At 36.1% G+C, this 72,089-nt stretch overlaps 1 protein-coding gene across 1 annotated transcript; it reads left to right on the top strand.

Moving 5' to 3' along the window:
• Window positions 1-53,024: 53,024 nt before the first annotated feature.
• LOC141391788 (uncharacterized) lies at window positions 53,025-58,442 on the top strand. Its single transcript, XM_073964482.1, has 3 exons — window positions 53,025-54,727; window positions 54,787-54,998; window positions 58,327-58,442. The coding sequence occupies exon 1, from the start codon at window positions 53,025-53,027 to the stop codon at window positions 54,525-54,527; it is 1,503 nt and encodes a 500-aa protein (XP_073820583.1). The 3' UTR covers window positions 54,528-54,727; window positions 54,787-54,998; window positions 58,327-58,442.
• Window positions 58,443-72,089: the final 13,647 nt, after the last annotated feature.

The following is a 72,089-nucleotide window of genomic DNA, read 5'->3' as shown; positions in this document are numbered from 1 at the left end:
TGCTCATTCCGACCCCTAAATATTATCCGAACATCACCAAAATCAATAAGCTTCTTCCACTGTGAGACCCTCATTAATCCTCGAAATTTCGTGACGATCCAATCAAAATTGGGACCTGTAGCGTGATTTCCAAAAAAATTGAAAAATGGGATGAATTATCGACTATTGCGATATCTCCGTTTTTTGGTCACTGACGACGACCTAGTTTGCATCATTGTAAAGATGGGATCTTCTACTTTCATAGTCAGGCTTTGGTTTTAGAAGGTCCCCAATCAAAGGTGTGATATCCGTCATTAATATTAAAATCGCAAAAATGAGAAGTTGGGCTTTATTAGCGACTATTGCGATATCTTCGTTGTTAGACCACCTACGACAACCTACGTTACATTGTTGTAAAGGTGATATTTTATATATATTGACTTTTTCTCCAAATAAAGTTTTTTCCCATTCTGACCCCTAAATATTATCCGACCATCACCAAAATCAATAGGCTTCTTCCTCTTTGAGATCCCCATTAACTCTCAAAATTTCGTGATGATACGATCAAAATTGCGGCTTGTAGCGTGATTTCCAAAAAATGGAAAAATTGGATGAATTACCGACTATTGTGATATCTCCGCTATTTGGTCACCTACGCCGACCTAGTTTGCATCATTGTAAAGGTGGAATCTTCTACTTTTTTAGCCAGGCTTTGCTTTTGGAAAGTCCCCAGCCAAAGCTGTGATAGTCGTCATTATAACTAAAATCGCAAACATGAAAATTTGGGGTTTATTTGCGACTATTGTGATATCTTCGTTGTTTGATCACCTACAAGAACCTACTTTACATCATTAGAAAGGCGATATTTTCTACTTTCATTGTCAGGTTTTGCTTTGGTAGACTCCATATAGAAGCTGAGATACTCGCTTTGGAAAAAAAAACGTTGTCTTTTATCCACATAAGTTTTTTGCCCATTCCGACCCCTAAATATTATCCGACCATCACCAAAATCAATAGGCTTCTTCCCCTCTGGGACCCCCATCAACACCCAAAATTTCGTGACGATCTGATCAAAATTGCGACCTGTAAGGTGATTACAAGGTTTATATGGACAGACGGACAGACGGACGGACGGACGGACTGACGGACGGACACACATAGCCAGATCGACTCAGTTCGTCGAGACATTCATTATACCCTACACCACTATGTGGAAAGGGTATTATAAGTTTGTTTTGGGAAAAATTCATGTAACACCGCGAAATATTCGTCGGAGACCCCCAATGTGGTATACCAATCTTCATATCTCGGCGAGATAAAGCGATTTTGAGATGTGTGTCCGTCCGTCCGTCCGTCCGTCCGTCCGTCCGTCTGTCCATTATAAATTGTAATCAAACTCCAGGCCGCAATTATGGACCGATCGTCACGAAATTTGGTATGGAGGTCGGTTTCACATCAGAATAGATCGCTATTTTGATTGGTGATGATCGTGAAATATTTAGCGGGTAAAATGGACCAAAAACATAATTTTTATCAGATTTTGTAGCTGCTCTGTAGGTCGCAATAATAGTCCGATCGCTTAGAAATTTTAAATAAGGTAAGAGTATATGACAAAGAAGAAGCTTGCAATTTGAGATGGCGATCAGATAATATTTAGAGGGTTAAATGGACCACAACTTTTGTGTGAAAATTGTGAAAATGTTTAATAAACAGCTTATATCTTTGTTCCTGAAAGACACATTCCCCACTCGTGAGTTATATTTTGAAGACGATCCCTTGACCTTTCCATTGATGTCAATTATGTTGATGTACATGATCAGATACCAAAGTTACAGCCTAATATATCCAGTTTTTTGTTTGTAGTGTAATGATAAACCGGCTAGAGGTCGCAATTATACCTCAATAGTCACGAAATTTTGCACGAGGTAAGAGTTTAGGTTGAAGAAAATGCCTATAATTTTGCATAATGATCTGATATTATTTAGCGGTTGACATACATCATTACTTTTGTATGAAAAATATACAAATTGTATTTCTGGTTCATATTTTGATTCCTAGAGGGCATATACCGGCAAAGTAGCCTACATATGGAGTAATAACTACTGACCTTTCCCCTGATGCTAGATAACGCACCTACTGCCTGATATATAATGTGTTTTGTGCAGAGAACCACAATTTCCTCCCATGCTACAAATTGTCTCTTTCATGACAGAGAAATTTTCAGTTCAGTTGTCAAATTGGATTTTTATACAAATATTGCAACATGGGGTCGCCTCGCCACCTATTTTATACCTCAGGATTTAGGGTAAAGGGGATACAAACAAAATACGACCAAATATGTGTCATCGAAATATTGGTTTTAGACCCAAGTATATTTGGGCGAAATTCGTTTCAGACAATTTGGAGTCTATTTAGCACTGTCCGTTCATCTGTCTCTCTTAATGTCTAACTGGCTGGTGCGCACGATAACTCTCGAACATATCTACCGATTAGAACCAAATTTTATACAACGTAATATTTTGCCCAAACTTTGTTTAAGTTCGAATGCAGGCTATGTCGGTCCACACCTCCCCCAAATAAGTTCAAAATTGTTTTCGAAAAATTGTGTGAACGATAACTGGCGAACTGAGTAATCGATTTGCTCCAAACTTTCCATATATTATTATTCCTTCCAGATATAGATCTGATAAGACTATATCGGTTCTTAGGGTACCTCCCACCCAAAATTCGGAAAAGGGAAATTTAAGAGTCCTCTCGAATCGTTTTGTATTTTTTCAGCAGATTGTACTTGCGCCGCAAATCCGCAAGTTAACTCTCATGGGGATTTTCTGATTGGTCGAAACTTTGCACATCGTATTATTCCATCCAGTCACGTGTCAGGTCAGAATATGGAATATATCGGTCCGTCCTTCGAGGATCTCCCACACAAAATTTGGGAAAAGTGCAGTTTGAGGACACGTATCGGATCAATTTGATCATAGTAAAAAGAAGAAGAATGTTCTTTTTACTATCCCTATTCTCGTCCCTTTCCCGGGGTAAGTCATACTTCCTGAGATTATAGTCCAGAAGTTCCAAAATCCCCTGCCGGCTCCAAGTAAAATTACAAATCTGGAGGGTATAAAATTATAAACTTAGCTTACTAAAATTGATTTGGTATAGCCCCATATTACGATACCTACAGATTCCACGTATTTTGAAGCAAACTATGTTACATCTTCTATCTTCTTTACTGTATAATTGAACATGAATAATTTTGGAATTTATAAATTTGTTTGCATGCATGTTTTTGTTATTTATTTCTACCGGTATAAAATATTTTTTTGATATCACAATATATTATTTTCGAATATTTTTTTAGAAATGTAAAATTTATATATTTTTCCACAAACATCCCAGTAAAGACAAGGGAGGCTTCTCTTATATCAATGGATTCATATTAAGTTATTGATATGTGACCTATTTTTTATCGCCGAGTCCGATCGGCGTGTCCTAAGTTGCCACTTGTAGAGACGTTTTTCATGGCTGAAATACTCAGGAAATATCGCCAACATTACTAAGGGGTATTTTGCAACCGTAGACAATTTGATGGGAATCGAACACGGACATCCAGCGTGCAAGGCGGTTGCACATAGCTAATTCCTACAGGTTGTGGTGTAGGGTATCACATGGTCGGCCCCGTCCGACTATAGCCTTTGCTTACTTGTTTTGATATATATATAAGTATGGGTCTACGACCATTATTTCGATGCGTTACAAACTTTTTGGCCAAAACCAACTTATAATACCCTCCCCACATAGTGGTGTAGGGTATAAAAATGTGTATTTTTCCATACCATTTCCCATATAAATTACAGAATTTTTACAAAATTAAAATTTTTTGGAGTATATGAGTATTTATGTGAGTTTTATAGTACGTTTATATATAACCGGATTTAACAAACCCACTGAGTTTCAAATGTCAATTCCTTTGTGTATACGTCAAATAAATCTTCATTAAGAAGTTTAACCCTGCAAAAACCTATAATATAAACATGGTCTAATGAGTATATTCTTAAATTTTTGAAAAAACATAATTTTTTGTAAAATTTTTGTTAAAAACTTTTTGAAAATTTTTATACCCTCCACCATAGGATGGGGGTATATTAAGTTTGTCACTACGTTTGTAACTACTCGAAATAATCATTGTAGACCCCACAAAGTATATATATTCTTGATCAGCGTGCAATTCTACATCGATATAGCCATGTCCGTCCGTCTGTCCGTCTGTCTGTCTGTCCGTCTGTCCGTCTGTGGAAATCACTCTAGCGTCCGAACGGATTGACGTAGGTTGATGAAATTTTGGGAAAATATGTTATATTTACGTAGGACTTTTGGTATTGAAAGCGGGCAATGTAGGTCCACGCTTTCGTATAGCCCCCCATACAAAATGACTCGTGACGCGTCGTCGTTTTAAGGAATTTTTAAGATATTTGGCCCATTTTACCACCGAATTGGTTGTAATTTGGTACTTTGTGTCCCCAGAGGCCAAAAAATATTCCTACCAAAGTTGGGTTATATAGGTCCACGTTTTGGTATAGCCCCCATATAAGGCCCATATAAAGTACGCGTCTTTTTAATATATTTTGAATGTATTAGACCCATTTGACCACAGAATTGGATGTAATTTGGTATTTTGTGTCTTCAGAGGCCAGAAAACATTGCTACCAAGTTGGGTTATATAGGTCCACGTTTTGGTATAGTCCCCACATAAGACCCCTTATAAAGTACGCGTCATTTTAATATATTTTGAATGTATTAGACCCATTTGACCAAAGAATCGGTTGTAACTTTGTATTTGTGTTTCCAGAGGCTAAGAAACATTTCTACCATAAAATGTTTATATAGGTCCACGTGTTGATATAGCCCCCATAATACAATATCTCCCGATTTTCGATATTTTGAACGTTTTAGCCTCATTATCACACCGATATGGCTGAAATTTGGTATTTAGTCTTCTTTAGGCGTATAAAACTTTCCCCCAGAAATTTGTAGGTATAGGTCCACGCCATCATATAGCCCCCATAGAACGGTACCTTCCGAATTTCGGTATTTTGAAGGTTGTGGCCACATTAATCCACCGAAATGGCTGAAATTTGTGGTGGAGGGTATAAAAAGTTCGGCCCGACCGAACTTAACGCTTTTCTTACTTGTTTTGAAAAAAATTGTACTGTGTTTTTTGAATTTTTTTTTTGTTTGGTTTTTTCGTATTTTAAAGTTTATTTATTGGTGTTTGACCATCTTTAATATATGGGAAGATATAAAAAAACATAAAACACTCATATTTTGATGAAAAATAGTAGAAACAAGTAAGAAAAGCGTTAAGTTCGGTCGGGCCGAACTTTTTATACCCTCCACCACACATTTCAGCCATTTCGGTGGATTAATGTGGCCACAACCTTCAAAATACCGAAGTTCGGAAGGTACCGTTCTATGGGAGCCATATGATGGCGTGGACCTATACCTACAAATTTCTGGGGGAAAGTTTTATACGTCTAAAGAAGACTAAATACCAAATTTCAGCCATCTCGGTGTGATAATGAGGCTAAAACGTTCAAAATATCGAAAATCGGGAGATATTGCATTATGGGGGCTATATCAACACGTGGACCTATATAAACATTTTATGGTAGAAATGTTTCTTAGCCTCTGGAAACATATTTTCCCAAAATTTCATCAACCTACGTCAATCCGTTCGGACGCTAGAGTGATTTCCACAGACGGACAGACGGACGGACGGACGGATCGATGTAGAATTGCACGCTGATCAAGAATATATATACTTTGTGGGGTCTACAATGATTATTTCGAGTAGTTACAAACGTAGTGACAAACTTAATATACCCCCATCCTATGGTGGAGGGTATAAAAATCAAAGGTTTAACTTCGACTTTGAATTCCTCTGCAACTACCAGACCGAAATTGGCCGCTTATAATTCAGTCTATAGCTGTTATCAGTCTATCAAAAACAAGAATTATGAAAATATCTCTATCCGTTCAAAAGTTACAGCATTTTGACCAGGAAAAAACGATTCTGAACCACTGTGCTCCGGCTAGTTTAAAACCCACAGCAAAACCTATGTTACGAGGGATACAGTACAGTGTCTCGCTTTTAGCTTTCCCCGCTCAATCGCACTTCTCTTGAGCAAACTGACTCTCTATACAAACATATTCGCCAGATAATACTCCCGAACATATTGCAAAGGTAGTTAACATTATGGGACCTCATTGTTTTTATCAGAGGGGAGGGTAGTGCGAGTTGGTTGGATGAAAATCCACTTGAGCAACTTTATATATACCAACATGGATTTCCAGAGTAACTGAGTCCGCCTGTCCACCTAATCACACAAGAGGGTTCATTTTTATTTAGATCGCAACGAAATTGCGGAGATTTTGGTCCACGTAGGAAGAAGGGGATTTTTCTCATTCCAGTCTTGCTGGTCTGGGAATCGATCCCAGGCATTTGCTATGAATGGCGGGTATGCTTATCATTTATGATGTAGTGAAGCTTAGAGTCTTGAAGTTCTTGTACTACTTTTTGCCATTATTCAAAAGTAATATAATGCCTTGAAATACTGATTATTTTAGTTATACCAATCTTATAGCTCGGGAAGACGAAATAATATAGCTTTTTTACATCCATCGGTCGGTCTGTTGATCGTATGTTGTAGTACAACTTTCGGCTGCAATTATGGGCCAATCGTCAAATTCCGCATATATGTATTATAATATCTCTGGTATTGTATCTTGCACATCAACATATGTATGTATCACTGTGCAACATTTTTAAGCCAATCGCGTGCAAACAACTTCTGTCCAGAATTTTATGAAAGTAGAGGACCAATAGGCAAAAACCATATTAGGGTTTTGTTTTCTTAGATCGGGTTCGGTTTTTATGGCCTCATCTAAACATGGTTAAAGATCGAATTTTTAAAACAAATAGGGCTGTATCTCTGAAACCAATACGAACCTTGTTTTGACATCTGCAACAAACTTCTAGATAAGAGCAAGTAGAAAATATTTAGAGGAATAGTTAACTCGAAAAACTGCTTTCATTGCCTCAAATTATACAATATATATAAAAATTATATAATTTGTGTATATTTCGCAGCGTATCTCCCAAAATTTTAAATTCTTCTTAATGTTACCTTTTGGAAAAATATTCTCTGGAATGTAATACACAACTCTTCAGAACATTATATTGTTGTAAAATGCCTCTATCTCCTTGTTTGTAGAACATTTTTCAACAACAATTTGGTAAATATTTCAATAATTCATTGAAATCCCCAACATGGGAATAAACAGTCTGTGTGAACATTGTTTGAAATAAGTTTTGTAAAAGGTATGTTATGAAATACCCCTTAAACAACGTGAAATAACAATTTTAGAGTTTCAGAATGTTCTGAAGAATTGATGGTTACATTATTTGGAAAATTTTTAGAATGGTTACTTGTTTCAACTTCCAACAGTTTATTTGTTACTGGCCAGAATTTCAGAAATTATGTAAACTTTTCTATATTTAACGAGTTTGATGCTCTAGATGGAGCTTTTCCTAGTTCATCTGTTTGGCACATAACTTCTACTACTTTAGGGCTACAATATTGCTGAAGACTGCAAAGCAAAATTCTTATTAGTTTCGGAGATAAAGGTCCGATCACTGGAAAAAAGGCTCATTTTAGGTCGGTTTAGATGAGGCCATAAAATCTAAACCCGATCTAAGAACACAAAACCCAATTAAGGTTTTTGTAGTCTCTATATGTACTTTCAGAAAATGTCCATTAGAAGTTGTTTGCATTTCCAGTGTTGCACAGTGTATATAGCCATACTACAAAATGTTGCCAACTTGAAAAAGAAATTCTTCGGGAAGCTAGTGTCCGGGAAAAGTGGCGTATCCGTCCGACTACAGCCATTTCTTGCTTGTTACTATTCAGCCTTGTAATAATACAAAAGTTCTTATTAGAATATTGTACGATAAATTTCCATTGTAAAATATATATCACTGAATATTTCTTTTGCTCTGCCAATTGTCATATCGAAAAGATGTTTCATAGAAATAAAGAAAAAAAGATCCACAAGTTCCCACACAAAGGCCACAACTATCTTAACATTGCCGTGTAGCCTGTATATTTTTATTGATGATTTAAGCACAAATTTGGCAACAATTCTTAGCAGACAAATAACAAAATCGCCCTTGTGTGTGTGGTGGATTGAAGAGGACATCTTTCGTACACCATTCGAAGATGATAAACAAGAAATTGTGTGGCAAACAAAAAATGCCAATAAAAATAAAACGGTAATATTTATTTTGGAAAATTTGCAAATGGAGCATTTCAGTGGAAAATAAACACATTTTCATATTGAAAATCCAAAAAATTGATATTTTATTGCACTTAGAAACCAATTCCAATTTCAATTCCATTTACATATGTATGTACATTTGTATTAGAAAAGTACGGCAACAACATTCATCCAAACGACATGTGGGAACTCAGTACATCTTCCGTTATATTTCAACGGGAAGAACACACTCACATACACTCAGAATTTTGGCCACCAAACACATGTGGGATATGCTGCTTTTCGTTATGTTGTTAGCGTTTGAGATGGCAGGCAGGCTGTAGCCAAAAATATCCAATCAGTTGAGCAGTGGTGGTCCAAGAGAAATATTATGATTGTTATTATTTTATTATTATTCTTGGAATATTCAACAGCAAACTGGGGCCATATATTTTGGAGTGAAAAATTTTACCAACAATTGACAATTTTTGGTGGAGAACTTTTGTGAACACTGGGAACCTCAAATGCTAAAATACATATGGTTCGGGAATTTATTTTCCCGCCAAAACTACTTTTAATCGGGATGTGCCGTTGTATGGGGGCTATCCCAAAACATGGACCTTACTTACTTACTTAGTTGGCCCATTACAGAACATTTGTTCCATAGACCGAACTAAGAAAAGATCTCCATTCCTCTCTGTTTTTCGTTTGACTTTTTGGAATACCGCGCCTTTTCATTTCTTCATCCACTTGTATGCTCCATCGAAGCTTCGGCCTGCCGATTCTGCGTACACCGCCATGTGGACCTATGTTGATAAATTTTGGTGGGGATGTTTTGTAAACACTGGGAATCTCAAATGTTAAATTACAGGTAGTTCGGTCAAATAATGTAGCTAAAATCCTCAAAATACCGAAAATAGAGATGCACCATTATATGGGGATAATACCAATTTTTGGTGGAGATGTTTCATGACCACTGGGAATCTTAAATGTCAAATTACAGATAGTTCAGTCAAAAATTTAGCTAAAGTCCTAGGGGATGAATTATTCCAAGTAGCGGTTCTAACTGGCAAAGCCCAAGATTTAACTTGGTCCCTCTCTCATCTCTAGTGGACACCGACCTCCCCGTGGTGTCACCTGGGGAGTTGCCTTTAACAACCCTGAAAGGTAGTGAGCTAACATGTGCCGCGCGTTCACCCTTAACAACGTTAAAAACATGTGTTTAGGCGTCGGGTTAGTAACCCTCCCCTAAAAACAGCCTACAATGAAAAAACCAAAGAAAAGAAAAACAAACCCCTCTAATGTTGACGACCCCCGCAAACGTTTTGAGGATCATTATCGGCGAATCTGCACCTGGAATGTTCGGACTCTTTATAGAGAAGGTGCAGTTTAAGCATTGGCAGATGTACTTGAAAAGTACAAGGCCGACATTACTGCCATACAGGAAATTCGATGGATTGGAGAAGGCGTCACAACAACACCTAAAGGTGACGCACTGTATTATAGCTGTCAAGACAGAAAGCATGAGTTTGGTTGCGGATTTGTAGTTGGTCGGAGGTTGAACCATCTGGTCTCCATTCTCTCTCCAGTGAATGAAAGGCTTGCTACAATACGTATAAGAACAAAATTCGTCAACATTTGCTGTATTTGCGCTCATGCTCCATGCAACCGGGCACAACTACGAACAGACCAAAGATATGTTCTACGAGCGCTTATAAGAACCACATGACCGTTGTCCTGCCCCTGATATTAATTATTCTTGGCGATTTTCATGTCAAAATTTGAAAGGAGAATATCTTTGGCCCAACAGTCGGGAAATTCAGTATCCATAGTGAAACATCTGACAACGGAAAGAGGCTGATAGAATTCGCAGCAGCAAAAACATGGTAGTTAGCAGTACCAGATTTAAGCATCTCGATATTCATAAGGGCACCTGGCTGTCTCCAGATCAAAGAACAAGAAATCAAATTAATCGAGTTGCGGTAGATGGAAGACATTGGATGTACGTTCGTTCCGAGGAGTAAACACAGGTTCGGACCACTATCTTGTTGCAGCAAAGGTACGTTAAAAATAAAGCACGAACAGGCACAACACGGAAGTTGGGCATCGGTAGGCTGCAAACACAACAGAGAGCCACAGCATATTCCACTCAACTAGCCCAGATACCAGAGACCTCCATCAAGGAACCCATGGTATGACAAGGAGTGTCGTGCTGCACGAAGAATAAAATGCGGTGTATAGCGCTACTCTGCAATCATTTACAACAAGTAGCGCACTAGGGAGGTATCGGAAGAAAAGGAGCGAGCATTCTGGCAAGAGCCAGAATGAAGTCCGAAAATTCTACCAAAGCGTGAAGCATCAGACGTATGGCTTTGGTACAGGTACATCCTCCTGTAGAGACCAGCAAGGTAATTTAGTAACTGATACAGATAGGGATATGGGAAGAGCATTTTTCCAAACTGTTGGTATCTAATACTAACGAAGACGACGAAGATACCACAAATCTAATCCCAGAAGATGGTAATGATGAGGTAAAGACAGCAATAAACCATCTGAAGATTAATAAGGCAGCAGGAGCCGATAGCCTACCAGCCGAGCTGTTCAAAACCGGAAGCGACACGCTGATAAGGTGTATGCATCAGCTAGTTAGCATCATCTGGCAGGAAGAACGTGTACCCGACGATTGTTATGTAAGCATTCTATGTTCAGTCTACAAGAAGGGAGATAAATAGTGTGCTTTAATTACAGGGGCATACGTTTGCTCCCTATTGCATATAAAATAGTATCTGGCGTATTGTGTGAGCGACTAAAGCCTATATGGTCAATGAAATAATTGGACCCTATCAGTGCGGCTTTAGACCTGGCAAATCCACCATTGACCATGTTGGTGATTGTAAAGCAGCCTTCGAAAGCCCCATTGTTCAAAGGTATTCCAAGCCATTTCTGATTTTGGTACCCCCGCAAAGCTTTGTTAGATGACAATTACTGATACTGATTAACTGGTCCTCAGTTAAAATAGGAAAGAACCTCTCCGAAGAGTTTATTGTCAAAAAGGTTTCAGACAATGAGACGGCCTGTCGTGTGATCTCTTCAACATCCTATTGGAAAAAGTTATACGAGATGCAAATGTCAAAAGAAGTGGAAAAATATATACAAACAGCCATATGTTACTTGTTTATGCCGACGAGATTGACATCATGGATCGATCGGTATAGGAAGTAACTGACACCTTTTCAAAAGTCGAAAGGGAATCTGCTAAAGTCGGTCTGGCAGTAAACGACGATAAAACTAAGTTGATGATATGGACGCGTAATACGTCCACAGATTTCGCAACAACTGTGAATGTTGGTACATATAATTTTGAGGTAGTAAAATACTTCGTATACTTCGGCACCACCATAAACGCAACAAACAACATCAATTGTGAAATACGAAGATGAATTGTGTTGGTCAACAGATGCTATTTTGGGCTAAGTAAGCAGTTTAAGTGAAAAGCCACATCTCAGTGGACGGTGAATATCGAGCTGTATCAACGTATACAACGATACAACGACATCAGTATAGTTGAACGAATAGAGATACAACGACTGCGTTGTCTAGGCCATGTCATAAGAATGAGTGATGATGAACCCTGTAAAAAGGCGATAAATACGGGCCGCATGGCAGCACACGCAGAACTGGAAGACCCAGGTTTCGTTGGAGCAAACAAGTAAAACGCAACATGAGAAAACTCCATATTCCAGACTGGGAAAATACCGCAACAAACTGAGAGGACGGGAGATATTTTCTTAGTTCGGCTTATGGAACAAATGTTCTGTAAAAAGTCAGCTAAGTAAGTAAATACGTTATATGAGGACTATACCAAAACATGGATCTGTGTTGAAAATTTTTTGGTGGAGATGTTTTGCGACCACTGAGAACCTCAAATGTTAAATAACAAGTACTTTATGTCAAAAATGTAGCTAAAATCCTCAAAATATACCAAGCCATGGACCTATGTTGACAAATTTTGGTGGAGCTGGTTTGTGACCACTGGGAATGTCAAATTATAGGTAGTTAAGCAAAAAATACCGACAATCGGAATGTACTGTTATATAGGACCATACAAAAACATTGACCCGTATTAACAATTTTTAATGGAGAAGTTTGGTGACAACTAGGAATATTCAAAGTCAAATTACAGGTAGGTCGGTCAAAAAATGTAACTTAAATCCTCAAAATACCGGAAATCGGAAGGTACTTTTATATGGGGGCAATTTTTGTTGGAGATGTTTTGTCACCATCGTATATGTGTTTTGTACCTTCTTATCGGGGTCCTATTTTAACGAAAAAATGTATATTAAAAATAGTTTCACAAACATCATAGAAGGGATAGAGCTTGTCTCCCTTTCATATCAATTCGTGCACCACATTTATATAAGCTCAAAAATATGAGATTTAATTTTTATCGCCTAGTTCGAACTGCTTGTCCTAAGACATCCCTTGTAGAGAAAATACTCGGGAAATGTGAGCCAACATTACGTTGAGAGGTATTCAGTCTTCGTTGGGGCTATCAAACTTTCCCACAGAAATCTATCGGTGTAGGTCCATGTTTTCATATAGGCCCCTAGAACGAAACCGGTCAATTTTTGGTAATTTTATGGTTTTATTCGCATTATTCTCCAGGAATAGCTACAATTTTAAAGCAAGGTCACATTAGGCAAATATTTGCTCCAGCACACTATAGGTAATTTCGACAGGTTTTTAGACAAAAAGTTGATTTTTACACTTTTAATAACGCGAGTTTTCTAATTTGGTTCGAAGAAAGAACATATCGAATTCTGTGGAGTACAATTAGAATCAAAATTTCGAAGACAAAATAAAAAATGTTAAAAAAGTTTAAACCCAAAAAAGAATCCGATTTGAACTAGAAATACATTTTCTTTAAAGAAATATTCACCATGTGTTGTAGAAATGTACAGACGTGCTGCGGTCAACATTTTTGTTAATTATAGCCATAATTCGTCCCAACTAGGGATCATGATTGCGTGACTTATTTGGTCCTCAAAAAGATAATATTTATAAAGATTTCTTCGTCAACCGATATTTTAAACATATCAATGTTTATAATAATCTTTTGGCGGATCAGTACTTTAGTTCATTATAACCGTTTTTATTTTGTTTTAACCACACTGATTGGGTTGAAACGAATAGGGGTAGGAAAAAGAAAATTTGTTTGTTATATTCGACGTTTGTTATAAATGTGTTCATCTGTAAAATTCTTATTAAAGCTAACTTTTAAATGTAATATGTTAAAGTATTTCAAACAGTCGCTATCCTCTTGTGCTTTAAAGCGGGCCGGTAAATCCTAACAAATTGTAAAAAATTCTACTCGCGTGGTAACAATTTTTGTGTGTACAAATATTAAGAAAAATTCTTTGGAAACACAAAACTTTGTTCTCTATAAACATAGTTTCTTATAACCGATGTTCGCTATATCCGAATTTTACTGTGTAATTCTTTGTTTTATCTTACTTTTGCATATGAAGCATTAAAAATGTATAAAAAGCCCATAAGTCCACCGCTATTAATTTTTGCCTCAAAAAACCCCAAATTACCTATAGTGCAGCGACCGGCATTGTGTGCTTACTGAGAGCAAGAGAGCGTAAATAATGCATTGAAGTGTATGCTCACTTGCTCTCAATTAGCGCACACTGCCGGAGCAAATATTTCCCTAATGTGACCTTAGATTTATTTTTAGTCTTCTTTGGGGGTACAAAACATTCCTGCAGAGATATAGCCCCCATAGAACCGTACTGCAGGTTCTAGGGATTTTAAAGATTTTACCCACAATATTACCGAAATAGTTGAAATTTGTTATTTGGTCTTCGCTTAAGGGTATACAATAATCCCATAGAACGGTATCACCCGACCTTCGGTATATTGAAGGTTTTAGACATATTACACTGTGCAACAAAATGGAGCTCGAGGTCTGGGGGGTGGAAAATTCCTTTTGGGTATGGAAGCTCTTGATGAGTACATACAGAACCCCAAATGTTAGATCCGCCGTGAGTTGAACTTTTGAGTTATGGCGTGATGAATTTTTCACTGGAGACCCTATAAACCATCAGAAATTAGCGTTACATCTGTGTTCGCTGTTGAGTTGGCATATTCTTGATATGACTATCTTCAGTCAAATCTTATGAGGATCTTTTTTGTAGAACATTTCGACTTTCTAACTCGCTTCCTTCCATGTCCTTTTCGTCCTTTATTTCAAGAACCGCATTGAAAGTCCCACTAGATGACGTTTTTCAGCTTCGATATGTTCTGCAAAAATGTCGCTCAGAAAGTTTAAGGTATGACTCTCATTGACAACTAATCGATTTTTTCGCGTTTTCGTGGTCATTTTTGACATTTACCCTGTTTTGGCTCGGAAAAATACAATGTTTTGTTTTTTGTATATTCGTTACAGAACATACAAAAACACAAAACACAGTTTTTTTTTCTGAGCAAACAGGGGTAAATGCACAAAACGACCACGAAAACGCGACAACATCGATTTGTTGTCAATTAGAGCCGTACCTAAAATTTTCTGGCCGACATTTTTGCAGAACATTTCGAAACTGAAAAACGTCATCTTGTGGTACTTTTATAGCGGCTCTTAAAATAAAGGACGAAAAGGACATTGAAGGAAGCGAGTTAGAAGGTCGAAGTGCTCTACAAAAATAATCCTCATTCGATTTGACTGAAGACATGTCATATCAAAAATAAGCTAAAGCAACAGTGGACAAAGATATAACGCTAATTCCTGATGGCTTACAGGGTCTCTAGCAAAAACTTCATCACGCCATATCGCGAAAGATCGACTCACGGCGAATCTGTCCTTCGGGGTTCTGTACATACTCACCAAGGGCTTTCAACTCCAATAGGAATTTTCCACCCCTCAAAATTTCGGTTCACAGTGTTATCAATGTTGAACCCCAAAATATTATATAGGGTATATAATTAACTTTCAAAAAAATTTGATGTACACAGAACCCATATTTGGTACAGAAATTTCTAATACTCCGAAAAATGGGCAATATCGATCCACATAAGACGGTACCTCCCGTTTTTTTGTGTTTTGAAGGTTTTAGCCTCAATATCTCACTGAAACAGCTGAAATTTACTATTTAGTCTTCGTTGGGGCTACAAAACATTCACCAGAAATTTGTCGGCCCAGAGGACAGTACAGCTCGAATTTCGATATTTTGACGCCTTAGCCGCATTACTAAACTTAAATAACATTAATATAGAATTAAGCCTTCGATAGGAGTATACAATATAGGTGCAGAGAATTGTCGGTATAGGTTCACGTATCAAATTAAATTAAAACAAGTAAAAAAGTATCAGTCGGCTTTGCCGACAGAGATATACCCTCAGCCTGTGTATATTGAAACAATTTTTTTCCAAAATACGTATGGGGGGTTTTAAAAATTTTGGGCATTTGAAACGACAAAAATGTTGATTAGGATTAAAGATCAAAAGTTTTGCGAAGGAGATACTAAAAGGAATGGATCGACATTGACCGTTATGGAAGTGGATTTCCAGCCACAACATATGGTGCCATAGGGGGTTTTTACACTATACGGGCTGTTTGCTCAAGAAGTATGGGCTTGTCCCTAAAAAACTTTTACCATCGTAATAGGGGCAGCGAATGCAAGTTGCTTCAACAAAAATCAAAGTGATTCGATATTAGGTCATAAAGTGAACTTATCCGAAATTTTGTGTGGGAGGTACCGGATGGAGTGGACAAATATAGTCCATATTTGAACCTGATCTATATCTGGTAGATATATTAGGATGTGTAAAGTATAGACCAATTCGGCCACTCCCTTCAAGAGTTGCCGTACGAACAATTTTTCCGAACATTTTTGAACTTTTGTGGGGGAGGTACATGAAGGAGTGGACCAATATGGCTTATCTTCAAACTTAAACTATGTTTGGACAAAATATTACTAAGGCCATATTTTGGACCGAATCGGCAGATCCGTTTGAGAGTTATCTTGGGCTCCAACCACCTCACACGATGTCATAGGGGTTTTTTGCAACTTTCAGGCTATTTTCTCAGGAAGTGTGGACTTGCCCCTGATGAAACTTGTACCATCGTATGGAGGGCAGTGAATACAAGGTGCTAAAACAAAAATCGAAGCGATTCGAGAGATGGTCCTAAACTGAACTTTTCCGAAATTTTGTGTGGGAGGTACCCGAAAGAGTAGACCTATTGAGACCATATTGGAACCTCATATTACTCTGGTAGAAAGTTTACTCTATACAAAGTATGGACCAAATGGGTCACTCCTTTCAAGAGTTATCGTGCGCACAAATTTTCCGAACATTTTCGAACTTTTGTGGAGGAGGTACCGGAAGGAGTGGACCGATGTAGGTCATCTTCGAACTTAAACTAAGTTTGGGCAAAATGTTTCGAAAGCCAAAATTTGAACCGAATCGGTTCATCCGTTCGAGAGTTATCGTGCGCTCCAGCCAGCAGGACAGACAGACAGACGGACGGACATGGCTAGATCGACTCAAAATTGTCTGAAACACATTTCGTCCAAACATACTTGGGGTCTAAAACCATTATTTCGATGAGACACATTTTCATCGTATCAAAGTGTATATATCCTCCTTAGCCTAAAGGCTGAGGGTATAAAAAATATATATGCGTAATCTAAGCATCGCGAAGATTCAAATGAAACCAAAACTATACAAATCTGTTTAGCGGTTTGAATATTACACTGTGCAACATTTTTAAGGTGAGCTTGTGCAAACAATTCGAACTGAAGATTTTTTGAAAGTACAGACCCAAACAACAAGAAACCTTAGTTGGGTTTTGTTGTGTCAGATCCAGCTCGGATTTTATGGCCTCATATAAACATGGTTAAATATTGAGTTTTTAAAGAAATTCTGGGCTATATCTCTGAAACCAATGCGAATCTTCTTCTGACCTCTGAAGCAAATTTGTAGATAAGGACAAGAAAAAAATATTTGGAGAAATAATGAACTCGAAAAACTGCATTTATTGCCTCAAATTTCAAAATATATGCAAAAATTCCACAATTGTTATACATTTCGCACCGTATCTCCAAAACCGTCAATTTTTTCTGAATATTTTCTTTTGGAAAAATATTCCCTGCAATGTAATACACAACTCTTCAGAACATGTCATTGTTGTAAAATTCCTCTATGCCGTTGTTTTCAGTACATTTTTCAACAACGATTTAATAAAAATGTCAATAATGTGGTGAAATCCGAAATGCGAGAATAAACTGTTGGTGTGAACTGTGTTTGAAATACGTGTTGTAAAAGATATGATGCAAAATACCGCTGAAACAACATGAAGTAAGCATTTTAGAGTTTCAGAATGTTCTAAAGAATTGTTGAGAACATTATTTTAGCCGATACTGACCAGAATTTCAGCAATTATGTAAAATTTTCTATAATTTATAGATTTTGATGCCCTAGATGGATTTTTTCTTATGTGGTTTTTTTAAAAGATAAGTTCTACGAGTTTAGGGCTACAATATTGCTAAAGACAGCAACGCTAAATTCCTATTCGTTTCTGAGTTAAAGACCTGATAAATGCAAAAAAGTGTTGATTTAGCCCGGTTTAGATGAGGCCATAAAATACGAACTGGATCTGACAGGACAAAACCCTACTAGGGTTTTTGTCTAAATATGTCTAAATATGTACTTTCAAAAAATGCACATTAGAAGTTGTTTGCATTTTCAGTGTTGCATAGTGTTATAGTAAAACAAAAAAATATATTGAGCAAATTTATAAAATTTTTGTAAGAGAAAATATTTTTTCAAATTTTTTTTATCAGTTATTTGATGAAAATGTAGGAAAAATAGGTCGGAGTTATTCTTATATTTTAGTTAAATTTCACGCAAAAAATCACATTTGTTATTCTAATCACTTCTCGAATACACGCTAACATCTAGCGGAAGATATGTAGAACGTTCAAATAAATTGTGGATTCCTTTAAATTGGGTATAATCTTGAAAGAAAACTGTATCGGGTAATGTTCATTTTGAAATGCGTGTAAATCGCGAGATCCTCAAAATCACTTTACCAATACAGCGAATTCTTCTCTTTTAATTTGTACACATTTGCCAGGATTTACTTTGGCCGCTAAGATGTAGCATCGTCTGCAGTTTAGTGTGCAACAAACTGTATAACGCTTATAATTTGCACAAAGTGCATACACTTTTTATGCGCATCCGATTTCACTACCAACCCTGGAAAAATACATCGATCTATTCCTATTTCGATCAAATCCATCAAGAACCGCGGATGTAGCATCACACACTATTTTTGGGACCGCTGTTTTCGCAAAAACGCGAGGGATGTGTCAGTTTCTTCATTGAAAAGGAAACGATCCACAGAAAACGCGACTAAATACGCGATATTTCCAAAAACATTTTACGCACATTTTTCGGCTTTTGCAGTTGCTGTTTTGGCCGTTCTAGTGGATGGATCTTCCCGATTTATGATTTATATGATGCGGACCGTCAAAAAACTAAAATATCGTGGGGTCGCAGCACAATCAAACGGATATTGTAAATCCTGTACCCCAAAAATTGGGTTTTTCGTAAAAATATCGCACTTAATTTTGGACTTTGGCAGTGGATTACTCTGATGCTGTCTATACAATATACATATGAAATTATGCGTAAGGGAGATGCAGTGGAAAATTTTAAATGTGATACATTAGAAGTGTAATCTCCAAGTATGTATGTACGCGAGTGTTATGTTAGGCACAACCAAGTTAAGTTAGTGCCGGCAGATTTTTTGGAGCTCCAGGGCCATTATCTCAAAAAGTATGGACTTGTCCCCGAAATAGAATACACCGTCAAGGAAAAGAATATAAAGTCAAAAGTTCGATTTTTAACAAAAAATGTGCCGTTTATTGACCATTAATCGTTCAAAAAATTTTAAGGAAAATTCTCATATTTGAAGACAAAATTTTGATGTATTCAATAAACTCTCAAAAATATATGTAGACTGAACACCAAATTTCTAAAATTTTGGGTGGATAATGTGGCAAAAACCTTAAAAACCCGAAAATTGGGCGGTACCGTTCCACGTGAACGTGAACCAATACCAACGCCAACTCCTTTTATATTTGGCAACCGTTTATTTGAACTCGCGAAATAGTGCAGTGTTTTTTTGAGATTATGCGCCATTATCTCGGGAACTATGGACTTGCCTCGAAAAAAATTACCATGACGTAACGGGGGCCGCATGAACATCCTGTTACAACAAATTTAATAACGTTTCGTGAGGTGTCACTAAACTGCACTTATTTCAAATTTTGTGTGGGAGGTACCTGAAGGAGTGGACCGAATATGGATTATATATTCGAACCTGATGTATGCCTAGAGGTAGTATTACCATAAGCAAAGTTTGGTTCAATTCGGTTACTCCCTTCGAGAGTTATCGTGCGCACAAGTTTTGCGACAATTTTTGAACATTTGTGGGGGAGGTGGACCTACATGGCCCATCTTCGAACTTAAATCAAATCTGGGCAAAATATTTCGATACTCAAAATTTGAACCGAATCGATTGATCCGTTCGAGAGTTATCGTGCGCACCAGCTAGCTAGACAGACAGACAGACGGACGGACATTGCTAGATTTACTCAAAATTTTCTGAAACGGATATCGTACAAACATACTTGGGGTCTAAAACCATTATTTCGATGAGGCACATTTTTGGTCGTATCAAAGTGTATATACCCTCTTTAGCCTAAAGGCTGAGGGTATAATTATATCAGTATATACTGTTAATGTTACAATAAAGTCGTTACTTAACCGAACACCCTTTATTTTGCAATGTGTTAAAATACTCATATCTAAAGGTCGACATGGAAATTGCATCCATTTCATTTTTGCCATAATTTTATTTTATATTATTTAGCCCTTACCAGCCCTTACCCTACCACAGTCATTTTTACCACCATTTCCCATCAACACTGGCATAGCGTCCATTTGTCTATAGGTGATATGTACCATACTGAGCGGCTTGGTGGCTTACCGTTACAACGCTTACCTCTACCGTACAATATTGTAATGCTGGTTTTTATCGGATGGTGAAAATATAGTCGAACATTCGTTCCTTCCAAATTTTATGCATTTTAAATCGATTCCAATATATTGGTTATGTGCGGGTGTTTCATGTTACGTACATCAACCATCCAACCACCATTTGTATCGGTTACTGTTTCATCTCCCGCTTTGACTATTCGATTTTATTGCCAAATAATGTGTCCTGAGATTGTGTCATGTTATTTATTGGCTTTCTTTTAATGTTCTGTTTTTCTTCGTTTTTCTTTGTTGTTGTTATTTGGCATGAATTTAAGAAATGAAAGGATAACATTGTTACCACATTCATTTTACAGCCCCTACGTTCGTCGGCAACTTTAGATATAATTTTATTACTTCTTCACTTACGATGGTAGAGTTTGTTTTTCGTTTCCATCGTTTTTTCCTTAAAGTTCTTCTTTTGACGAAGTAATGTGAAGAGAAAATAAAAAAGCTAAAATAGCATTTGTTAAAATTGCGACAAAGGTACGAATTACCCGTCAAAATGTTTTATTGGCCAACAATCAATTCTGTTTGCCTTCTACACACCGTACCATCATCGTGAACACTCTTTCCTTACAAATCTTACCTAAGTTACGGTGGCAAATTCTTTTTGCAAAGTTTTCATGAAAAATGTTTCGGGGTGGTAAGGTGGATACCTGCAAAATGTCTTATAAAAATTAAGAGTAATTGCTTTAATAAATTATGTACCATTTGTCTGATTGGAGCAATATTTCACTTTACCAAATGATATCCAATGATGATGGTGATAATGGCAAATAACCCATTGCTTTGTAGATTTTAAATGTAGAGCGACAAACTGTGAGAAAACTTTAAATTTTAGCGATTGCAAAAAATGGGAAGTTTAGTGAAGCTTTAAGCATGTTATAAGTTTGTAAGAATTAGAACGTTCATCTATGAACAATATAGAATCAAATACCGACTACGCAACCAAAATCCTTTTCCCCAATATTACCACCGTCGGACAATTTGACCTTGAAGATAAAGCTTGGTGGCTTTTATGTGTTCAGAATTGGTTATTTAAGACAAGAGCTACAACTTTGCTGCCAAAAGCAAATTAAAATTCTTAGCGGTTGAGAACAAGGCCTCAAACCTTTGGGGACCCTAACCGCATTTTTTTTTTTAAATTTTGTCCTTTGACATTTGAATGTTTTTTGAAAGGTTTACAGGAAAAATCTTAAGTGCCATTTTTCCTATACTTTCAGACGTACATATATAATCCGGTTCATGTGTGACGCAATTTTTTGAAAATTGTCGGACGGTGTTATGTATCTAAGAAGTTTTCTGATATTGTGGCCTCTTTGCAAGTTTGAACTCGCCGACAAAAATATATGTTTGAATTAAGCTTAGAAGTGTTGCGGAGGAGGTATTATTTTGGAAGTGGATCTTATTGTGGGAGACAATTCTTTTCGATATGTGGCGCGCCCTCCAGTCATTTCAGTTGGTCAGTTGGGAGGTACCCGAAGGAGTGGACCGATATGGCCTTCTTCGAACTTAGACTAAGTTTGGACAAAATAAAAATTAAATTTTGGACCGAATCGGCTGGTCCGTTCGAGGGTTATCGATCGCTCCAGCCAACGGGGGCTTTTATAGCTTTCGGACTATTTTGTCAAGAAATATTAACTTTTGCCTAAAAAAAAATTGTACCGTCGTAATGGTAGCAGCTAATACAATTGATTTAAAAAAGAACCAAAGCCGTTCGAGATCAGCTGTTAAACTGCACTTTTCCGAACATATGTTTGGGAGGTACCCGAAGGAGGGGACCGACATAAGCCATTTTTAATTTGATCTTTGTATCGTAGAAATATTACGATGTACAAACTGTTCACCAAATCGGTTACTGCCTTCGAGAGCTATCGTACGCAACATTTTACGGAAAAAAATTAACTTTTTTGGAAAGGTGCTAAGGCCAACGTTTGCACCGAATCGGCTGATCCGTTCAGAGTTTTTTTACAGCTTTTAGGCATTTTCTCAGAAAGTATGGACTTGTCCCTGAAAAGCCTTTTACCGTCGTAATGAGGGCAACTATACAAGTGGTTGCAAGAAGAATCAAACTGATTCGAGAGCAACTGTAAAACTGCACTTTTCCGAAAATTAGTGTGGGACTTGAGCGAAGGAGTGGACCGATATTCATTTTCCATATTCAAACCTGTTCTAAGTCCTGCAGAAATATTACGATGTGCAAACTATTGGCCAAATCGTTTACTGCCTTCCAGAGTGATCGTGCATGCCATTTTAGTGTCATTTCTAGTGGAGGTACCAAAAAAAGTGGACCAATATGGCTCATCTTCGAACTTAAACTAAGTTTGGACAAAATATTATGAAGATCAAACTTCGGACCGAAGCGGCTAATGCTTCGTGAGTTATCGTGTGCTCCTGGCAGCGAGACAGTCGGACATGGTCAAATCGGCGACAAATTGTCTGAAACTGATTTCCTCCAAACACACTTGGGGTCCAAAAAGATTATTTCGATCGAATGAATGAAATTTTATACCTAAAGGTTGAGGGTATAAAAAAGCCTATTACCATCTATTCTATATTCAACAGTGCCCCTCATTCCAAATTGCAGAATTCTAACTCAAACCGCTCGAGAACAGTTTTTAGTACCTTTTAGAATTTTTGCGCTCCCCTCTGGTACTAATACAGACAATTACTCAAATTTTCACGATTTTAGCTTCAATTCGGCAGAGCCGACATTTTATATCCTCCACCACGAAAAATTCTAAACTAATCTATAAAATAAAAATCCAATGTCGTTCGTTGATAAAGGCATGAGTTGAAAACGGCTGGACCGATTTGGAGTTTTAATTTTTTTTTTTTTTGGAAATGTTCGTCATAACCCAACTTAAGTTTTTATGCAAATGAAATTTGACCACGCCCACTTTTTTAAATTTTTAATTTTCATCTTTTCTACAAAAACCACTGAAATGATTTTCCTGAAATTGTCAGGGAATGTACAGCGATGGTGAAAATAGGCTACATATTTTGTTGAAGTTCGTAAGGGGCGCGGTACATCCCCTATACCCTATTTCTTTAAAAATGATATATTTAAAATAATTACGAATGTATCAGTTTGGAAATTAATTTGCGAGACAATTGTGGTTGTGTCTCCGAACTTACCTACTTATTCGGGTCTAAAAATCTTGAGAACGCCCATTTTTTAAAATATGTTACATCTACAAAACTACTGAACCTATTTTCTTGAAGTTGTCAGGGAATGTACAAGGATGCCCCTCGAAACTGGCTACTTATTTTATTGAATTCCAGAGGGGTCGCGTTATCTACCCTATGCGACATTTAAAAAAATGCTTTATTTTCAAATATTACGAATGTATCGGTTTAAATATTTACGAATTATTCTACAATCCAGGTGCTTCTTGGGCAAGGAAACTTCACTCATATTGGTATGTGTTCACCCAGATTTATGTTAGCTCAACGAACTTACAGTTTAGCGCCGAGTCTGAACGGCGTGTCCTAGGACACCACTTGTAGAGAAATTTTACATGGCTGAAATACTCAGAAAGTGTCGCCAACATTTTTGAGGGGTATTTTGCCAAGGTTAAAAATGTGATGTTTCCTTGTCGGGAATCGAACCCATGACCTTCGGTGTGCAAGCGGGTGTGCATTAGGGTTATGACTTTTTTACAACCTCATATCGCTGTATCATAGCGTGATGAGTTTTACCGTAAGATTACATAAAATCTTAATTATAATGTGATTCGGTGAAAAAACGTCACGCACAAAATGATTTTAAAATTTGAATTTATCAAAATTATGGACAATTTTTTGAAGTCACTGGAAACAGATATATAATTGAAAATAAAATTTAGAGCCACATGAGATAATTAAAATGACATAAAATTTATTTCTCACTATTTTTCTTCAACTCTGAGAATCGTAAAAATGTCGTAAACGCTTTTATTCAAAAATATAATATTTTAACAAAAAACAAAAAATTTAAAATTTTTTCAAAGTGACTTTTTTCGCGACTTTTTTAATATTTGAATGAAATAAACGTTATTATAGTTATTAGTAGGCTTATATTTATTCATTCGTGCAACAAAAAAATATTTTTTTGAAAAAAAATTTTTTCATTTCATATATTTTTTCAAAAAATTATTTTTTTAAAATCGATTTGTGCGTGAACTTTTTTTATATTTCAATGGAATAAACGATAGCATAGTGATTAATAGGCAAAAAATCATTCATCCCTGTTACAGGAAGTCATTTTTGAGGAAAAATGTCAAAAAGTCATAACCCTAGTGTGCATACCATTGCACCACGATGGCACTTCCATACCAAATTATAAATTTCCGTCTTAAAGACTGTGAGCTGTATCTTGAATTCAACAGACGGACATGGCTATTTCGATTTTTTGCTGATACTTATATATACTTTATAGGGTTCCCAACGAATATTTCGAGGTGTCAAAAACGGTATGACAAAGTATATCTTCCATATTATGGTGGAGGCTATAATTATATAGTCTCCATGCTATTGTGTAGGGAATAAAAACGAATCATACAAAAACGGATAAAACTAGTACAACAAGTCCTCGCTGTGCGTCGTTAATACGTTCCAAAAAAGTGAAACGACGCAAAGCTAAACAGAACTTCAAAAAACATGGGTGGTACCGTCTTCTTCACCTTAGACCGATATGGCCATTTTCGAAGGTAAACTAAATTTGAGGATAATATCAAGATATGCGTGCGTACTATTTTAGTGAATGTTGTTAGACTTTTGAGGCGGATTTACCGGAATGGGTGAACCCTTCTTCGAACTTAAACTAAATTGAACAAAATGTTACGGAGTCCACATTTTTGACAGAATCAGCCGATTCACATGAAGCTCTACGGCTTTCGGACATTTTCTCAGGAAATATGAACTTGTCCCGGAAAAAACATGTACCGTCGTAATGGGGACAGCGAATACAAGTTGAAATAACAAAAATCAAAGCTATTCGAAAGCAGGTCTTTAACTGAACTTATCCGAAATTTTGTGTGGGAGGTACCCAAAGAAGTGGATCAATGGAGTCCATAATAAAACCTCATTTATGTCTGGCAGAAATTTCACGATGTGCAAAGAATGGACGGTTACTCCTTTCAAAAGTTATAGTGCGCACAATTTTCCGAATATTTTTGAACTTTTGTGGTGGAGAAAGCTAAGGGTGTGGACCGATATGGCCCATCTTCGAACTTAAACTATGTTTGAACAAAATATTACGAAAGCCAAATTTGGGACCAAATTGGTTAATCCGATCGAGAATTATGGTGCGCTCCAACCACTAAGCATGTTGTTTAGGTTTTTTTAAATATCTTTTGAGCTATTTTCTCAGGAAGTATGGAATTGCCACTGAAAAAACTTGTGCCGTCGTAATGGGGGCAACGAATACAAGTTGCTTCAACAAAAACCAAAGCGATTCGTGAGGAGGTCTTAAACTGAACTTATCCTAAATTTTGTGTGGTACCCGAAGGTGTAAAAAGATAAAGTCCATATTGGTACCTCATTTATGTCTGGCAGAAATTTCACGATGTGCAAAGTATGGACCAAATCGGCTTTTCCTTTTAAAGGTTATCGTGCGCACAATTTTCCGGAACATTTTTGGACTTTTGTTGGGAGGTACCCGAGGGAGTGGACCGAAATGACCTATCTTCGAACTTAAACTACGTTTGCACAAAATATTACGACAGCCAAATTTTGGACCAAATCGGTCCGTTCGAGAGTTATCGTGAGCCCAGACAGACATACAGACGGACATGGCTAAATCAACTCTAAATTGTCTGAAACACATTTCGTCCAAATATACTTGGGGTCTAAAACCATTATTTCGATGAGGGATATTTTGCCCGTACGAAAGTGTATATGAGGGAAAGTCAAAAAAATTTAACATTGATGAAGCCAAGGTTTGCACTATTATAATAAGCGAACTATTCAAGTTCACCACAAAATATGACCATAGTTGGACCAAATTATGTGTTTTTGATCAAAGCTCAAAAATGTGGCTAAAAAAGTTAATTTGCGCGGAACCTATGGCCGCGTAAATGAATAAAAATAGGTAAAAACACGTTGAAGCAAACGAGTTTTTTTAGGTTATTATTCGATTGCCGGTCAAACCGTTTAAAGTACGGATATCTGCCCAAAGTAAAAGTAGAAGAATACAAAATGAAGATTACACTTCTAATGTATCACTTTTCAAAATTTCCACTGCATCCACCTTTTATAGATGCTGACATTTTGAAGCCAGATTTTAGGTGTTTTTCGCATTTTTTTATTTAACAGAGACACGCTTTTGGCTTTTTCTAAGAACAATTAATATGATTAAAGTACTCGCGATTACGCATAATTTGAAATGTATACTGACTATGTAGCCCACACAGCATCACAGTAATCCACTCACTACTAAAGGACAAAATTTAGTGCGATATTTTTTCGAAAACCCCTATTTTTTTGGGTACAGTATTTACAATATCCTATTGATTGTGCTGGGATCCGAAGATAGTTAAGTTTTTTGATGGTCCGGATTATATAAATCATAAATCGTGAAAATCCTTCCACTAGAACGGCGAAAACAGAAACTGCAAAAACCGAAAAATATGCGAAAAATGTTTTTGAAAATATCGCGGATTTAATTGCGTTTTCTGTGTATCGTTTCCTTGTCAATGAAGAAACTGACATATCACTCGCGTTTTTGCGAAAACAGCGGTTTAAAAAATGTAGTGGCATCGGAGCTGTATCCGATTTTTCCCAAAAATAGTGTGTGATGCTACATCCACGTCTCTTGATAGATTTTATTGAAATAGGTTTAGATCGATGTATTTTTTCATGGATGATAGTGAGGGTTTCGCGATTTACACGCATTTCAAAATGAACATTACCTGATACAATTTTACTTGAAGATTATACCCCATTCAAAGGAACCCAAAATTTATTTGAACGTTACTCATATCTTCCGCTAGATGTTAGCGTGTACTCGAGAAGTGATTAGAATAAAAACTGTAATTTTTTGCATGAAATTTAACTGAAATAGAAGAATAACTCCGACCTAACTTTCCTATATTTTCTTCAACTAACTCACAAAATAAATTTTAAAAAAATATTTTCTCTTACAAAAATTGTACAAATTCCTTCAATGTATATATTTTTTGTTTTTTGCTATAGTAATCTTCGCGATGTTTACATTACGTACATATATTTAAAATATTTTTCTGTTGCATAAACGGCTTAAATTTTATTAAAACAAGTTGCAAGCAAGCAATTTTTTAATTCTTTCATAATTTCCGCGAAAATTTACAACTTTTTCACTAAAGTTATGGGACCTCAGTAAACATATAGTATGTAGGAAGCCATAAATTAACACTGTTTCTCAATATAATGAATATCTTTTTTAAAGGATTTTTTCTTAAAATCAGAATTGAAACCGCCATAACATTTGCGCGCAATAACCAAAAATTAGTATCTCGAACAGATTTAAGAATGGGAATTTTTTCTCAATCTATGCACCAAAAATCTTTCATGTAGCTTCAAAAAAGTTTTTTAATTTTTTGCAAATGGAATATTAACAAATTTTGACTTTTCCTGATATACCCTCGTTAGCATAAATGCTGAGGGTATAAAAACCATGTAAAGTTTGGAGATCGGTTCCAGGGTTAGGAAAACGCTAATTTTTTAAAAAAGAAAATCATCAATTTTTTAAAAAAGAAAATCATGTAGTTAGACATTTTTCATATACATATGTCAAATGATTCTTGAACAGTTTTTCTCAACGCAAAATTCCCTTGTAGTAATTGATATTTCTAACTACCGCGTCCCCCAGCATTTTTAAGTCAACATCGTTTTATACCCTCCGCCATGGGCTTACGACCAAAAAGTGGCTTATCGAAATAATGGGTTTAGATCCCAAGTGTGGTTGGACGAAATTCCTTTCAGATAATTTGGAATCGAATTAGCCCTCTCCGTCCGTCTGTCTGTCTGGTGTGCAAGATAGCTAGAGAGCGGATCAACCGATTCTTACCAAATTTTGGTCTTCGTAATATTATGCACAAACTTATTTTAAGTTCGAAGATAGACCATATCGGTCCACTCCTAAGCGTACCTCACCCACAAAACCTCAAAATTTTTCTGTAAAATGGTGTGAACGAACGAAGGGAGCAATCTTTTTGGTCCAAACTTTGCACATCGTATTATTCGTTCCAGATATAGAAACGGTTTGAATATGGACTATATCGGTGCCGTCCTTAGGGTACCTCCAACACAAAATTTGAGAAAAGTGCAGTTTGAGGACTCGTCTCGGATCTATTTAAATTTTTTTGCACGTATTTTGAAACAAACTCGTGATTCGAAATCAAAATCTTATTATATAAAAGATCTTAGTGATAAGTGAGTGAGTGAGTGACAGATCATCGCCCAGACGAAACGGCTGAAGCTTGAAATTTTGAGTGTGGTTTGCTGTTGGTGTGTAGAGGGTGAGATAAGCCTGGGTTTTTGGAAATTCGAACTGGAAGGGTACGAAAAAAACTAAAGGGTACTAATTATGGTACCCTTTGTATTAGGCAAACGGGAAGAGTTAGAATTCTGAAATTTGAAATAAGGGTCACTAATGGAAAGTTAGAGATATGTACCAAAGTGTCTTTGGAAATTCGAACTACAAATGTACGAGAAGTACTAAAAGTTACTAAATTTTGTATGAATTGTGTATTTTTAACGGATATTGCTAGAATCTTCATATTTGATATGTGAATCAAGGTTGGGAAGTGATATTGAAACAAGGATATGATTTTGTATTTATGTGTACGAAATGTACTAAATGGTACCATATTTAGTACAGCTTGGATATGGGTGAATGGATAGAGCTTGAATCCTGAAATTTGGAATTAAGATTGCTTTGGGATTTTAGGATTGACCATATTTTGAAAATTCGTACTTATGGGTACGAAAAGTACTACATGGAACGGAAAGGGTTCGAATCCTGAAATTTGGAATTAAGGTTACTGTGGGAGTGTAGGATTGAGGATGTTTTGGAAATTCGTACTATTTGGTACAAAGCGTACAAAATAGTACTAAATTTGGTACAATTTGGATTTGAGCGAACGGATAGAGCTGGAATCCTGAAATTTGGAATTAAAATTACTGTTGGACTGTAGGATTTAGGAAGTTTTGAAAATTCTTACTTATAGTCACGAAAGGTACTGAATGGTACTAAATTTGGTACAATTTGGATTTGGTTGAACGGATAGAGGTGGCACCCTAAAATTTGGAATTAAGATTACTGTTGGAATGTGGGATTTGCTAAGTTTTTAAAATTATTTTTATGGTACGAAAAGTACCAATGGTACTAAATTTGGTACAGTTAAATTTGGGTGAACGGATGGAGCAGCAATCTTGAAATTTGGAATTAAGATTACTTTTGGATTATAGGATTGAGGAAGTTTTGAAAATTCGTACTTATGTATACAAAAGGTACTAAGTATGGTACAAGTTGGATGTGGGTGAACGGATAAAGCTGCAATACTGAAATGTGGAATTAATATTACTGTTGGAGTGTAGGATTAAAGGAGTTGTGGAAATTCGTCCTAGTGGGTACGAAAAGTACTATGTGGAACTATATTTGCTACAATTTAGATTTGGGTGAACGGGTAGAGTTGCAATCCTGAAATTTGGAATTAATATTGCTATTGAAGTGTAGGATTTAAAGAGTTGTGGAATACGGAGATATGGAGAGAGCTGGAATCCTGAAATTTGGAATTAAGATTACTGTTAAAGTTAATGATTGAGGTAGTTTTGGAAAATCGTACTTATGGGTACGAAGAGTACTCTACTAAATGGTTCCAAGTTTGGTACAATTTGGTATTGGGTGAACGCATACAGCTGAAATCCTGAGGCTCGGAATTAAGTGATTTATTAAGGTTGAGATAAAACGTACGAAATACGTAGTATAAGTATACGAAAATTACTAAATGGTATTTAATTTGTTGTATGGTGTAGGGACAACGCTTTAATCAATAGTTTTTGGAGTTAGAGTGAGTATTAGTTAGTAACGTTGGTATTTTGACGTTTTTAAGAAAATACGCCCTAACGCGGTTCAAATGTTGGGTGTAGGTACAAAGTTGAATTCTAAAAGTTGTTCTTAGAGTTACTCTTGGTATGTGGGGTTAAGATATGGAGATGGTTTTGGAAATGCAAACTTTTAAAAGTACTAAATAGTACAGAATTTTATATAATTTGTTATCGTGTAAAGGGGTTAGCAGGAATTTTTGAAATTTTAGGAGGAGGTTTCTGAAATTCATACTAATGATTTAAATATAATTTACTATTATAGGGCTTGGAAGAACCGACAGAGCTGGAAATGAGATTCGCGGTTGATATAAATATTGTTGATGTGTAAGGTTGAGATACGGCTGATTTTTTTTGTAGTGGTACGAACAGCAATTTAATAAAATTTAATACTGATTAAAGTTGGTATTAATGCAACCAAATTTTCAGATTTCGCCATTTCCATATTAAATATTGTTTATTTGTAGTTTTTTTTTATTAATTTTCTCGTTTAGAGTTAAGCTTGATGATCGGAAATTATTTTTTTGTTTTTTTTTTTTTTTTTTAATATCCTTTCCGCATACGAAGTAGCGGGCCCTTTGCTAGTATTTTATATTTATGTAGGCTGAGGGTATATTTTCGTCAGCACAGTATACTTGTTATGTAACCAATCTGGTTGTTTCGTCAATAAAATAGTTTGCTTTGAAAATGGGTTTGGAGGTTAAATTTTGTTCATTAGATATATCTATAGTACGGTACCTTTTAGCGCCAACCGCTATGCAGGTTATATGGTTATCACGAACAATTCGGCAAAAAACTTATGACTTTCATAATGATGAACTTTTTCTAAAACTGATACAGTTTCCCCTCAACTAATGGACGCTTCGAACCCAAACGACGAAAATCGAACGACGCACAGTGAAAATTGGTACTAATTGGACAACGACACAACTTCAAAAACAACGCAAAGAGAGGTCTTGTGTACACAACATACATTAAATATTCACAGAAAAATGCTTCCAACGTGAATTTAGATATGTTAAGTATCGATTTCCTAAAATGCAAAAAATATATATTTCTTTAAAAGCTCTTCTCTAAGAGTGTCGGCAATAAAATCGTTCCATTTCGATCCCTTACCAGATATGACATATTTTGAAATATTACCTTTAATTTTATTTATGAGAAATCTATACAATCTTGCCGAAATATTTAATAGACTCCAGTTCATAAATAATTTACATTGAAACGTATTTCAATAAAGTGTGATTAATGGGCTACTTTAATTATTTCAAATTGTATCTAATTTAAAAGAATTCGTGTTAATTAAGAAGAGGTAATCAGCCCTCACAAAGAAACAAAGTCCAACCTTAATGTTGTTAATGTATTTTGTACAATTAATTGAAATCAATCCCCACCCAAAGCACTCTTATTCTCATCATTATCGTCCGAGTCTTCGTCAGCATCATCATCTGTCAAAGAGTAGAATTACCAACGAGTCAAGAATAAAAAGTCAATACTCTTGACAGTGTTCAACCATTAACTGCTCAAAGTGTGCTTTCGATTTCCGCAAAGTAGTCGAGGAAGATGAATAAGAATCTGCCGTTGCTGCGGCTGTCGCTACTGCTGGCTGTCTATACAACGATATGCAAATAAATGCTTCTTAGTTCATTTTAATAATACCGTAAAAGCTTTTAACTAATTTGCATAATTTGTTCTAAAGCTTATAACCACGGACATTGTTATGGGCAACAGCGTCCATGTACTTGGCTTAAAGTCTTTGCCACCCACCTCTTTCCCCTCCTCCTGCGTTACTTGGAAATTCACACTTTAATGGCTCCAATTGCCATGCCTTAGGGGAACTACTACTTAAAACTGGTTGCTATTAATTCAAAGGGGGCAACTGGGGTGAAGGAATAAAAATATAAAGCCAATAAAACGAAAACCCCTTCGAGACATCGTCTATCTGACTGACTGTCTGCCGGCGTGTCTATCCATCTGTTTGTTCTGACTATAAGTTTTTGTTACTGTTTCCTGATTTCAAGATTTGTTGTTTGCCAGTTATTATTATTATCAAGTTATTTTGTGCTGTTATTGTTGTTCTTCATTCTGGCCAGTTTCTTTGTTTTTATGATTCAAATTCTATGAATAGCTGACTGTTGAACAGATTAATTACTGAAATGTTGATTAAGTGAATTGGTTTGTTAAAGAAAAGACAGATTTACAGAGGAAAATATGAGGACGGTAAGTGCTGCTCGTATTTCTTTACATTTCATCAGCAAAATATTTAAGTGGTGGCTTCTTAATCTTTATTTGCACAATAAACATTATGAAGCTGTATTGGAAAGGTGCCACAACGTCACCCTTAGATAAAACGCTTTATTGTGGTGGAATACATAAAGTAAATTTGAAAGTCTAGACTTGCGACGCACTATGTCGCGAGTTCATATTGACTGTGGCCAAAAATAGAGGAAGTTTTTGTAGGTGCATCAATTTTGGTACACGTACCTATTATTGATTTACAATCTCCAGGACAAAAAACTGGGATGGTCGGTCCACGTTTTGATATAGACCCCATAGAACCGTACCTCTTATTTTTAGTATTTTGAAAGTTTTAGTCATAATGACCAATCGAAATTACTGAAATTTCGTGGTTAGTTTTCAGCAGAGGTATGAAACATTCCAACTGAGAATTTTGGGTGTAGGTCCACGTTTTGATATAGCCCCCATAGAACGGTACCTCCCAATTATCGGTATTTTTGAAGAGTATAGCCTCATTATTACACCGAAATTGCTGAAATTTGGTATTTAGTCTTCGTTGGGGGCATACAACTTTCACCTTGAAATTTGTCTGCATAGGTCCCCGCCTTCATATAGCCCCCATAGGACGCTACCTCTGTATTTTAGAGGTTTTAGCCTGATTATCACACCGAAATGGCTGAAAATTGGTATTAAGTCTTCGTTGGGCGCTTATAACTTTCCACCAGAAATCTGTCAGTATAGGCCCTCGTCTTCCTATACCTCCCCATTTTCGGTATTTTGAATGTTGTGGCCTCAATATCCACCCGAAATGACTGAAATTTGGCGTTCAGTCTTCATATTTTTTGTGAGCTTATTAAATACATCAATCTCTTTTCTTTTTATATGAGAATATGCTTTTAAAAACGTTTTTACCGATTAGTGTTCAAAAACAGTCCATATTTTTTTTTTTTTTTTGTAAAAAATCAAATTTGATTTTCGCTATTCACCATTTTTTTAAAAAATTAATATTTTTAAAAGCCTCTCGTTTTAAAGCAAGATTATTACGTACATAATAAGCCCACAAAAATATATGATGATCGGTTCATTCGTTTTCGCGCTATAGCCAACAACGCAAAGCGCTTTTTATTTATTTATTTATTTATTTATTAACAATTATATTTATAAGTGAACAATTATAAATATAATGGGCGTAACAGCTCTGGCTACTGAGGCCTTAAGCTGAAAATAGTATGTATGTACATATATACAAATTTATGTTTTTTAAAGTATAACAATAATCATAATATACAATTTGGTATAATTAAACTAATGACTTAATTTTGTTTATATTACATGGTAAAGATTACTACGTTTTAAGAATTGTATTATTTCAATAAGATGAGTATCATTGGGATTTCCGAGTTTATCGAGTAAGTTATTGTTAGGAAAAAATGAATTAGAATAATGTGTGACATGTTGACAATTTAACAATAGATGATTCATATCAAATGTGGGAGATTTACAAAATTGGCATTCCCTTTTAATGTCTTTGTTAATGACACAATCGTGCGTTGCACCAGAGTGTCCTAACCTCAGACGAATTATTTTAATTTGGTCATATCTTGACAATCGTTTATTATTCTGAATATACGTTTTAATATGGGTTTTATTGTTGTTAATAGTTTTGCACCAGTCGGAACAATGTTCCATATAGAAACCCGTTTACTGTAGAAGTCGTTATTAATGAAAATCTTTATATCGTTAAAATTAAGGTTATCAGTGGCAGTGAGTGGAAAATTGAAAGCTTCCTTTGCAACTAAATCAGCGAACTCATTCCCTTTTATATTGGAGTGTCCTGGGACCCACACTAGTAGATGTTTTCCATCCTTGATATTATCTCTGATCAATGATGCATAAATATTGTTATTATTGGGATTTGCAATGCAATCTAATGCTGATAGAGAGTCTGAAACAATAGCGAATTTACCTCTTAAATGTTTGGTATAAATAATTGCCTCATAAATAGCTATTATTTCTGCTGTAAAAACGGATGAATATTCTGGCAAAATCGATGACTTTATAACTGAATCTTCCTTTACAATACTGTAGCTGATGCCTTTGTGAGATTTAGAGCCATCGGTATAGATAAATTCATAATCTCCATATTTTTCTTTGATGTTGTGAAATTCATTTAAATAGATTTCCAGAATTGTGTTTTCTTTGTTATATTTCCGAAGAGAAGTATCTATAATGTCGAGGTTGTAATTCCAAGAAGGTTTTACAGATATTGGCGTTTTGCGGTTGTATGGAATACTATATATATCACAGAAACTTTTAATTCGCTTTAGAGCTGAATCGATGTTGGAGAACCTTTTAGTTTTCACAGTTTTTTTTATTAGCTCAACTACTGGTGAATTGCCATTAAGAAGGATAGATTTAAAGAGTTTTGCTGTAGAAAGATCTCTGTAACTTTCAATTGGCATAAGATTAGCTCCGAATAACATATTAGATATTCTGGTTGTACGATGTGCTCCTAGAGCAGTTCGTACAGCGGCATTAAATATGGTTTTAATCTTGTTTAAATTTGATTTTGCTGTGTATCCATATAAAAATATTCCGTAATTAATTTTAGATACAATGATGGCATTTATTATGGAAATTAAGGTATATGTGTTGCACTGAAATTTTTTATTTGATAAACATTTTATTATGTTAAGTTTACTTTGAAGAGACAAGCATAAAGCGTCGATATGGGAATTCCAGCGGTATTTTTTGTTAATAGTAATTCCAAGAATCTTCAGTGTTTCCACTGAAGGAATTGTATGATTATTAGAGATAAGTTTCGGATGACAATTTTGTTTACGACATATGTGTAGATGTTTACATTTTTCTAGTGATAACTGAGCACCAGAAAAACTACACCATTTTTCTATTTCTGGGAAAACATTACCAACATTTACAGTTGGAAGCTTCTGCTTTGAAAAATTTCGAATTATTATGAAATCATCAGCATAAGATATGAATTTGATGTCTTTCTGAGATTCTAATATTCTTGAAAGCTTGTTGTAGGAAATTAAAAATAAAACCACAGACAGTGGTGAACCTTGAGGAATTCCATTGTAAAGGGTTTTTGTTTCAGAAAGACAAGAGTTAACTTTAACTTTTATCTTTCTATTATACATATAGTTCCTAATATAATTATATATTTTTGGACCAATACCCCATTCTTCAAGTTGACTTAGAATAGCATGCACCCCGATCTTGTCAAACGCTTTAGAAAAATCAAGGGAAATGATTGAAAGGTGTTTGTTACATTTTAGAGAAGAGTTTATATGGTGGTCTAAAAAAATTAGCGGATCAACAATTGATTTTCCCTTTTTAAAGCCGAAATGAAAAGGACTAAGGAGTTTATTAGCTGTAACAAACCACCAAAGCCTTTTGGCAATGATTTTGTCCAGAACTTTGGAACAACATGTGTTTAAAGAGATAGGTCTATATGACAAAACTGATGTTTTATCAGAACTGGGTTTTGGAATTGGTATTATAAGACTGTTTTTATATACATGAGGAATATATGTATTTAATATGCTATTATATAGTAGGACTAACCTTTCTTTGGATTTATTACCGAGGTTCTTAATCATTTGATAGTTTATTCTGTCTAGTCCTGGGGTGGTGCCCTTAAGTTGATTTAGAGCAAGTTTTAATTCCAGCAGAGTTATGTCATTTTCTAAAGGACTGGCGAATTTGGTTGAGACCAGAGATCTAGGTTTTTGTGAGTATGTTTTCTTATGCGATCTAAATTCGTCGGGGAAGTTAGTATCTTCAGACGAATTAGACCAAAAACTACAAAAGCGATTGGCTATTTGTGCAGGATCAGAAATCAGTTTTCAATTTTCCAGTTGGCATGAATTGATAAAATTGGTGAAATTAATGTTAAATCGATATGTGTGAAGGATTTATGTGTAGAGAAATGAGTTGGCGAGCCGTTGTTTAAAATAATTAAATTTGACTGAGTTATGAATTTGGCTAGTGTTTTTCCTCTAGAGTTGCTAGTTCTAGAGCCCCAAAGGGGATGCCAACTATTCATATCTCCTGCAATTAGAATAGGATTTGGTGATGAGAAAAGGCTTTCAAGTTCGTTCAAATTGAAAGATCTTGAAGGATTTAAATACGTGGAAAATAAGAAAAATGTGTAATTTGATATAATTTTTACAACTACTGTATCCATATTGTCAACACTGCCAACATATTCATGTTGTATGGAATTATGTATTAGTATAGCTGAATTATTTGACTTATACAAAGAAAAATTAATTGGAATTGGAATGTTTTTAGTATGTTTGAAATGTGTTTCTTGTAAACATATTATTTTTGGATTATGATTTTTAATTAAAACTTGTAACTCATTATAGTTGTTACTGTAACCTTTGATATTCCACTGAATAATATTTAAACCCATAATAATATGTTAAAGAAAAAGAAAAAGAGATTAGTTAGCATAAAATAAGAGAAAGTTTGTTGTGTGTTTTATATATCACTATCCATGCCTTCGCTCTCCGTGTTGTTTGTGCATATTTTTTGTTGTTTTTATTTGGAGTAATTTTGTTTTTCAATTCATTTCGCACCCTCTTAGTGGTGTTCTTCGGGAGAATGGTAATGGTTGGTGTTTTTCAGGTTTGCAGCTGTTGTTGTTCTTGGATTTACACCTGTTTTGTTTTCCTCTTTATTCTCAGATGTTTTGTTGGTTGTTTTAGTTTGTTGTAGATCGTCGTATTTGACGAAAGTACGTGTTGTTTTTGAAAACGAATTGTCGTTTGGGTGCCATTCTTTATATTTTTCTGTTGCCGTTTTATTATCAACTTTTTCTATTGTTTTTATTGTTTGAATTTCTTTGAACTTAAGAAAGACGGGACATTTTTTATTGAGAACGGAGTGGTTGTTATCACTCCGATTCTCTTTGGTGCAGTTGTTACATTTTGTTGTTTTTTCACAAAGTTCATTGTCGTTTATATGTTCTTCTTCACCAGGGACGTAGCCAGGATTTCATTTCGGGGGGGGGCCCACCTGACCAAAATTTTGAAAGTTCATGTTAGCGAAAATTTCTTATTTAGCAATGATATAAACCTTATTTTATACTTATATTACACTGTGCGACATGAAAATTATTAACCATATTCTGTCAAATTTCCCTTTTAATTTTTTCTCGGATTTTAGTCTACAGATATCAAACCGATCAAAATTGAAGCAAACAACCAACTAGAAAAATGTTCCTTAGATCTTAGTAAACAACTTTGTAGAACATACGAACTCTGTAGAAACGGTTCTTAATGGTCAAAATAGCAAATTAAATGTGATTTTTATCCTTTTTTTGGTTCCTGCTCAATAGATACTAAACTGTTCAAAATTCAAGAAAACAATAGATCACATTTATGTAGCAAAGACTTCAGCAAACAACTTTATGGAACATACGAAATGTCTATGACCGGTTCTTAAATGTAAAAATAGCCAAAAAATTTTAAAAATATTCGATTTTTACTTCGATTTTTACACTTTACACCGTCCAAAAATTAAGGATACAGACAATTACAAAAATGTACCTACGATTTCAATAAACAACTTTCTAGATCATAAAAAATTCTAGTTAATCCCTAAAGATATTTTGGTGTTTAATCGTAGATCTTGAAGTTCTGAGGCCGTTAGTGGTTTTCTTGATAGAGAACTAATGCTGAGCAATAGTGAGTCTATCCATGATGAAATTCTAGCACCCAATCGTGCATCTGTCAATGGACGATTTTGGCGTCAAATCGTTGGATTTCTCTTATAGAAATTTTTGTTCCCTATCGTGGATTTTCTCATAAATTGATCAGGAACCAAGAAAACTCTTGTCTTGTCAGTCTTGAATACTTTTAAAATGAAATTCTGGCACCCAGAATTTTAGCAAAAATCCATGAACACAATTTTTTCCAATATACATTTTTTATACTCAGCCTTTAGTCAAAATGTGCCTCATCGAAATAATGGTTTTAGGGCCAAGGTGTGTTTGGATGAAATCTATTTCAGAAAATTTGGAATCGACTAAGCTATGTTTGTCCGTCTGGGTGGCTGCCTGGAGAACACGACAATTCTCGAACAGATCAACCGATTCGATCCACCCTTTCGATAACCTTCCAGAGAGTATTTGAAAAATTTTCAGAGAAGTACAGTTTAATTAGTAAATATACCTGTGTAAGCTTAAGAACTCAGTAATCATGGCTTCACTTCTTTTATGCTAATAAAAAGACCTCTCTGGAAAAGGTTTGCTTTTTTGCAACAATTGTTCTCTGGGCCCCTATTACTACAATACAAGTTTTTGCAGGTTCATGCCCATACTTCCAGAGAAAATGGTCCGAAAGCTGTAAAGAACACGCACGACAACTTTTGAACCGGATACTGCGTTGGTCCAAACATTGTTTATAGCTATATTTCTGCGAGCCTTATATAAAGTTCGTAAATGTTGATTTTCGGTCTACTGTTTCTGGTATTAACCCCCCGCAACATTTAAGAATTTTAAATACAATGGTATGTGCGATTTTTCATGAACGGAGCAACAGATTTGTTTCGAACTTTGGTTTTAGTAATATTTTCTCCAAACTTAGTTTTAGCTCGAAAATGGAAACATCCCAACGTCACTTCCCTTCAAAATAGTTGTTTAATGCAGTAAGGTCGGTATTCTTTGTGTTTAGAGCGGTATTAGGTTTTTCGTGGGCAAGTGTATATTTTTTCTTTAAAAAACTGAAAATTATACTGTGACAGAAATGACTTGTGGGCGCAATATCTTTTAAAAGGTAATGACTCCCAATATAAGATATACTTCCCAAATTAACTATGTCGGTCCGGTCCATTTCTTCTGTTACCTCCTCTGTAGCATTTGTGATCAATGATAAAATTCATATTTTGTTGGGGAGTTCATACGTCCGAAAATGGCTACACAGTTCTGAAAATCTCCTAATACATAGCTTTGGGTTAATGGATTTTCGTTGTGTAGCCTCTATTCGATCTGTCCATAGATTAAAGATTCAGTTCATACGGTCTCAGGGTATATTCCTATCCGCAAAGCCGACTGATACTTGTAGAGATTTTGTCGAATCTGAATCTGTTTCCGATCAGTTTTTTATTATTTAGTTTGTCGTTATAAAGTCCTTGGCCGAAGAAGGAAAAAGGAACAATTCTAGAAATGTGCATCCATTGAAAGAACTTCCCAAAATATAATTCAAAGAGTAATCGACAGAAAAATCTCTGAAGATGAAATTCAATGTAATTTCGAAACATTTTAAATAATATGCAATAAATAAAATATAAACATTGACCTCAATCTCAATAATCTTGATTTTATTAACATTCGAAAGATCGAACAAAACATAAAAATACGACAGAAAAACCCTTTTTTGTACAATAGACATTTATTAATTTATTGAAAAAGACGAGTTCCAAATAATCTTAATCATAAAAAATGGTTGATGTAGTTTTTTTTGTTGCAAATTTAAAACATAATAAAGAATTTGTAATTGTTATGATGTTTAAAATAGTTAATTACGAAAACGTGTTAAGTATAGTACACATTGACAAGCAAAACTGACAGTCATCGAGGTCTATTTCGTGAATATCAAAGCCTAACTGAAAATTTTCTTTTGTAATCTCTAAATAATACCATATATATTGTATTTCAAAAGTTTTTAGCTAAGTAAAAGTTGGTATTTGCCGGAAATATGTCCTAAAAGTACGCTGACTGTCAGTTTTGAATGATAATGTGTACTCCCCTTTAGAGACTTATTGCTCTTATCAAAACTTTCAAAAACAAAACATCGCAAGAATGTTTTTTCTAGATGTTGTTTATTTATAAGCCAAAGTAATGGACGTAATATGTTACAAATGTTCAATAAATACAAAGAAAAGCCGTGTTCTGAACTCAGTAACACTTACAGTCAGTCTAAAATTACGATTAAACGCTTAAACAATACTTTAAAACTTAACAACAACTATGCAGAAAATTGCTCTAAAAAGTGTTCATTATTTTTATACTTTCAAATTCTCTGTAATAGTTCCTCCAAATTCTTGAAAAATTTAAAACAGTATAAAATTTTACTCAAAAATTAAAAAAATGTGTAACATACGCTAATATCCTATGGGAACGAAAATCATTTGCTTGCTACGTCGGTGTTCTTCACCACAGTTTGTACAGATCTTTTTGTTTTTGCATAGTTTTGTTGTGTGACCATAGTGAAAACAATTTTTACATCTTAATGGAAGTGGTATATACGGACGAATTACAGACTTTTCATAGCCTATGTTAATGTTATCCGGCAACTTTAGTAGGGAGAACGTTAGTATTATTAATCCAGTCTCAACTAACGATTCATTTATTTTTTAATATTTTTTGGACTTCTATTACATTTTGTTGTTTAAGTTCAGTCAAGATTTCATTTTCGGGAATTCCTCTAAGGTCATTGTTATAAATTACACCTTTGCTACAGTTTAGGTGATTATGCTCCTTAACTTCTACTCTTATCTCATTATTAAGAGACACAAGTTTTATGAGTTTTGTGGCCTGAGTAGCATTTTTTGTTTTAACAAGTAACTCTCCGTTGCGGAGTTTTTTGCACATTTCAACTTCTCCACAAACACCGTCAATCACTTTTTTTATTAAGAACGGAGAAACGTTAATTAATGTTTCATTACTAGACATCGGATTTTTGCATGTTTTTTATTTCTCATCCGATTGGACTCAAATTTTGGATCTAGGCGTTTCAAGGGTCAACTTTTCGATATTTGGGGTCATATCAAAAACATGCAAAAAATATGCAAAATATATGCAAAAATATGCAAAAAATATGCCAAAAAATATGCAAAAAAAAAATATGCAAAATATGCAAAAAATATGCAAAATATGCAAAAAATATGCAAAATATGCAAAAAATATGCAGAATATGCAAAAAATATGCAAAATATGCAAACAGTTTTTGGCCGAAAATCGCCATAAAAGTCGTAAAATTGTCAATTACTGTTAGAAAATCGTCAAAAATCTTCAAAGTGTTCTAAATTAAGATAGTTGGCCGTTTAACGTCGATTTTTAGCAGATTATTGTGTTATCGAGGACTCTTACGACAGTGTGGTGTAGGGTATAAAAGAATGGTATTGTAATACAATTTTTTATTATTAAACTATGCTAAAATATAAAATTTGAAAAAATATCAAACGTTCTATATAAAATTCAATATTTTCTTTGTTATAATTTGTAGCGTTGGGCTGGTTATTGTTCAAAGGGAACAAATCGATGTCGGATTTTTTAAGGCGGCAACCGCATAAAGTTTTTAGTTTGGTCAGATTTTAAGACTTCAAAGTTTGAGCACAATTAGAATATGTTAACATGTGCCACTGGGGCCTCGACATTATGAAAATCTCGATTTTTTTGCTATTTAGCGATTTCGGCGACCCATTTCTCTGGAATGGTTAAAGCTTTTTGTTCATATTAAGCATTAAATTAAAGGCCATTCTGTTCTTAGCATTTCTTGCTGAACAACAAAATATAAGTATATATAATAAATCTAATACTAAATAGGTATTACTGAATTCGAGATAATAATGCCAATGTCCCGAAAAACGTGATTAGGTACGTCTTTGTGCGAAAATGGAGACTATTAAAAAAACATTTTCTTCATTTTTATAAATTGTCTTTTCATTTTGTTCGAAATTCAATTTATTCGAGAGTCAGACATCATGTGGTTTTGGAGCTGTCTGGGTACAGCTGACTACTTGAAGAACGCTCTGCTATGTAGTTCGCAACTTTTAAGTTGTTTACCATCCTTTGTGTCTCCTGGAAATTCAGAGTTAATGTTTGATCTCTTGAACAACAAGAATTATCCCAGACCTTTTCTAGGATTTTCAGCAGTTGCTCTTTTGGAAGTTTGGATCGAATATTTCTGAAGAAATGTTAATCTTTGCTTTGTTAAGATTTTTGTCGCCTTTTGGCTCTTTACGGCGTTTTGCACCGTTGGATCAAATAATGCCAGGTCAGCAAGTTCAGGACTAAGATACCACAAATTGTTAATTATGTTGTTATTTCCCTTTTCGGAAATTTGTGTGTCAATGTTTTCATATTTCAATGAGGTCTAGGTCTTGTTTTGATGCTAAACGTATCGTAGAATCCAAAGAACCATCTGTCCCGAAAACAATCAAGTGTGGCTTTAAGAAAATCGTAACTATGCAATTGTCATTGGTGTTGGACACCTGTAAGGTGTATAGGAACGTTACTAGTATCATTATGGCTACAGTAGAAGCTATCGGATAGGATCCTTACAAATATAATATCTCTAAAAGCTTTATCCGTGAACAGCGGAGAATAAACCGTGAAAAATAGACGCAACAGCTTCAAGGGACGAGGCTATTTGTGTGCACTGGCATGGAAAACTATTACCAGATATTCTCAAAACAGGGAAGAAAAAACGGGTTGCTGTTCTGGTATCACATTGAGGTAAAGAACAACTCCTAGGTGTTCCTGAAACTGACAGTAGCTCATGGGAGAAACAGGAACTAGCAGTGTACAAATGCCTAGAAAAATGGGTTCTCACCAGCTCGAGCAGATATTAGGTCGAACCGTACAAACTTGTTGGAAAATTGTTGAGAGGGATTTTTGACTGCAAGTTTGGAAGCACATCAACCAAACATATTCAAGCGAGTTCTATAAGAATAGTCTGCGATTGACAAATCAAAGTTCGAAGTAGGCGAGAGTGTTTTAAAACTACTGCCCAACCCACTTCCCAACCCACAAGAGGCCGTAAAAGCACCTTGCATTTAAATCGTTTGAGACTGGACGCCCCCATGGTGTTTTTTCTATTTTATTTATTTATTTGGTATCCCACACGGCAACAACTGAGTGTTATAAGTAAGAGTTTGGGTTATTGATTTTACAAAACGTATAATGAACATGGTAATGTTTATAAAGATATAATATAGGATATATTGGGTAAACATTATCAATAGGTTAGAAAGAAATAGAAACAATAGATTGAGTTTTAGGTCCAAAACAAGACCTAAACCGCATTGAAGATTTACTTAATACGAAAGGCATTCACAAACAAATATCACATAAAGGAAATAACAAAATGATAAATCATATGTGGTACCATAGTCCTGAACTTATTGGTCTGGCATTGTTTGATCTGATAGTGCAAAACACCGTAAAGATCCAAAAAACGACAAAAATCTTATCAAAGCAAAGATAGAAATTTCTCCAGAAATAATCGATCCAAACTTACAAAAATCAACTTCCGAAATTCATAGAAAAAGATTTACCAGGCATAATTACAAGTGAGACTTAATTGTTGTTCAAGAGATTAAACTTTAACTCCGAATTTCTTGAAAAAGATAATGCATCTTGACCACAGAACATCAATTACCAGTAGGGGTAAAGGATGGTAAATAAATTGAAAATTACGGGCATTAAGGGACTGACATAAGGTGGTTTTGGAGCCATCTGGGTACAGATGACAACTTGGTGGTGAACTCGTCATAGCAAGGAGTCGAGTTCACCATCGGTAAATGGCATGTAGAAATTACCAAACGCGTAGGTAAAGATAACTAATAGGTAGCTACGTTTACCCAGACGTTGCAATTAGGGCGATGCCAATCCACGGCCGATATGTCTGATTAGTCTCTACAAAAGGCGAAACATGTCACATAATGGTGGTTGTGGGGGTTCGAATCTTCGGCCTTCCTTTTTCACTTGCAAACATAAACATCATCGGTCATTAAGCTCGACTCCAACGAGAAATAAATTAAAATTAATATTAAAATAGATCTTCGCCCTAATAGGCAACATTTTCAAATAAAGTAAAATATATTCGTTTTCATTCGCAAAAATTTGATAATATAGGAAGAAAAAAGTTTTTTTTTTAATAGACTCCATTTTTGCCCTAAGGCCTTTTTCGTGACATTGGGTTTATTATCTCGAATTCAGTAACACTTGCGTACTTTGTTGTTCAGCAAGAAATGTTAAGAACAGAATAGTTTTTAATTAAATGCGAAATACGGGCAAGTAGCTTTAACCGTTCCACATATATGGGCCGTCGAAGTCGCACAAATAACAAAAAAATGGATTTTCATAACTTCGAGGCCCCAGTACCATGTGCTCAATTGTGTGAATTGTGCTCAAACTTTGACAATCTTAAAATCTAACAATACTAAAAGGTTTAGGCGGCTCCCGGGCTAAAAAATCCGAGATCGATTTGGTCCTTTGAGTTAAAACCAGGACAATCCTACAAATTAAATTAAGATGCTACAAAAAGAAAATATTGAATTTTACATTAAACATTTGATATTTTATCTAATTTTATATTTTTACATAGTTTAATAATAAAAAAATGGTATTACGATACCATATTTTTATACCCTACACCACACTGTCGTAAATGGTATCAATAACATAATAATCTGCTGAAAAAATCGACGTTATACGGTCAACAGTCTTAGTTTAGAACACTTTTATGTATTTTTTGATGGTTTTTCCAACTTTAAATGACAATTTTACGACTTTTATGAAGATTTTGGGCCAAAATCTGTTTGCAAATTTTGCATATTTTTTGCATATTCTGCATATTTTTTGCATATTTTGCATATTTTGCGTATTTTTTGCATATTTTGCATATTTTTTTTACATATTTTGCATATTTTTTGCATATTTTGTGCATATTCAAAATATGCAAATATGCAAAATAAATACGAAATATGACCCTGCCATTGAATTTAGATTTCTTTGAAACGAATTTTGGTCCAATCAGAATCTTAGTATCTTTAATATTAAAAAATATGCAAATATGCAAAATCCGATGTCTATTCATTACTATTAATTCTTGTAATTAGCAAGAATTTTGGACCGATTGTGATGTTTTTGAATAATTTGCTGTTATCTAATTCAAACATTGCAGATTTGGATGATGAACTCATGTTAAATTCACTTGAAGAGTTATCACGGTTTACTACTGACGTTTGAATGGTTACGCAGTCAAGAGACGACTGAAGCGCTTTTTAAAATAGGCGGTAACCCCTGAGTGAGGTGGTCGCTGAAAAAGAGAAATAACATGTTCGTCTGCAAACCTCTGCAGGTGGAACCTTTATACGTTTGAAGTACTCACTTTTAAAAACTCAAACAACGAACAATATCGATATACACTTTTATACAATTTTTCCCACTCCACTAATTTTAAAATTTGGTTCACAAAATCGATGTACTAGGTACCACAGACTTGGGTAGCTGTAAACACCATATGCTCACTATTTACTTCCAAACAAAATTAAATCCATATTTATTACATCCAAAGAACTTAAAAAATTTTATTTTAGAAGGATAAATTACTGTAAGTATTAAAATTTTGGAGCATAATACAAGTTGTTAATTTTAGAAAAATAAGGACAAAAATACATATTTCCAACAATTATCTGATTTGAACCTTCCCATAGAGCAATAAATTTGTATTCCGAAGTACTTGATTTTGGCCACGGTCGTGACACTGTTCGACGTTCATCTATGGACAGATCGATTATTTAGGAAGCTTTCAGAATTTTGTGTCTTTTTTTGGACGTATGAACTTACCGAAAAGAATATCGAAAATTTTGTCGATCTTAATTTTTAACGGCTGTGAAGCCCTATAATATACGACTCTTGGCAACTACGTTTCTAGTAACTGACGTGATTAACGACTCTGAACTTTGTGCAAATTTTGATACCGTGTGTAGGTATAAGTTAAATGTGGCTTCTAGCAGCGCAACACGTTATGTCTTTGATATGAGAAGAACTCAGCTTGTACTCTTGTATTTTTTACGGTATGATTCTCAACGTCTTTCTTCATATGAAATATTTATTGTATACTAGTGGACCCGGCGAATTTCGTCTCGCAGTCTGATAGTCATTGAACATGACGATTTTTTTTTCAAACAGGTCAAACAATTTTTATTACCACGATGCAGAATATCCGTGGTAAATTGACACATGTTTTTAGTTTGAACTATTTATAGTGTTTTGGACTCTTCTTAAAGCCTCCACCATAATATGGAGGGTATAATAAAATCTGTCATTCCGTTTGTATCACATCGAAATATTCATCGGAGACCTTATAAAGTATATGGGGATTTCTGAGTGAATTTGGAAACTTTTTCAAAATGAGGTTTTTGATTTCCTTTATTTTTTGCTGTGGTGATGCTGCTCATCAGCAAAACATTTCAGTATATTCTCAGATTTTTTTGACCTACGGCTCCAGAGATATCTCGCCTAGAAAAAGTCGAATTCTGTAAAAGCTATATGGAAAGAAATACTCATAACTTATTTAATGTTGGTCCAATTAAAAATCTTTTTTGTGTGTTTTCTTGTATTATCAGATATTTAATAAAAAAAATAGAAAACAATTTGCACAGTAGTCTTGGATGCAAATTTGGCGATTTAACACTTAAAATCAAATTTTAACAACGATTGGCCCCTTCGATTTTCTTGCATTTTTTGTAATAAACTACGATTAATTACAAAAATTTTAAGTCCTATTTTTTTTGTGGGATTCGAATTATAACTATTTTTTCTTATTTTCAAAAAATTTGTCAATACATGGTCTGTTCCGGAACTGCAAGAATCTACTTATTTTTAACTACTCTTGCAGGTTCTGGAACAGAGCAACAATTATTTCTTTATACCAATCTGAAAAATGTGATACTTACTTACTTAGCTGGCCCATTACAGAACATTTGCTCCATAAATCGAACTAAGAAAAGATCTCCAATTCCCTCTGTTTTTCGCTTCGCTTTCAGGAATACCGCGCTTTTTCATTTCTTCATCCACTAGTATGCTCCTGCCGATTCTGCGCGCACCGCCATGTGGCATGTATTCATACGACTTTTTAGCGGGTACATCATCGCTCATTCTTATGATATGGCTTAGCCAACGCAATCGTTGCATCTCGATACTTTTATCTATATTCATGTCTTTGTATAGCTGATATAGCTCGTGGTTCATACGACGTCGATATTCACCGCCAACGCAAATCGGTCCGTAGATCTTTCGAAGAATTTTCCTCTCAAACACACTGCCTTATCTGCTTGCGCATGTACCCATGTTCGAAGCCATACATTAGCACGGGTAGTATCAGCGTTTTGTATAGTGTTATTTTTGTTTGACGAGATGTAGCTTTGTTTTTCAATTGCTTACTTAAACCATAGTAGCATCTGTTGGTCAATAAAATTCTTGTTTTTATTTCACAGCTGATGTCGTTTGTTGTGTTTATGGCAGTGCCGAGGTAGACGAAGTCTTTAACTACCTCAAAATTGTAGGTACCAACTTCCACGGTTGGTCCGAGCTCTATGGACGCTTTGCGCGTCGACTCCATCAATTTGGTCTTTTCGTCGTTTACCGCCAGACTTTTTACCCTTTTACAGATTCTGCTTCGACCTTCCTAAGGCTATCAGTTACTTCCTTTACTGATCGTCCCAAGATGTCTATGTCATCAGCATAAGCAAGTAACCTGTGGCTATTGGTGTAAATTGTGCCATTTCTCTTGACATTTGCATGTCGTATTACCTTTTCCAACAAAATGTTGAATAGGTCACACGAAAAGCTATCTCCTTGTCTGAAACCTCTTTTGGTATTGACCTGTTCGGAGAGGTTCTTTCCAATCTTAACTGAGGACCTAATATCAGTTAAAGTCGGCTTACAAAGCTGGATGAAGATTATAGGAATGATTTTCACAGCTGGGATCCACGAACAACTAAATTATTTTTAACATTCCCCCTGCTCAGGTTTGGAAATTACAAACTGTTAAAAACTCAAGGAAATTTGAAAGGTTTGTTATTTACGGACCTAAACAAGAAATAATGATCTAAAGTAATAGAATTTTGAGCTTAAAGAATCATCCCTACACACAGAGAAGAGATATTGTTGGAACAATCATATTCTAAGAGCAAAATAGTGTATTTTAAAAATCTGAAAATATATATTGTTGTTTCAACCATATATATTTTTATTAGGAAACATGATGACACAAAATATATTGTTGCGCCAACAATACATATTTTAAGAATTTTAAAATACACTATTTTGCTCTTCGAATATGATTGTTCCAACCATATTTTTTCTCTGCGTGTATAATATTTATATGTTCAAGAAACTTGTTTATTAAAATCTAAGGTACATTTTTGTAGTTGACGGTATCCTTAATTTTTGGGCGATTCGGTATCTGTGAACCAGAATTGGAGAAAAAAGTGTATTATTTGAATATTTTCAAAAGTGTTTTGCTATTTTTACCATTAAGAACCGTTCATAGACATTTCGCATGTTCCAGAAAGTTGTTTATTGATGCCTTTGCTACACTATTGTGGTTGACTGTTTTCTTGAATTTTGAACGGTTTAGTATCTATGGAGCAGAATTCGAGAAAAGAGGATAAAAATCGCAATTGTTTTGCTATTTGGACCATTAAGATCCGTTTCTTCAGGGTTCGTATATTCTAGAAAGATGTTTATTGAGATCTGAGGTACATTTTTGTAGTTGGTTATTTGCTTCAAATTTGAGAAAAAATTTTAAAAGAAATTTTACCATGGCGATTTTGACCTTGCAGATGACGTTTGATGGATTACATGTGTTCACAATTTTTTTTCCTTAAGACAGGAGCTAGATGTTTGCCTCAGAGATAAATTCAAATTTCTTAACAGTTTGGAAGATATTGTCCTGACTAAACATCAAAGCCTCAAACCTTTGGAGGGTTATAACCGCGAAAGTTGATGAGATACGAAAAAACGGCGAGACACGTGTCTTCTCATTTTTGGTATTCTATAACAGTGTGGAGTCAGAATATGGTTAATAAAACATGACTCAAAAAATTACACACAGCGAAATTTAAAAAAACATAATAAATAGTAATCATTATAATCCCACTACCAAATAGGACTTAAAATTTTTGTAATTGATCGTAGTTTAATAAAAACAAGTGAGCCAAGGCTTTAGACGGGTCGGGGCCGACTATGTGATAACCTACACCACTACCCCTGTGTATAAGCTTTTGGCTGGTAAATTTTAAAATATTAAAATTGGGATAGCTTAGTGCCTTTGTTCTGAATGTCTTCATTAATACTGGTCAATTTTGTTGAAACGCATTTAAGTGCATCGTCAGTGCAACTCAAATAAAAAAATGGAAAAGTGGGATGTAGTCAACCACCAATAGGCTTCATTCCAAACTAGCTGAGGTTTTCTGTGGTCACAAAACTTCTTCGCCAAATATCGTCAACATAAGTCCATGTTTTAATATAGCTCCCATATAACGGTACCTCCCTATTTTCGGTATTTTGAGGACTTTTGCTAACATTTTAAATTTTAAACCTAGCTGTACACTTGTTGTTCTCAGTGGTAACGAAATTACTCACTAAACATAGTCAACATAGGTCCATGTTTTGGCATAGCCCCCATATAACGGTACATCCCGATTTTCGGTATTTTGAGGATTTAACTACAATTTTAAACCGAGTTAGCTGTAATTTGACATTTGAGGTTCTCAGTGGTCACGAAACTTTTTCTATAAAAACCGTCACCATAGGTCAATGTTTTGATATAGCCCCATATAACGGTACCTCTCGATTTTCGGTATTTTGAGGATTTTGCCTACACTGTTTGACGGAACAACCCGGTTCCATGCAGTTACTGAACTGTTCCATCAAAAACATATTTCTTAGATTAGATTAGATAATTTAGGTATTTCGGGTATCAGTGGTCGAAAAATTTTTGCACCTACAATTGTCGACAGGAAATGAAACTAACTATTCCATTTTAAATAAGAATGTGTTATGGTGGAGTGCTCGGCCTGGCCGAAATAATATTTCGAGGTGGGAAACCAATATCCTCTCCACATTCTGGTGCAAGGTATAATTACATACATTTTGAATATACATCCATACGTAAAAACACATGTCAACACACGCACGTATATTATCCTTGTTTTCTATACGTTTTAAATTTCAAATGTATGCTATTTGAAAAATTTCGTCCTTTTAGTCTATCGATGTTTGCTATATTTCGATTTCCATGTTCTCGTCCTACGATCAAGAAGCAGCACTTTTATTTCAGGAAGTAATATTTACATGACATTTGATCTGTTCTTTTGGTACATCAGTTCAGAGTTTTTATTTTATTTCATTCAACTGACATCCTTGTTTGTCGTCATAAGTAACGAACTTTGATTTCAATATGATGTACTCAATTGTTCAGTCATTCGTTGAATATCGTTTATAGTCAATTTGTGAGTGCATAAAACTCAATTTTTCGTATTGTTTTCTATTGATTTCACAACTTTTGTATATTTGTGTGTCCCAAAATCCAATTTCATATTGAATTCGTTTATGGAGCTTACAATACATTTACACACAGAGAGCTCGAAGGATTTTATAACAATAGAGTGTTATGGAAAGAGTCTAGGTTAACGTTTATGACCATCCTTCCACAAGGTTGACAGAACGGTCCCCTCAACTTGGTACTAGAAATGTCAGCTTCATTGAAACCGTATTTTTTTGTAGAATAGTTGACTACAACGTATGCCCTCTACGAGTGTGAATTTGTGTTCACATCCACATGTGGCCGTACGTCCTTCCTCGTACAGATGAGTGTGAGTGTGTGAAAGGGTGTCGAAATTGAAATATTGTTCAATTGAAATGTATGGGAATTAGTTGTGGTCTCTCGGGATAATTCATAAAGAAACGACAACAATAACACAGAGCAACATTGACAACATTACCAACAGTGACAACAAAGGCGATGTGACAAACATTATTATTCACATAACCGCAAAGCTAACGTTGTCCTTTCAATTGAATTTCGTGGATTTTAGTTTAATACAATTGTGTGTTGGATAGAGAGACAGTGTTGAATAAATGAGTCCCGACATATATATGTGTGGTGAATTCTAATCCACTAAACCACATTAAAACTCATTGGTATTGAATTGTAAAAGAAATGCTACAAATGTATTTGTAAGCAAGCATGAATGGTCTGAAGCTGATTGAAAGTTGATCAACTGATGTTGTTACGAAATAAATGTCATGTTATTTTTTTAGCATTCCCTCCGTGAGTTCGAGTCCTTGGCAACCTTGTTTCCTACACTTACTAAGTATTTCAACAGTGTAAAACTTCTCTTTGTGGTATTCTATTATTTTCGTTCAAAAATCTAAGGGAATATAGGACCCTGACACTATATGTTTTGGCAATATAACTGTTCCAATAGCGGAACGTAACAACATTTTCCAGCTAAAAAAAAAACTTCAAAACAATACCTAGAGGTAACACACTTTGTTATAGTATGTATGGAGTTTGAAGTTTGTTTTTCCGTTTGTAACGCATTGAAATAAACATTTGCAATCATATATAGAGTATATGGTAATATTCAAAAATGTTTTACAATCGTTGAAGTTGAGGTTCACCATTTAATAAGTCGCGAACTGTCAATTTATTTTATATAATATGAACTCCCACGGGAGTTGCCAATCTTCTACTGGGCGCGTCTTCCCGGGTGGCGGATGGGAAGGGGGTTTCTGAGATATGCGGGGTCGGCAGCGCCCGAGGGAAACTGAAGGTGTTTACTGTCTCCACATATCTCAGAAACTCTGGGGGTTTTGTTTCTCTTTCAAACCCCCCGTGGACCAAAATTGGATCGGGGTAGTTCCCTTAAATAAATCAACTAAGATGGGTAAAAGACGTAAAAGGAGTAAAGTTACGGTGCAGGGAGTTAATAACCCAGTACCGGCGGTAAGCGTTGGTGAGATCACAAGCCACGTACCGTCGAGATCAAGCGATTGTGATCCGGCTGTCTTAGGTGTGGATGCCTTGGCACCTACAGCCGTAACTGCTACAAGTGCAGTATATACAACCCGAATTATTGTTGACGGACCGGTTTTTCAAAAGGATAATGCTTTAGCCAAAACTGGTGTTAATCAGTCCACGGCTGACAGGACCGAAGTTTTGGGCGGGGACGACCTACATCTCAAAGTGATTGGGGACAGTCTGGAGAGACAGAGTAGGGAACTCCTCGACCAACTGGAGAGACTTGTTCCGACCGTACCACCAGAGGACATGCTCAACAATCTCACCCTCACTGACGACGAACTGGACATTACGGTGATCCCAGCTGAGTCAACAAGAAGGTCTGATGACGACATGTCCACTGACGGTGATGTGGTCGAAGAGGTTGTGAACCTTGGTTCGCAACCACAGACTAGTCGCAACCAGTCTGGTCCTGTATCGGCACCAGCCGATACTAAGCTTCGAAGGCAGATTGCCACGGAGTCAATGGATGTTGATGGAGAACCTAGAGATGATCCATCAGCAGCCACTGACTCTAAGTCAATGACCATCGAGGGGGAATCAACGGAAGCTCCAACAATTGCCACTGACTCTGAGTCTCCGGCCTGCGTTGGGGAATCCAAGGAAACCTCATCGACGGACACCGACGCAGACGCAATTTCCGCCAAAGAGGCTTCAGATACGAGGCACTACAAGCGTGCAGCTTCGTATCTGCGCAAGTTCGTGGGAAGGGACGCGAGCTCGCATACTAGGAGAGAGATCATGTTCATCAAGAGCAAGCTGAAGTACATGCGGAAATTCGAAAGAATTTATCCAAATGCACCCAGATGCGAGCTCCTGGTGGACAAAATCTTTCTCCCGAACCCTGCTTCAGCTTCAGCCAAAGACTCAGTAGAGACTGCGGCGACAAGCAAAAAGGTGGAGGTGAAGCCTGCTGCTTCTGACAGCAAGGTGGAACCTAAAGCTGTTCCGAAGCCGAACCCGAGCCAGAAGGGACTGGAAAAGGATAAGGGGCATAATCCGACTCCAAATGATTCTCGTAAGAGTAGTCAACTGGAGAAGGTGACTGTCCCGAATCCGGCTCCTACCCCAACTAATGAGGGTAAAGCGGACGAACAGAAGACCTGCGCAAGCCACTCGGGAGTAACGACGGGTGGATCGACTGGGACACCATCGACTTCGGAGAAGACGAACAAGTCCTCGCAGTCAAAGACTGTGAAGCGAGTTCGCTCTTCAGAAGGCCCTCAGCCTTCGCCAAAGAAGACGATGATCTCTCAGACGGTCAACACGGCGAACTCCTACGCTGGTGTCCTTGCTCACAAAGCCAAGGGAAGCAGCACCAGTACTGAGAAGGCGTCCACCTCCTCAGGAAAAGCTGTTACCAAGGCACGTGAGCGAGGACGTAGGAAACCCTACGCCAAAACGGCCACGGTGGCAAACGATGACGAGCTCCTAGTAGCAATCATCGACCGAGCTGACCCCTTCGGGAAAATCAGCGAAAGTCACTGGTTGCTCTTCGAGACTCGGCTTCGTTTAGCCATTGTGTCCACTGAGGCGAACCAGGGTGACCGTCAGTTTGGTGGCGCCTTCCTTCACAAGGGAGTTAAAGTCATTAAATGTCTCAACAGGAGCTCGCAAGAGTACCTTAAGAAGACAGTTAATGGCTTTGATGAACTTTGGGAGGGGGCAAAAATTGCTGCGGTGTCTATAACGGAGATTCCGTCCAGGAAGGTATTCCCAGCATGGGTTCCCCCACCTACCGTGGATAAGGAACTTCTGCTGAGGATGCTGGAGCTCCAGAACCCCGGTCTCCTTACTAAGGACTGGACTGTAATGAGTCTCACCCCTTGTAAGGAGAATGGAGGGATGGACATTAAGATGGCGGTAGACTCCTCAGGAGAGGAGTACCTTAAGATTCGTGAGGGAAAACTGAACTTCGGTTCAGGATGGGTTCGGTTCCGACTGAGTCCACCTCGCGGAAGTCAGTAGGAGTAGGCAGGCGGCAGGTGCTACGCATTTTGCAGATTAATCTGCATCATTGTAAAGCAGCTGCCGCCGAACTACTCCTGTCCCTCACGAACTCAGAGGTAGACATTGTTCTAGTCCAGGAACCTTATATATATAAAAATAAGGTCTCTGGACTGAACAATGCCAACTTCGAGGTCTTTGCATCGTCCGAAGGGGACAAGGTGAGGACCTGTGTGGTAGGTAGGAAGAACCTCAATCTAATCTTTCTATCTAATTACAGTAATGGAGACATGTGCACGGTGCGACTGGAGAACGGCAGGAAGAAGGCCACTCTCCTGTCCTCAATCTACATGCCGTATGAGGACCCTGATCCACCAAATCAGGGGGTACACAGGCTGCTGAAGGAGAACCTGGGCGTTTGTAACGTTATTCTTGGATGTGACGCCAACGCCCACCATTTTCACTGGGGCAGCAAAGACACAAACACTAGAGGTGAGTCGATTTTCAATTTTATATTATCTTACAATCTAAGAATATGTAATATAGGAAACGATCCCACCTTTAAAATTAGAGGCAGGGAGGAGGTCATTGATCTAACCCTGTCTAATTTAGATGATTCTGTCGTCAGGAACTGGAGGGTATCCAACAAATGCTCCTTTTCGGATCATATGAGGATATACTTTGAAATCTCTTTCGACGGAGTCCGCCAAAATCCTTATAGGAACCCGAGAAGGACGGACTGGGGAAGGTTCACTGATCTGACGAACCATCAACTGACACTTCCCGGAAGGATAGAAACATTTGCTGAGCTTAACAGTAAGGTGTCCAACCTAACAGAAATCCTTCTTCGCTGCCATAAGGATGCCTGTCCATTAACTTATCCTGGGAAGAAATCCCAACCGGTGTGGTGGAACAAGGATCTTGGCGAACTACGGAAAAACACCAAAAAGTTGTACAACAAGGCGCACTCGACGAAACTTGACAGTGACTGGGAATCGTATAAAGCGAGTTTCACCAAATACAAGAGTGAAATCAAGCGCGCCAAAAAGAAGTCATGGGTTTGTTTCTGTGAGTCTGTAGAAGGGGTAAACGACGCTGCCAGATTCCGTAAGATACTCTCGAAGGACCCCAAATCCATCGGTAGTGTCAAAAAACCGGACGGCACGTGGACAGACTCAGGTCTTGAGACTCTAAACCTTCTAGCTGAGACCCACTTCCCTGACTGCACGGATGCCAGTAACCTTCACATTGAATGTGACAACTTCCAAGTCCAAGAGTCAGTGGACGAGAGCCTCATCGATAAGGTTGTAAGCAGAAACAAAATAAAGTGGGCAGTAAGTACATTCAAACCCTATAAGTCACCTGGTCCAGATGGAGTAATTCCTGCGATGCTTCAATTTGCTGCACCGCAGATATACCAAATTCTGGAGGAGATCTTTAGGGCCTGTTTGTTTCTTTCCTGCGTACCAGATCTGTGGAAAGAGGTAAAGGTAACTTACATCCCCAAAGCGGGGAAAGTCAGTCACTCTGCACCGAAGGACTACAGACCTATTAGTCTATCCTCCTTTCTCCTCAAGACACTCGAACGACTGATCGATCTGGAGATTAGGAGCTTTGTAGACACTGCCTCGCTGAGCGACTCGCAGCATGCCTACATGAAAGGTAAATCTGTCGAAACCGCTCTTCATGAGGTCGTGGGTTTCATTGAGAGAAATATGGAGAACTCAAACTTTACCTTGGCGGCTTTCCTGGATATAGAAGGAGCCTTTAACAACGTAAAACTTGAATCCATTCATCTCTCGCTTAGATCGGTCAACACCCCGGAAACCCTGATCTGCTGGATAAAGAGAATGCTGGAGAGCAGGATCATAAATTCCAGTATCGGGGAGTTGACAACAAGGAAGACAGTAACACGAGGTACTCCCCAGGGAGGTGTACTCTCACCGCTGCTGTGGCTACTTGTGATAAACAATATTTTGGCGGAATTCGACAATCAGGGCATCAAGGTTGTCGCATACGCGGATGATGTAGTTTTACTAATAACTGGCAAATTCTTGTCCACTATTTCGGAGCTTATGCAAGGAGCCTTATCAAAGCTGTCTCGTTGGGCCACCACAAATGGCCTTGGTGTAAATCCAACGAAAACAGAACTGGTATTGTTCACCAGAAAGCGTAAGCTTGGCGACTTCATACCACCAACATTGGATGGAGTGCAGTTGCATCTATCTCCTGAGGCCAAATACCTAGGTACAATCCTGGATTCTCAACTGAGATGGAAAAGGAACGTCGAGGAACGGACGAAGAGAGGTATGATCGCACTCTATTCATGTAAGAATTCGATTGGGAAAAGTTGGGGTCTAAATCCAGCTATTATACACTGGTTGTATAATACTGTGGTGAGACCCATCCTATCCTACGGATGTCTTGTCTGGTGGCATGCGCTTCGACATAAGTCGAACTCGGGCAGCATAGACAAGGTGCAAAGGGCAGCCTCGATCCTGATAACTGGAGCTTTTAGAAGTACACCACAAGCAGCTCTGAACGCGATGCTAAACCTCTTGCCCACGAGAATTAGCATCAAAGGTCAAGCAGCACGTAGTGCTCTAAGGCTACATGAATTGAATCGTTGGCGTGACAGCACCTATGGTCATGCATGCATTCTTCGAGAGCTAGGGCCAAACCTTGGCTTAAATCAGCAGGGGAAGTTCAGCGACTACTTATCACCAATCCATAGATTTGATGATTTTGAGGTCGTTATCCCTAGTAGAGATGACTGGACCCGTGGTAACCCTCCTCTGGACGGTCTGGCTTTCTATACAGACGGTTCCAAGATGGAAGAAGGTACCGGAGCTGGCGTCTACTGCGAAAAGCTTTGCCTCGAGTACTCCTATAGGTTGAACAGCGACTGTAGTGTTTTCCAAGCAGAAATCTTCGCGATCAAAATGGCCGCAGAGTTGATAAAAAGTCTGGATGCTGAAATCTTTGAACCGGTGACTATCTTCGTTGATAGTCAGCCGGCTCTTAAAGCCATCAAATCCCCCAATATCAAGTCTGAGGCCGTTCTTGAGTGTAGAACTGCTTTGGCGAACCTAACTAACGCTGTCCGACTCTGCTGGGTACCGGGTCACTGTGACATTGTGGGAAACGAGAAGGCAGATGAATTGGCAAGACACGGATCTCAATCAACAAGTCAAGCTATCACTGTTTCTATTAAACCACCCATATGTCACGTTTTTCGGAAGGTGGAGACGTTCTTTGAAGAACAGGCCAAGGAACTATGGCATAATGAACCAAGGTGCAACGTGTCAAGGGCCATTTGGCCGAATCTTTCAACAAAGAGAACAACTTCGCTTTTAAGTCTGAGTAAATCAGAAATCAGGGTATTGACGGGAGTCATTACCGGCCATTGCTACATCCGAGCTTTTATCGGCAAATGGCAGGATGATGGAGTGGACTATTGCAGGCTCTGTGAAGATGAGGAGGAAACGGAGACGATCGAGCATATTCTATGTCGTTGCCCGATGTTAACTCAAAAGCGGTATAGACTAACAGGAGTACGCTTTCCTCCAAGCTTAACCTTCTACTCAAACATGGAACCAACAATCATAAACAACATCATTAAAAATCTGATGTGGCTGGGACGGCGCGACCCATAAGCGTAACTACTTCTCTGACAGTTTTTTCCACCATCGCCAAAAACCACCCTCTCTGTCTTTATTACATCTTCATTATTTCTTATAATTAATTTTTTTATTATTATTCTCCAAACCACACCCCCCCTTTTTTCTTTATTCTTCTCTTTTTTCTCTTCTCTTTTCAGGTAATTCTGAACCTCCTTTTTCTTTATGGATGATCACAATGGACCGAAAGGTCTCCGAGTGGCGTAGTCAATATACATATATATTGACTACACATCCCCAAACCTAACCTAACCTACATTAATTGAAGTGTTTAACCCAGGGTCTCATAATATAAACCATAATAAATAAATTACGTGGAAGCTGTGTTGGTGGTAATATAAAAAAATGGGTTGAAGTTAGCAAGTTTTTTTGTGTTTTTTCTTGATTTCTGGTCAAACCAGGGAAAATTCAGACCTGAGCTCAAAGAAAGAAACCAGATAATGACCTAAACTATTTATTGGATTGTAGAACTCGTGATTCCACGTCGTTTGATGTATATCTCATGAGTGTGCTCCTTACAGCTCCCTAGTAAAAGGAGTCCAAAGTCGAATTTTTGGTGCGTAAATTTTCTTTAAAAACCTATTTTTGGCTTCAAAATTTACAACTGTGACTCAGGTACCCTTGAACCCCGCGTGATTTTAGTTTTTTTCCGCGCCGGATTTAATGAGCCCTACCGCGATCGAATCCATCCACTAAAACCGCTGATATAGATACCCTGAAAATAGGAAAATAAGCAAAATTTTATTTTTACTAATACACATACTAAACCGCGATTTCCCTTAAATTTTTTTACATAAATGGAATCCTTTATACACGATTATAATATTTGTCAAAAAGGTGTATCATAAATTACAGAGATTCGGGAGTAGTATTCGCATTTAACCAAAAATAAAATCAGGTAGCACATCCGCGGTTCTTGACGAATCTGTATAAAATTTGTCTTATTGACGTATTTTTAACAGGGGGTCACTGAAATCGGATGCGCCTTATAATCATATGAACATCGCGTTATTTTTACCCACATGAAGCATTTTGGTGTAGTAAGATGCAACTGATAGCACACTTTGGTCGCTGAATGAAACATGGAAAAATGCAAACATATTGACAGAGATGCACTCGCTCTATGCGAAAAGCACATGCGCCTCAACAGATTTTAACTATTTCGGTTTCGGTTTCGGTTTTTTATACGGTTTTTAACTTTTAGGTTTTTTCTTTGATTGTAATGTCAATATCACTCATTATTTCCTAGTTCTATTGCGTATCACACTAAGCAAGTATATACAATGATAAACTATTTTCCTTGAATAGGTTTTAGCAAAACAATTTAAGTTTTGTTTGGAAATTTAGCGAAATAGTAGAATAACTCCCAAAAAATGTTCTTAAATTTTTCGTATTAAACCAAAAAATATATTCTTGAAATAATGTTCCAACAATAAACTTTTGTCTTTTGTTGTAGCTGCAATATGCACATTTTTTCTGGACATTGTCTAGATTCTGTACGTATTTTTAATTTACTTTTTTAGAGATTTTTATGGACTCTGAGTTAGAATAAATAAAATTTACTCCAAGATTCCTTCATTATTTTTTGATTTTCCGCGAAAATTAAATTAAATTTAGCAAATATTTAGACGTCTACGGATAGATATTAAATGTTGTTACCGATCTATATATATACATTTTGGTATTACAACACAAAGGGAATTTTTAAATATTTTTTCTTTATAAGGGAACAAAACCCCCCATAACTTTTGGGCGCAGCATCCAATTTTGTGAACGCGAACAGATTTGAAACCACGATTTTTTTTCTTAACCAATGTACCAAAAATCGTGAATGTGCCTGTAAAATTTTTTTTTTAATTTTTTTTCGATGGAATTGTAAAGGAAATTTGAAATTTACCATATTTATTCTTGATAAGTTCACTGTGTGTATTTTTTTGAGTCATGTTTTATTAACCATATTCTGATACCTCAGCGTGATAGAAGACCTAAAAAGAGAAGACACGTGCCTCGCCAATTTTTCCTTTCTCATCAAATTTCGCGGTTATAGGTCTCTAAAGGTTTGAGGTTTTGATGTCAAAAGGGATCATTTTGTCAGGACTATATCTTCCAAACCGTTAGAAAATTTGAATTCATTTCGGAGGCAAAGTTGTAGCACATCTCAAAAACATGACATTTAAGTTTTTCTTGAATTTTGAAGTGTTTGTTATTTACAGACCTGAGTAGGGGAAAATATTAACAGTAATTGATTTGTTTGTGAATTTCAGCTTAAAGCGCCATTCCGAGAATGTTCAAATGTTCTGGAAAGTTGTTAATTTTAATCATAGGTACATTCTTGTAGTTGGCTCTATTCTTAAATGTTGGACCAGAATCGGAGAAAAAAGTATAAAAAATAGAATATTTCTAAAGTGTTTTGCTATTTTGACCTTTAAGAACCAGGGTTTCGGAGTCGGAGTCTACGAGTCGGAGTCGAGCAAATTTGCTGGAGTCGGAGTCTGAGTCGAAAAAAATAACTCGACTCCGACTCCGGGCAAAAATTTTTCCACGTTATGAAATATAACATTAAATTTGGAACAAGAACATTTTTTATTAAATTATTTTTTTTTAAAAAGGAAGGTATAAGAAAACATATATGCAAACTAAGTTAAAGGAAAATTTACAGGATATTTACTATCTTCTGAAGTGTAGTCTATTCATCCCTATTTTGTTGATTTGATTTTTTACATTTTTGCAAACAGAAGTAAAGTTCTATGACAATCGAATTAAGATTGGACCTTTAACTTCTTTCGTCAGAAGTCTTACTGGTATTCTCACAAAGTTCTATTGGTATTCTCATCTTGTTTTTATGAAAAGTTATCCTTTTCTTCTATTAAAGACATTGTGGTCTCAATGGGAAATCTTACTGAATACCCTGTGACACAAAATGGAAGTCAAGATCTGGGGGTGGAAAAATTCCTTTTCGGAATGAAAACCTCAATTGAAAACCCCAAACGATCCCATATCCGAGTTTTCTACACAATCAATAGCTTATACGAAATTGAATAAAATACAAAATCATATAGTTTTTCATGAAAAACGGATCGGGTAAAAGTGATAAAGGACAATGAAAATATGACAATATCGACTACTTGTCCTAGTGGACCGATCATACATAAAATTTTCCTATCAACATTTTTGTAGAATATTTTCATGCACGAAATCTCAGTGTGCTAATTTCCAGTTCCAGAAGACATCCATCTGCTTACGTTCTGGGTGGTGTCCACAATATATCTCAAATATTTCAATACAAGTAAAAAAGTGTCAGTCGGCTTTGCCGACAGAGGTATACCCTCAGCCAATGTGAATTGAAACTTTCATCTACGGACAGATATAATGTATTTAGCGTCTCTTCAGAATTTTGTGGCCCTTTTTCAACATTTGAACTTGCCGACAAAAATGTGGATTAGGAATTAACACAAATGTTAAACTTTTATGGGGAAGGTACCCTTAGGGAGGACCGATATGGGCTATTTTAGAAGTTAAACTAAATTTTGACAAAATATTAGGAGATCCAAAGATTGGACCAAATTGGTTGCACCATTCAAGTGATATCGTCCTAGCATTTTAGTGACATTTTTTAAATATTGGGGAGTAGTATCGGAAGTTGGGGACCGGTATTGCCCCATGAAACTAAGTTTGGATAAAATATGACGAAGACCAAATGTTGCACCAAAACAGTAGAACAGTTCGAGAGCCACATATGGTGACATAGGGCTTTTTACACCTTTCGAGATGTTTTCCCATGAAATATGGACCTACTCCTGAAAAAACGTTTACCGTCGTAATGGGGGTAGCGAATGCAAATCGCTTCAACAAAAATCAAAGTGATTCGAGAGAAGGTCTTAAAGTGAACTTATCCGAAATTTTGTGTGGGAGGTACCCAATGGAGTGCACAAATATAGTCCGAACCTGATCTATATCTGGTAAATATATTAGGATGTGCAGAGTATGGATTACATCAGTCACTCCCTTCAAGAGTTATCGTGCGCATATTTTTTCCGAAGATTTTTGAATTTTTGTAAGGGAGGTACCTGAAGGAGTGGACGGACATGGTTTATCATCGAACTTAAACTATGTTTGGACAAAATATTACGAAGGTCAAATTTTTGACCGAATTGGCAGATCTGTTCGAGATTTATCTTGCGCTCCAACCACTACACACGGTGTCATAGGGGTTTTTGCACCTTTCAGGCTATTTTCTCTGGAAGTATGAACTTGCCCCTTATGAAACTTGTACCGTCATATTGGGGACAGCGAATACAAGTTGCTACAACAAAAATCAAAGCGATTCGAGAGCAGGTCCTAAACTGAACTTTTCCGAAATTTTGTGTGGGAGGTACCCGAAGGAGTAGACCGATTGAGTCCATATTTAAACTTCGTCTAAGTATGGTAGAACTTTCACGATGTACAAAGTGTGGGCCAAATCAGTTACTCCCTTCAAGAGTTATCGTGCGCACAAATTTTCCGAACATTTTCGAACTTTTGTGGGGGAGGTACCGGAAGGAGTGGACCGATATAACCCATCTTCGAACTTAAACTAAGTTTGTGCAAAATACTGCGAAAGACAAATTTTGAACCGAATCGGTTGCTCCATTCGGGAGTTATCGTGCGCACCAGCCAGACAGACGGACAGACAGACAGACAGAGGGACGGACATTGCTAAATCAACTCCAAATTGTCTGAAACACATTTCGTCCAAACATACTTGGGGTCTAAAACTATTATTTCGATGAGGCACATTTTCATCGTATCAAAGTGTATATGGTAATATTCAAAAATGTTTTACAATCGTTGAAGTTGAGGTTCACCATTTAATAAGTCGCAAATTGTCAATATATTCTAAATAATATGAATATTGTTGACGAAAATATCTTCTCATCAACCCACAACAAGTGTTACACAAACATCATTATCAACAACCTCAACTAAATCCATTGCTAACAACAAATATCATCCTCATCTAAAACAAGATCATCATCACTTACATAAAATAACTGCCGCCAGTACCTTCTTTGCCTGCAACAAACATCATCAGCTACAATTATTAGCAACAATAATAATTATTATTTCATTATTTGGTTAATTTTCTTTCATTTTAATCTTTATTATTTCATAATTTGCATAAATTTAAATATTTGATTATTATATTATTTTTATGTAAATTCATTTTTTATTGATTTGCCCTAAATTTCAAATAATTAGTATTTTGCAATATTTTTCTATTTTATTATAAAAAAAATACATTGTACGTATACTAATTACCATTATTGTAGCCAAAAATAGCTTTCTGTTTGGTGACCACACATTTGCCTTTTCTACCTGTTTACAACAACAACACATACGTCGTTTGACACTTGTTTGGTCCCTTATAAGCAATGATTTTCTTATTGCTGAAATAAACAAATGGGAGTACAGAGTAGAAGTAGGCAAATGAGTGAGTGCACACCCAACCGCACATGCATATTTATGTGTGATCAGCGTATGCCTAAGCCTTTCTTGTATGTAAGAAATCATACATAATAACTAAAAGAATTTTTGCATGATTGGCTTAGGTAGTCGTTGACACCTAACGATATGAAATAGAAAAATGAGTGCATATAAGATGCGATCAGCCGTTTGCATATTATATGCATTTTAATAGGAGTGTTTTTTGGCTACCAGGAAAGTTATTTATGTTGACTCGTTCTCTTCTAATTGGATATTCGAGCGATCAACAAGTAACTTTTGCAGCAAATACCTGTAACCTTTACAAATAAATCTTTTCTAAAATAAACTTAATAAAATTCTTGTCAACCCTTGTTTGGTGAATAAAGAAAAATTACTTTGTTTTTCTTTTTACTTAACTTGACCAAATAAAGGGAAAAACACTCAACAAATATATTTATTTTAATTGAAGTGTTTTAGCCGGGGTCTCATAATATAGACCATAATAATTAAATTACGTGGAAGCTGTGTTGGTGGTAATATAAAAAAATGGGTAAAAATGTGTTGAAGTTAGCAAGTTATTTTGTGTTTTTTCTTTATTTCTGGTCAAAACAGGGAAAATTCAGACCTTAGCTCAAAGAAAGAATTGAAAAATACCCCTTGGGCAACATGGTTCTAATGTATGACTTCGCGATATATACAGTGCATCCCCCTTAAATCGATGCTGACATTTTGAAGTTTCGAAATCGGGGTTTTTTGAATTTTTCTTACAATTGGAGGGCGCAACCAGATAATGACCTAAACTATTCATAGGATTGTAGAATTCGTGATTCCACGTCGTTTGATGTATATCTCATGAGTGTGCTCCTTACAGCTCCCTAGTAATAGGAGTCCAAAGTCGAATTTTTGGTGCGTAAATTTTCATTAAAAACCTATTTTTTGGCTTCAAAATTTACAACTGTGACTCAGGTACCCTTGAACCCCGCGTGATTTTAGTTTTTTTCCGCGCCGGATTTAATGAGCCCTACCGCGATCAAATGAATCCACTAAAACCGCTGATATAGATACCTTGAAAATAGGAAAATAAGCTAAATTTTATTTTGACTAATCCGCATACTAAACCGCGGTTTCCCTTAAAAATTTTTGCATAAATGGAATCCTTTATACGCGATTATAATATTTGTCAAAAAGGTGTGTCATAAATTACAGAGATTCGGGATTAGCATTCGTATTTAACCGAAAATAGAATCAGGTAGCACATCCGCGGTTCTTGACGAATCTGTATAAAATTTGTTTTATTGACGTATTTTTAACAGGGGGTCACTGAAATCGGATGCGCCTTATAATCATATGAACATCGCGTTATTTTTACCCACATGAAGCATTTTGGTGTAGTAAGATGCAACTGATGGCACACTTTGGTCGCTGAATGAAATATGGAAAAATGCAAAAATATTGTCAGAGATGCATTCGCTCTATGCGAAAAGCACATGCGCCTCCACTGATTTTAACTATTTCCCGCGTTATACAGTTTTTAACCTTTATGTTTTTTCTTTGATTGTAATATCAATATCACTCTTTATTTCCTAATTCGATTGCTTATCACACTAAGCAAATATACTTTCACGATGATAAACTATTTTCCTTGAAGAGGTTGTAGCAAAATAATTCAGGTTTTGTTTGGAAATTTAGCGAAATAGTAGAATAACTCCCAAAATATGTTCTCAAAATTTTCGTATTAAACGAAAAAATATATTCTTGAAATAATGTTCCAACAATAAACTTTTGTCTTTTGTTGTAGCTGCAATATGCAATTTAAAAACCTAATCTATAAAATGTTGGTCTCACATTTTTCTGGACATTGTCTAGATTCTGTACGTATTTTTAATTTTTTTTTTAGAGATTTTTATGGACTCTGAGTTAGAATAAATAAAATTTACTCCAAGATTCCTTCATTATTTTTTGATTTTCCGCGGAAATGAAAATAAATTTAGCAAATATTTAGGCGTCTACGGATAGATATTAAATGTTGTTACCGATTTATATATACATTTAGGTATTACAACACAAAGGGAATTTTTAAATATTTTTTCTTTATAAGGGAATAAAATCCCCCATAACTTTTGGGCGCAGCATCCAATTTTGTGAACGCGAACAGATTTGAAACCACGGGTGTTTTCTTAACCCATGTACCAAAAATCGTGAATGTGCTTGTAAAATTTTTTTTTAATTTTTTTTCGATGGAATTGTAGAGGATATTTGAAATTTACCATATACCCTCTTTAGCCTAAAGGCTGAGGGTATAAAAAAAAACTTAACAACAGTACCTAAAGGCAGGGACGTAGTCAGAAATGGCTCTCGACGCCATTTCGGGGGGGGGCCCAATGGACAAAATTTTAACTTTTGCAAGTAAAATGTACCAAAACCGTATCAAAAATTACCATTTCGGGGTGGGGGCCCGGCCCCCCCGGGCCTCCCCCCTGGCTACGTCGGTGCCTAAAGGTAACACACATTATTATAGTATGTATGGAGGGTATATTAAGTTGGTTTTTCCGTTTGTAACGAATTGAAATAATCATTTACAACAATGTAGAGTACATATGTATATTCTTGATTAGTTATTTCTTGTTGTCCTATTAGGACGAAGGTCATTATTTATGAAAGTTTTTAATTAATTGAATTTTAATCGAGCTAATATGACCTAAGGTTTTTGTGAAAGTGAATTCTACCAAACCCAACCAATATGCTACGATCGTTTCGATGGTGGTTTAATTCAGCTCATCGATTATTTATTGTTGTCTTATTAGGACTACTCCCAAAGTAGAAAAAAATAGTTTTTATACCCTCAGCATGAGCCTCATCGAAATAATGGTTTTACACCCCATGTATGTTTGGACGAAATCCGTTTCAGACAATTTGTAGTTGATTTAGCCGTGTCCGTCTGTCTGTCTGGTTAGAGCGCACGATAACTCTCGAACGGATCACCCGATTCAGTCCAAAATTTGGTTTCGTAATATTTTGTCCAAACTTAGTTTAAGTTCGAAGATGGTTTATATCGGTCCACTTTTTCCGGTACCTTCCCCACAAAAGTTCGATAATGTTCGGAAAATTTGTGCGCACGATAACTCTTGAAGGGAGTAACCGATTTCGTCCATGCTTGGCATATCGTAAAATTTCTACCAGACTTAGATGAGGTTCCAATATGGACCTAATCGGTCCACTCCTTCGGGTACCTCCCACACAAAATGTCGGAAAAGTTCGGTTAAGGACCTGCTCTCGAATCGCTTTGGTTTTTGTTGTAGCAACTTGTGTTCACCACAGCATATACGACGGTACAAGTTTTATCTGGAGCAATTCCATACTTCTTGAGAAAATAGCCTGAAAGTTGCAAACAAAAACCCTATGACACCGTGTGTAGTGGTTTGGGACGCAAGATAACTCCCGAACGTATCTGCCGATACGGTCCAAAATTTCGTCTTCGTAATATTTTGTCCAAACTTAGTTTAAGTTCGAAGGTACCTCTCCTACAAACGTTCAAAAATGTTCGGAAAAATTGTGCGCACGATAACTCTTAAAGGTAGTGATCGATTTGGGTCATACATTCTATTGTATCTAGCAGATATACATATATCAGGTTTGAATATGGACTATATTTGTCCAATCCTTCAGGTACCTCCCACATAAAATTTCAGATAAGTTCACCTAAAAAACTTGCTCTCGAATAATTTTGATTTATGTTGAAGCAATTTGCATTTGCTGCCTCATTTCTTGAGTTATCACACAAATCGTTAAAATTAAAAAGCAAAATTATGAATGACAAGTCCGAATAAAAGTTGACAACACTCTTGCTATCGGTATAACTTTACGGCTACGATGCTACATCGCAGACGATGCTACATCGCCAAATTAAATCTTGGCAATTGAAAAGAAAACAATTCGTTGTATCGGGAAACCGCATGCGCATCAAGTGATTTTAAGGATTTCGCTATTAACACTCATTTCAAAATGTATATTACCCGATACAGTTTTCCATCAAAATCATTCCCCATTGAAAGGTACTTAAAATTTATATGACCATCTTCCCTATCATCCTGAAGATGTTAGCGTGTATTCGGGAAGTGATTATAATGATAAATATGCGTGAATTTTACCTAAAACAGGTGAATAACTCCGAACTAGTTTTCCTACATTTTCTTCAACTAACTCACAAAATACATTTGAAAAACTAATCTTTCCTTATAAAAGTTTTTTTAAATTTGCCAAATATATTTTTTGTTTTTGCTATAATATGCGAACCGCTAAACAGATTTGTAAAGTTTCATTTGAATCTTCGCGACGTTTATATTACGTACATATTTTTTAAATATATTTAGGTGCAACAGTTTGAATTTTATTAAAACGTGTTGCAAACTATCAATTTTTATAATTCTTTCTTAATTTTCCGCGAAAATGTACAAGTAAGATTTTTTCTTATTATCAGAATTGAAACCGCTATAACCTTTACGTGCAATAACCCAAATTAGTATCTACAACAGATTTGAAAATGGGAATTTTTTCACAATCCATGTACCAAAAATCTTTCGTGTAGCTTAAAAAAATTCCAATTTAGCAATTTTGGGACTATTTTTAAAGAGTAAGAATTCATTTAACGGTAATGGCATATAATAGCCTACTATATCAAGCCGAGATTTGTTTAAATTTTTCTAAACTCGGAGGGTTGGCGTTTTTTATTTGGGATGACGACATCTATTTTGTTTTTCAAAATAGTCAGACTTAATATTAAAACAACTTTAATTTATTAGTGGAAAAAAATTGGCGATGTTTACCAAGGGGTAAGGCGGGGAAGACTATGGTTTCGAATCTCGCCACAGATCCTCACCAGTACCCTTGTTTCCTGTTTTTTAACAAGAAACTTGTTACATCCAAGTGTCGATTGCTCGCTCAAATAGATATGTGTCCAAAGAAACACTCTGATCGAGAATTTCTTTCGCACTACCTAAACTCGAGCAACAACTTGGCAAATATCGCCAATTTTTCCCACTAAAAAATTAAAGTTTTTTAATAAAATGTTAAAACAATGACTATGGGATTAAACCGGACTATTTTGAAAAACAAGTAAGAACGGCGTTAAGTTCGGCCGGGCTGAACTTGTTATACCCTCCACCACAAGTTGTATTGAAGTAAAATAAAATAATTAGTTTCATTTCGTGTGTGAAGAAGACTTAATACTAAATTTCAGCAATTTCTGTAAAACAATGTGAAGCACCATTCTATGGGGGGCTATTTCAAAACGTCGATCTATACTGACAAATTTCTGACGAAAGTTTTTAGGCTCAAAGAAGACTAAATACCAAATATAAATACCAGTATTTCAGTAAGAGAACGTGGCTAAAACTTAAAAAATACCGAAAATCAAGAAGTACACATCTATGGGGATATAGGAAGACGTGGACCTATACTGATAATACTCTTCTGGAATATTTTATAACTCTTGGAAGACGAAATAACGAAATTCAGCCATTTCGGTTAGATATTGACGCCACAATCTTCAGTATTACGAAAAACGGGAGGTACCGTTCTATGGCGGCTATATCGAAACGTGGACCTATACCGACGAATTTTAGTCAGAAATGGGACAGTCGTTGTTTAACTTTGCTACTAGCCAGACGTGTTACTGCTTAAAACGGCAATATTTCGTTAACAACAATTTCATATAAAATTGCAACGGTTTATTTATTTTTTTGTTCTATAATTTTAACAAACAAAAATACAGTGCACTGTCTTGCAGTGTTCCAATTTTTTGCATGCGTGCATTAATTGCATTGCTTGCAAAACCTGAATTAACCACAACACAAAAGATAACAATAATTAAAAAAATAGCCGCAATGAGTGTCACAACAAAAAGTAATGCAACTGATTGCATTGATGATCAAGAAGAAAAGTTGCAGGAAGTGTCAACTAAAAGAAAAATACCTGTGTCCCCACCTTTAGGTAATTCGCCTAAAAGGTAGCAAGTGGTTGATGACAACCAGCCGTCCACATCCAACAGATTTAGCGTATTATCAACTATGGAAAATGAAAACAACATCGATGAAGCAGATCAAGCTGAACCGAATCAACCAGAACCAAATCAAGCTGTACCAAAACCGCCACCAATTTTTATTCCGGACGTCAAGAATGTTACTAAAATGTTGGATAGCATAAATAAAATTATTCCAGTTGAAGATTTTAATTTTAAATCTCTTCTAAAAGGTGAAGTTCGTCTAATGATAAAAAACGTCGATTCGTACCGAAAAGTAATTAAGCACTTTGATAGTAACAATATATGCTATCATACTTATCAACTGAAAACGGAAAGAGCTTACAGGGTAGTAATTAAAAATTTACATTACACCACCGATGTATCGGATATAAAAGCCTTTTTAATGAGTAAAGGTCACGATGTAAGGAGCGTACGTAACATAATTAGCAGAAAAACCAAGGAGCCTTTACCCATGTTCTTCGTTGATTTGGACCCCAAAAGTAACAATAAAGAGATTTATAATATTACTGGCATATTCAATAACATTGTTACTATTGAACCCCCAAGAAAATTTGACGACTTAGTGCAATGCTTTAGATGTCAAGAATTTGGACACACAAAATCATACTGCCGTAAACCTTTTAGGTGCGTTAAATGTGGTTTAGGTCATCCCACATTAGAATGTAATAAACCAGAAAATACCGCACCTAAATGTTTGCACTGCTTGAACACCCATACAGCTAGTTACAAAGGATGCCCGATTTACCAAAAACTGGTTCAAAAGAAGTCTGCTCCTGTGTATTCTAAACGTAACGAAACTGCTTATGAAGATAACACCATGCCCAACCAGACTTCAGATAACTTTGTGTCATATGCCCAAGCCGTAAAAGGAGAAATAAATTTGTTAAGCAAGATAGAATCTTTGCTAACGAAACAAATAGAAATGACAAATTCTTTAATGAATATGATGACATTGCTAATGTCAAAATTATGCAAGTAGATTTGATCATTGCCGAGTGGAATGCCAATGGCATTTCAAATCATAGAAATGAAATAGAATTATTTCTTCATAAGAATTTTATAGATATTCTACTTATTTCTGAAACTCATTTTACAAGCAAATCATACTTCAGAATTAAAGATTATGACATTATAACAGCGAATCATCCAGATAACCGAGCCCATGGAGGTGCAGCTATAATTATTAAATCTAAAATTATATACGAAGAAGCGGAGCCAATCTTAGAATCTTTTATGCAGGCAGCTGGTGTTAATATAATATGCGAAAATTCAAAAGTATCTATTTACTCCGTTTATCTTCCTCCTCGATTTAATTTAAAATGTATACAATATGAAAATTTCTTCAAAAATCTTGGAAACAAATTCATCGTCGGTGGCGATTTCAATGCCAAACATACTTGGTGGGGATCTCGGCTATCAAACCCCAAAGGAAGAGAACTGTATAAATGCATCGCTTTAAACCATTACGAAGTTTTGTCAACTGGTAGTCCTACATATTGGCCTGCAGACCCAAATAAAATTCCCGATCTAATAGATTTTTTCATCTACTCAGGAATATGCCAGTCAATGCTAAGTATAAACGCATGTTATGACTTAGACTCAGATCACAGTCCAATTATTCTTAACTTTAGTACAAGAAATGTTCATAAACATAAAACATTAATTACATCAAAAACCAACATACCTATGGTACAACATCACATTGAACAACACCTAAATTTAAATATCCCGATTAAATCCGGAAAGGAATTGGAAAATGCTATAGAACATTTAACACAAGTCATACACAATGCTACAAATCTATACACTCCCGATAAAATTGAGCTAAATTCCACAAACTTTTATGTTACGGCTGAAATACGATCAATGATAAGAGAAAAGAGACGATTGCGCAGAATTTGGCAAAATTCGAGACACCCAATGGACAAAACAAATTTAAACAGAGCTTCAAATCGGCTTAAAACCCTTCTAAGTGACTACAGAAACCAATCAATTGGAAGCTTCTTAAGTAATTTAAGCCCAGATGAAAGTAACGAGCACAGTTTATGGAGAGCAACAAAATATCTTAAGAGACCTCAAAAGAGAAATGTGCCTATAAAACATTCAAATGGAAATTGGTGCAGATCAAACAAGGACAAAGCTGAGGCGTTTAAAGACCACTTGGAGAATTCCTTTACACCTTTTGATTTATGTAGTCCCCAACAAAATAAATTAATTTCCGATTTTTTGGATGTTCCATGCCAAATGAGTCGCCCTATTAAACATTTTACGTTTAGTGAAGTTTGTAAGGAAATTAAAAATCTAAAGAAAAAAACACCAGGGTCAGACTTAGTTGATCACAAAGTCATAAGATTGCTTCCAAAGAAGGGTTTGGTGTTCCTAACGACAATTTATAATTCT

The sequence above is a fragment of the Musca autumnalis genome, unplaced genomic scaffold (genome assembly GCF_047663935.1).
Source record: "Musca autumnalis isolate F117 unplaced genomic scaffold, ASM4766393v1 scaffold_101, whole genome shotgun sequence".
Lineage (NCBI taxonomy): Eukaryota > Metazoa > Arthropoda > Insecta > Diptera > Muscidae > Musca > Musca autumnalis.
The sequence above is the reverse complement of the archived record's forward strand: the minus strand, read 5'-3'. Positions and strand labels throughout refer to the sequence as shown.

Bases quoted from the DNA above. Each gene is read 5' to 3' on its own strand.
- LOC141391788 (XM_073964482.1), top strand. From the start codon at position 53,025: ATGGATGTTGATGGAGAACCTAGAGATGATCCATCAGCAGCCACTGAC.